General features: G+C 35.3%; 2 protein-coding genes across 2 annotated transcripts; both read left to right on the top strand.

Moving 5' to 3' along the window:
- The first annotated feature begins 50,061 nt into the window (after nt 1-50,061).
- LOC131658836 (uncharacterized) lies at nt 50,062-54,062 on the top strand. Its single transcript, XM_058928089.1, has 4 exons — nt 50,062-50,418; nt 51,200-51,460; nt 51,655-53,688; nt 53,769-54,062. Exons 1-4 carry the CDS (start codon nt 50,062-50,064, stop codon nt 54,060-54,062), a joined length of 2,946 nt encoding a protein of 981 aa, XP_058784072.1.
- A 2,327-nt stretch (nt 54,063-56,389) lies between these two features.
- LOC131658835 (F-box protein SKIP23-like) lies at nt 56,390-57,544 on the top strand. The gene has a single exon (XM_058928088.1). The coding sequence runs from the start codon at nt 56,390-56,392 to the stop codon at nt 57,542-57,544; it is 1,155 nt and encodes a 384-aa protein (XP_058784071.1).
- Nucleotides 57,545-72,089: the final 14,545 nt, after the last annotated feature.

Genomic DNA, 72,089 nt, shown 5'->3' with positions numbered 1-72,089 from the left:
ACCCATGTTCTGATTCTGCCTTGACCATCTTCTGATGTCTTGCCAGACCATGTTCTGATGTTGCATGCTGAACCTTCTGAGACAAAGCTTCTGAGCGCTGATTTGTGCATACTCTTTATATATTTCCTGAAAGGGAAATTGCAATGTATTAGAGTACCACATTATCTCACACAAAATTCATATCCTTGTTATCATCAAAACTAAGAATATTGATCAGAAAAAATCTTGTTCTAACAGAATATGGGTACCTCGAGGGGTAACAATGATTGCCCCAATTCCTTGTCCATAAGCATTGACAGCTCCGTCAAAGATTAAGCCCCATTGGGATCCTATTTCAATTCCTTAGTTTGGTAGTGGCTCATCGTACTCTTTCATCTTGAGGTACATGACGTCCTCATCCGGAAAGTCGAAACTGGTTTATTCATGACCATTGAGTGGATGGTGAGCCAGGTGCTCAGCTAGAATGCTTCCTTTCACGGCTTTCTGTGCGTGATACTCAATGTCATATTCTGATAACAACATCTGCCAACGGGCAATTCTCCCAGTTAAGGCAGGTATCTCAAAGATGTACTTGATTGGATCCATATGGGAGATCAAACAAGTAGTGTGTCGAATCATGTACTGGCGGAGACGCTTGGCAGCCCAGACCAAAGCACAACAGGTTTTCTCGAGCATGGAGTAGTGGGATTCACAGTCAGTGAATTTCTTGCTCAGGTAGTAGATGGCATGCTCTTTTCTCTTTGTCTCATCTTGCTGTCCAAGGACACAACCCATGGAATCTTCTAAGACGGTTAAGTACATTATCAAAGGTCTTCCTTCCACTGGAGGAGACAAGATGGGTGGTTCGAGCAAATATTCCTTAATACTATCGAACGCTTTCTAACAATCGTCTGTCTAGACGCAACTTTTATTTTTCCGTAGAAGTTTGAAAATTGGAGCACAAGTTGCTGTCATGAGATATATGCATCTCGAGATGTAATTCAAACTTCCAAGAAATCCTCTAACTTGTTTCTCGGTTCTGGGTGAAGGCATTTCTTGAATTGCCTTGACTTTGTCTGGATCTACTTCAATTCCTCGTTTGCTAACGATGAAACCAAGGAGTTTTCCCGAGTAGACATCAAAGGTACACTTGTTGGGATTCAAGCAAAGCTGAAACTTCCGTAAGCATTGAAGTAACTTTGTCAGATTCTGTATATGATCTTCCTCATTTTCTGATCTGGCAATCATGTCATCCACATAGACTTCCACTTCTTTATGCATCATGTCATGGAAAAGTGTAGTCATGGCTCTTTGATAAGTTTCCCCTGCGTTTTTTAGTCCAAAAGGCATAACGCGGTAGCAGAACATGCCCCAGGGGGTGATGAAAGTTGTTTTCTCCATGTCTTTAGGTGCCATTTTGATTTGGTTGTATCCCGAAAATTCGTCCATGAATGAGAAAACTTTGGATTTTGCTGTACTATCAACCAACATGTCAATATGTGGTAAAGGAAATTCATCCTTAGGGATAGCTTTGTTCAAATCTCTGAAGTCAACGCACATGCGGACTTTTTCGTCTTTCATAGGAACGGGAACAATGTTAGCTAACCACTGAGGGTATTCTGAAGTGACGAGGAAACTAGCATTGATTTTCTTTTGAACTTCCTCTTTGATTTTCATGGCCATCTCCGGATGAGTTCTTCTCAATTTTTGCTTGACCGGAGGGCATCCTGGTTTTAATGGCAAGTGATGCTCCACTATACGGGTATCCAACCCTGGCATATCTTGATAAGACCAAGCGAAGACATCTGAGAATTCTTTGAGCAGTTGTATCAAACTTTCTCTAATCTCTGAACTGAGCGAAGCTCCAATCTTAACCTCTTTTCTGTTTCCATAGGAACCAAGGTTAATGATCTCTAGAGGCTCATTGTACTGATGAATGGCCTCTTCCCTTTGTTGAAGTAACTGTGAAATTTCCTTTGACATTTCTTCGTCTTCTTCTTCCTCTGCCTCGAATACAGGAAACCCAAAGCTTGGAGAAGTTATACGATCGTACGTTTCAACGGGGTATTTTATGATTAATCTGCATATGTGTGATGAGTTTTATTTAGACAACGAGGGAAGACTCGGTGTATGTAGTTAATAGAATGTTTTGATGTTTTTTAAGGGTGTTTTTTAGGATTACCAATTTCCGAAAAAAGAAAAGGGAGAAACTAACAAAGGAACAAAATGACATTTTTATTTATCGACAATCACTTTTTGAAACAAAGACCCTATAAAACAAAACTCTACTGCTTTGGGCGAAGCAAATAGGGACATTTTCCTAAAAAATAATAAAATGCAAAGCCCTATGAAACATCTCTTCACCATGGGCTAAGGTGAGAGGACAAAATAACAGTGAAAGTTGGGCTAAGGTGAGAGGACAAAATAACAGTGAAAGTTCTTAGGAGTGCAAATAACAGTCGAAACTTCAACAGCCGTCCAATAGTGGCGAACCCCATCGTGCACTAGGTAATCTGGCACTTTAGGCTTAAGTTGTCCTGTGGTAGGTCTTGATTTACCAACCACTATATTTGCAACACTCAGAAGATCTTCTTCTGCTTCAGCAAATTGAGCTGTGTGAGCATACTCATTTCCACGTAGAGTATGTCGGACTTTCTTTTGAGGAAACTTCCAATCTTCTGAATGGAGAGACTCGTTGTCAAAGACACTTTCGAGATCATCTTATTCTGTATTGTGGTCTTGCTCTTCTCCCAAGATGGCATTGACAAGGTATGTATACTCTAGATCTGTAGCCTCGGAAGGTGACTTGGGCATATAATCCTCAATGATGACTTCACCAGATGATGATGATGAATAGCAAGGTTTGTATATCTCTTTTGGTTGAGTAAGGTACTCATAATCAATGTTCCATCCAGTTGGAACAATGTCTTCAAGAGAGATTTTTGAACTTTCAGGAGCGGAGTATTTCACCATGTAGTCGAACTTTCCGCTTGGTTCTCCCAATGTATCCCAGGTTTCTTCTAGGATAGGAGGAACTACTTCTGATGAACCATGACTTTTGGTGGTGAAGCTATTAGTAACTTCGTCACTGCTTGGTTGAGTCTTACTTCAAGATACTTTAGTCGGATAAAACAAGGTGAATCAGACTCTGCTAGGGAGATGTATCTTGCTTCGAGAAGGTAGGATAACCATTCCTCTTCATCAGTGTTTTTCGTACCGATGGTATTGACTCTTTGTTGAAAAGGTTGAAGAAAACCTCCGTTGCGGAAAGTTTCTTGAATTGGGAGGACTACCTCAATTCCTTGAGTAGCCTTTGATGATGTTGGAAAGAATCCAACTCCTGTTCTATTCTTGTTGTTGGTAGGAATCTCAATGTGCCCCAACCACTAGTAGTGCCATCCTTTACAACTTGGATTGCATATTTGTAGGAGGAAATAAACGCTGCTTTCTCCTTTCCTTTTTCCTTGTCCAAGGAAAGCGCTTGGAATTTAGTTCCAACGACTTCTTTTGGTTCTATGTCGGAGGATGATGACAGGTTGCTGACGATCAGAGCTCGTTCTCCACATATGGTTACCAATTTGTCATTTCGTATGAACTTCAGTTTTTGATGAAGTGTTGAAGTAATTTCCCCAACTTCATGAATCCATGGGCGACCTAGCAAACAACTGTATGCTGCCGGGATATCCATAACTTGGAAAGTGATCTTGAAAGTATGAGGTCCAATAGTTATGGGAAGATCTACTTCTCCAAAAGCTGACTTCCTCGATCCGTCGAACGCCTTGACGATGACGTGATTGTCCCTTAGCGGGAAATCTTTGAAGGATAATCTTGACAATGTTGATTTGGGCACGATGTTGAGAGAGGATCCACTGTCTATTAGGAATCCTGTGAGAACATCACCCATGCAGCTAACTGAGATGTTGAGTGGAAAGTTATGGTCCACTCCTTCTCCAGGAAGATCTTCGTCACATAAACTCAGGTTAGTTCTTGCGGAGATGTTGCCAACGATGTTGTTGAATTGCCCCATGGTAACACTAGGTTCTATAAAAGCTTGTTCCAAAACTTTTTGTAGAGCATCCCTATGAGCCTCAGAACTCAATAGCAGGGAAAGAACAGATATCCTAGACGGAGTATGTAGCAGCTAGTCTACAATGTTGTATTCACTCCTCTGGATTAATTTCAAGATCTCATCATTTTCTTTCGCTTGAACGACATTGGTCGGATGATTGTCTTGTTTATGCGGTGCTTCTTCCGAAGTTTTCTCCATATTTTCTGTTGTTCTGTTGAAGACTCGTCCACTTCTAGTGACTCGACTGATATCATCAATGTTGACAACAGACGGTAATGGTATTTCCTTACCATTTTCAATGAATGTAGCGTTGTACTTGTATGGTATAGCTTTGCTGGACTCATACGGTACATGACCTGTTAAGAAGATAATTAATGGAGCAATTGCTGTCTTCCTGCTGTATCCGTGGTTATCCATGGGCTCTTAATTGCTTAGCTCACTTTATTTGTTTGAAATGTTTGAAAAGTGACGTGTGTGTTTAAAAAAGATTTTGAATAAGGACTTTAACTTTGTAAATAAAGTGTAGCCTTTTGGAAATCGTTTTGAAAAGAGGTGTGAAAAGCATTTTGAATTTTGTTGTGAGCAAGCAGTTAAGAGCTACCTACCCTAAGTTCGTCTTTCTTATTCTTTAAGTCTTTCGTTTGAAGGGGCTATCCATACCATTTGTTAGGTAGGTAATACTTTCATTTGATGTGATCTGGTCATCGAGGGTCATCGTTTGCCATAAGGCTATCCATACCATAAGAAGGGTAGGAAGTCCTATGAATTGATGAGAATAGTCATAACAGGCAACCAGTAAGGACACCTTAGCAATCGAAAGCGACTATCATCATTTAACCAAGGCAACATCTAGGGACAAGATCATTTATCGTAGGCAACTCAAAGGGACTATGATCTTTAAATCGGAGGGACTATGATGATTTAAAACGGAGGCAACATATGCTGAGGTATCCCTACGCTCGAGGGACTTGACTATTATTCGAAAGGCAACAGAAGAGAGGATTACCCTAACGGTGAGTGTGTGAATAGAAGTGTGTTAATTCATTTAATCCTGAAAATTAGGGTTATTATAGTTCGATTTTATCTTTCCATACAATCCTATTAACATACATCTAAACAATTTATAGCAGTTTATAGGTGCAGAAAGTAAATTGCGGAATGCTATTACAAGGCTTCGGGGAGGGGGATTACATAACGAAAAACGGGGGAAGTGCGGAAAAGTAAATCCTAATATTATTACACGGCTTTGGGGCAGTTACATAATAATTAATAAAATATATGGAAAATAAAAGCCTAATTACTATTACAACCATTAGCAGTTACATAATATAAAAAGCTATGAAGAAACAAAATACAAAAATAAAAATTTTAATTACTATTACAAACTATGAGCAGTTACATAAATTATAAAAAATTACGCGAGAAAGTAAATAGCGGACAAATTGAGGAATCGAGAAAATATTTGAACAAGAGGAGGAAAAATATTTGATGTTTAGAAAAATATTTTAAGTTAATGTTAATTGAATCCTAAATTAAATTATGAATATCCTAAACCTAATCAATTATTGAAAAAAATTATCTAATTATTAAATCAAATCAAATTAAACCTAATTTAATTGAATTTTAAATTAAAATTTAGTCTTAATTAAAAAATCTAATCTAATCCTAATTATAGTCAATTAAAATAAATGTTAAGACAATTAAATCAAATTAATTATTAAAACTAAATGTTTTTATGATTTTATGAAAATTAAATAAATTAAACAACCTAATTACTAAAATTAAATTAATTAAACAAAAAGGTGGAAAAAAAATTAATAACTAAATTATGAGCTTGTGTTTATTCCGCAGACACACTTTATTCAACAATAATTTTTTAAAAGGAACTAGTAAAAGACCCGTGCGCCCGCACGAGTCACGTAAAGTCGGTATAAATATTAAATAAATATAATATGGTTATGGTTAAAGAATTATATTAAAATATATATTAATTAAGCGAAATAATTTCTTCAATGATGATTATCATATCAATATTAATTTAATTTATCAATTTGTAGTTGTTTTCAATGATGATATTTATGTTGGATAAAAATTAAAATAATATTAGAGATAATTAATTATTATTGTTGATTACAATTTTAACTCTGAAAAAATATAGTTCTTGATAAAAAGTAAAAAAATAAATAAAAATTGAGATAATGTAGTTATCATGTACTATCATTATCAACAATTTTTATGGGCTCCCACCCCTAGTATGTCTACCCGCCTTTTTTTCCGCAGACGCACATTATCAACAATTTTTATGGGCTCTCATCCCTAGTATGTCTACCCGCCTTTTTATGAGCATGATTCAAATTGCAAATTCAAATTATCAAAATAAAAAATTGCAAAAAAAATTATAACATCTATATAAGTCAAGAAACAAAAAATAATGAAATGACGTATTATAATTCAATGCAACACATTTAAATCTCATTATTTAACTTTAAATATATATTTAATTTGATTTACCAAAGAAAAATTTGTACAAAAGATGTATATTATTAATATTAATGTTACTTATCACATATATGTCGTTAAATTCTCATATTTGTGTTAGCTACTCATACCGAATCAAAAATACTAATGTAATGAAATAAAAACAGCAAAAATATTTAATTCAAATTGCATATCCAATAACAAAAATAGAACATTTATTAAATAAAAAATAACGTATAATTTTATTTATAATCTTGACAGAAAAAAATTTATATACCAACTCTTTCTTTATATTTGATATATTTAATGAAATGAATATAAATTAGAATTAATGTCAAATATTTTTTTTATAGATATTAAAGAAATGAATATAAATTAGAAGTAATGTCAACTATTTTCAATGGGAAAGATACAATAATGCGTATTGAAAGGTGTTATATGCATTTAATTTTTAATTTTTAATTTTATACAAAATCTTTTTTGTATGTTTATTTACAATTATTTTATATTGATTCCTCTATTTTGAATCTGAATTATGTCAAGGTACTATATATTTGTTGATATTGTATGGAAGGTAGAGAGTTATATAAATTTCACTTTTTTATGATTAATTAACCGTAATGATTACTTTTAGATATTGGAATTGATTGGAAAACTTGTAGCATGCAAAAGAAATAATGATTGTTTTTAGATTGAAATAAATAAATTGAAAAATCATATTTAATTTATGAATTAAATCAAATCCTAATCTTTTTTAACTCTCCATTGAACTTCAATGAATCATATATTTAATTTATTGGAATTTAAGATGGTCCTCCGAACCATGAAGAGACTTTATTTTTGGTGAAATTTTTATATGAGAGAATCGTAGTCAAACTCTCCCGTGAAATCTTATCCTTCCTTTTGAAATTAAAACCTTTCACTTTATTTATTAAAAAAACTAAATCTTAATAATTAAAACTAACGACTCTTAATTAACAATAATAATTAATAAAAATAATCTTAATTATTTTTATATTGAATTTTTCAAATCAAGTAAGAAATGACATTTCACCATTCAATTAAAAATTAAAGAAAAATAAATAAAAGAAGTAACCATAAGGAAGAAAAGAGAATGCAGTGATGTAAATTTTGTGTGCAGCAACGTAAAAATAACTTTTTATCTCCAAAAACACTTATAAAAAGTGCTTATTTCAATCCAAAATCATTTTTTCTTTCTCTGATTTATGTCTTCTCTATTGTAATAAAATCAAGTAAACACCATACTCTCTTTCTTATCTCATTAAATCAACTCCACGTTTCTTTGTGGTTGTTAATTGAAAAATCATATTTAATTTATGAATTAAATCAAATCCTAATCCTTTTTTAACTCTCCATTGAACTTCAGTGAATCATATATTTAATTTATTGGAATTTTTATATGAGAGAATCGTAATCAAACTCTCCCGTGAAATCTTATCCTTCCTTTTGAAATTTTACGTGAGAAAATTGCAATCCCAATTTTAAACTCTCCCGTGAAATTCATATACCCATTTTTTTTTCAATTAAATATATTAAAAGTTTTTTTTAAAGAATTAAATATGAGGATGTACACTACTTATATATAATATTTTAATAAATAGTAAATAAATATATAATAGTTGATATCTTGGCCTTTTGTTTTAAATATAAAAAAGAAATAAATTTGTGTCTTTCATAAAAAAATTTGTTTATTCATCAATCATAATTTTCTCATGTTTTTTAATAAAAACAAATATATGTATCAACTTTTATGATAAATGTTAACATCTTATCATAAATAAATGCTAACATTTTTTCATGTCAATTTTATTTTTATTTGTATCATGTAATAATAATATATATCATTTTTTATCAGGTATATGATATTTTTGCTTAAAAAATTTATAAAAGAAATCATACTTAATTGATTGAAACAATTTTTATAGAAGCAAATTATTGTTGCCTATAAAATTGACACTCTAAATCAAAAACAAATTTGAAAATCAAAATAAAATTGAATTAATTAATTTAACGTTTTATTAATAAGTATTTATATGAATTACATATATAAGAAAATTAAAAAAAAATATGGATTATACCATATTATATTTTGGTAATGTAAGAATATTCCAATTATTTTAAGATAATTTACATCAAATATTAAATAAATATTTTTTATCTATTAGTTTGAAATCAAAATTAATCATCAGAAATTCTTATTAGAAAGAGTTAAGTATTTTTTTCTTGTATTAAGTCATAATATTAAATATAATTATTTTCTTTTAATTTATGATATTTTTTTAAGATAAATTTATAAAAAATCATACTTAATTTATTAAATCCATTTTTATAGGACCAAAATGATCTTGTGATTTTTGTGTATTCACCTATTGTTATTGTCCATGTAAAATATTCATTTATAAAAAATTATTGCCTTCCAATTTCTTATTATCATTGAATAAATATTTTTCTTATTATCATTCAATTAATATTTTCATATTCTCATTCAATTATTGTCTTTTTTTTCATATTCTCATTCATTTTTCATATTCTCATTCAATACCAAAAGACAATTGCAATTTTTGGAAAAAAACAAATAATTAAGAATGTTAATTATATAGCCCGTAAAAAGATTCTGTGGATTAATGTCATTATTGATATAGACCCTAAGAATTGCTTAGAGAATAATGAGATAATTAGGGTATGAAAAATGAGCTTAAATCGGCTATTGATTTTCTTATATAGATAGTAGATAATTTGATGGTCTTATATATTAAAAATTAATATATATAATAACACCCTAAATTTTTAAAGCAATATTTAGAAGATAATACTCATTCTATACTCATATAATATAACAAAATATTTAATAAAAATAAAAAATAAACAAAATATATCTCTCTCTCAATGGAATGCTCTGTAATTAAACTTTTCCACTTTCTATTTCTCATATATATTTTTTTATTTTTCAAAAAAAATAAAGTAAGAGTAATGTAGAAAAATGAAAAGTTAAGAGTTTAGAAAAATAAAGTGGGAAAATTAAAACCTTTCACTTTATTTATTAAAAAAACTAAATCTTAATAATTAAAACTAACGAATCTTAATTAACAATAATAATTAATAAAAATAATCTTAATTATTTTTATATTGAATTTTTCAAATCAAGTAAGAAAGGACATTTCACCATTTAATTAAAAATTAAAGAAAAATAAATAAAAGAAGTAACCATAAGGAAGGAAAGAGAATGCAGTGATTAAATTTTGTGTGCAGCAACGTAAAAATAACTTTTTATCTCCAAAAACACTTATAAAAAGTGCTTATTTCAATCCAAAATCATTTTTTCTTTCTCTGATTTATGTCTTCTCTATTGTAATAAAATCAAGTAAACACCATACTCTCTTTCTTATCTCATTAAATCAACTTCACGTTTCTTTGTGGTCGTTAATATCCTTGATGCAGTCAAATTGTCCACTCTTTGTCACTGCAAAAAAATACATTAATGAATTAAAGGTAAGGAAACTGAATGCAGATGATGGTGCAAATCACAAATCTATTATAAGGCAAAACTTTTGTCTTCACGTATCTGAATTTAAAATCCTGAAACAAACAAAAATTATATTAGAGAATCAGAAATTAAAATTGAAAATCATATTCGTAGATATGCAGAATAGTAAGATCTGAAGTTAAGCAGAACAACTGAATGATGGCAGAGCAGTGAATGAGGAGCAAAGGAAGAAAATAAAAAATTGAGAATGCAAAGAATGAAGAAGGTGGAAATAAATAACAGAATGAAAGAAGAAAAGATGATGCAAAGAGATAGATAGAGGGACTCATACAATGGTTCAACAATTCCCAATACACTAAACCGTAAAATCAATAAAAGCATTATGTAGTTATTATAGGATTCAATACGCAAACGAAATTGAATGAGAGGAATGGAAAATGTATGCATTTGAAATTATGCAGACTTCACTTGGCTCTATGTCTGCATGACCCAATGAAAATGCACCGATGCAATAAAAAAGCGTGTTCCAATAAAGAAGTTTTGCATTAAATTGGATGTTGGAATGTAATCATGATTAAAAAAATTATTTATTAATTAAAATAGTAAGGGAGATGCAATTACATCTATGTCCCCATTTATCACCCTCAAAATAGTGATTAAAGGGATAATTATAGATGCAATTACATCTATGTCCCCATTTATCACCCTCAAAATAGTGATTAAAGGGATAATTATAGAATTTCATATGTATTCTACTTTATTATATTAAAAGTAGATTACACACAGTTGAGACATTAGCTCGCCTTATCCAATTAATACAAGTAACTAACTAAATTATGAGTTTGTGTTTATTCCGCAGCTCATCTTGCTATAACCTAGTTGATAAAATCATGCTTTCAATATCAGTCCCGCTACCTCATGCCTTGATACAATGATGCTCATGATGTGGTTTGACACATTTTGTCTTTTAGTGGGAGACTATATGATCAGCCTTGTCTACCAAATTAGCTCATTGGGTCATGAAAAATAACGAGTTAAGATATGAATTTAGTCGTTCCACATGGTTAGATATACGAAAGATATAGATTAGTGTAATTGCAAAATGAGAACTAGGCTTTTATGATTAGGCATGCACAAACATGCCATTTTGCTAAATCGTATATAAATGAACATGTTAATCCAATTACATTAATATAATGCCATAAAATCTGTCATTAAGGAATTAGTTTGGCATGGTCATAGAAAGTTTTAAATATCCACATCTAACGGTGATGAAATGATCAACACTGGATTGATTATCCCAGACGTACAATCCCCAACAGATCTACTACAATGATTGCTTGCTCAAGAGATCGTCCATCACACGCATAAGAACGTAAAATTTGTAATCTTCTTTTTAAAATTAATTTTGAAAAAGATTATGATCTGGTTGACTCAAACTTTTTAAAACTTACATTACAAAATTTTGGCCTTTCTCAGGTTAATATATATTAATCTTGTTATGGATTGTGTTACTGCGGCTACTCTTATCTTAAGGTGGAATGGTGAAAAATTGGATCCCCAAAGATCTTAGATTAATGGATTCAATGTCACCTTTTTTTTTTTTTCCATTGAAAAATTTGTTTTCATGATTCAAGACAAAGAGCTTAAGAGAAAATACCTCCCCCTTAAACTATCTAAAAATGAGCCAATTATTTTCCACTTGTTATTTGTTGATGATTGTCTCCTCTTCACTAAAGATAAGACCTCTGAGGCAAGAGTGGTGAAACAAGTGTTTCAAAATGTTTGTAAGGCCTCAAGTTTAAAAGTTAATATATTTGGTCCAAGTTTGTGCTTATAAGAAAATCTATAAAGACGGAGGACAACAACTTATCTTTTATAATGGATTTTAAATATATCTATAGTCACAGTTGGTACAGGGGTGATTGACGATGAATTTAATAGAAAGAATCACGGTTCGATAAAATCACTTGATGTCAGAACTGACTCTCGATTAGGAGGTGACGGAAACCACTTGATATCAGAATTGACCCCAGATTAGGAGATCCAATGGATTGAATACTGATGAAATAAATACAACTAATTTTGATTAGACTTCTAAGTTGTAAAAGAAACATTCCTAGAGCATCCACATCCATTATACTCACTTGAGTTCATTAAGTGGGTCACATTCAATTTTTTATGTTATATGTCATTTCTAACTCATTTAAACAACTCAGCTACATTTTTTAAATATCCATGTAACTCATCAAAACTTTAAAATTGATCCCACAAAATCATGTAATATACCCCATTTTAATATTATATAATTAAATATAGCACATAATGAATGGAAAGAAGGAAAAGAAACGCTCCTGCAGTAAAGAACGAGCCCAAACTAAAGAATCCATTTTTCACTTAATTATCCATTTGTTTCTGACACAGTGTTTTAGTAAATAGTGTGGAGACTTTAAAAAGCTACCGATATTTATGCTCTTAATAGGCCTACTAGGGTGACTCTAGCCAAATCATTAATTACTGTCATCCCTCTCTATTTTATGCAAAACCTTTGTTTGACATATACAAGTTTATGATATAATTAATTTTAAACCAAATAAATTTGCTAATATTGGGATTCATTCGACGAAAATTTCCAATATTTTCCTTTTAGAATTGTTGCATTATACGAATAAATTATGGGTTCAACTTCTTTATTCCAAATATCTTATAGGTCCCATATTTATCTGTTCAAGCTAAAGTGATTCTTATATTTAGACCTCGATTTTAAAATCCTTGAAGGCTTTATATTCATGGTTTATTTTATAATAAGGATAGGTAATGGAGAGACATTTATGTGGTGTGAGAATTGGATGAAAAGTAAGCATCTCTTCCATTTAATTTCCTTTCTGCATATTTCAAACACTACTTTAGAGGTTTAAGATATACTACTTAAGGATGGTTTCTTGCACCTAAATAGGCTTTCTACTCAACTTCCTCTTGATATTCACAACTCTATCATAACTTATTGAGGATGATTTTACATTCGAGTGTTCCCACCAACCAATTTTGATCCTACACACATATGACAATTGATCCTAATTGTAATATATGAGACGATTCTTCTAAAACCATTCTTTGTATCCTCTATGAATGTCAAGCAACAAAGGTCTTTTGAAACCTGTTAACTTTGGTGCACACTTTCTTCTTCTACATCATGGACTGTTTAGATTCATTTGTCTCTTGTTTGTTGAACATGTGACTCTACATACAAGAAGTAGGGTGAATTGTGGAGTTTGAAAATATTTTAAATCAAATGAATAACTAAGTAGCGGAAAATCAACGAAAACAAAATTACTGAAAAGTAAAAGAGATAGGGGAAAGAGAAGAACACTAGAAAAGTTATACATGTTCGACTTAAAATGACCAACATTTTTACCCAAGAAATATTCTTCAGATTATCTTATAAACTTGACATATTTTAGAAGGATGTGCCCACAAACCTTCTTATATAAGAAAATGAAGTTTTAAGGCTAACTTCCAACCAAACAGCGAAAAGTTCTAAAGTGGTTATCCTTCAAATTGCCTTACCCTAATTTTGACCCCCCTGAGATGTCACACCTCCAGACATTTCATCAACTCAAGACAAGTACTCAGAGCAGTCACTTGTTTATCTGGTACTTAATCAAGGGTGTTCAAGGACAAAAAGGAGCTCAGATAAAAGATCAATCAATAAGAGAATGACATCTAATACAATCACAGGACTCAAATGGTTCACTTATTCACCTATGTTTGAATTCAAGATCCACTGTCATCAATTTCATCTGGTCTACAATTAGGGTTTTTGACCTAATTCCTCAAGCTCTCAATTTTTGAATTTATGAACTTGCTCATTTCTCAACCAAACAGGATGATGTAAACATCAAACTTGCTCTAGATTCACTCACGATTTCAAATATGTAACTAACATAAATTTATATTAACCACATCTACTGAATTATCTAAAATACGTGAAGAACCCTAAAAATTAAAAATGAAATTAAATGGCTATACTGAAGAATAAATGAATGATGATAGCGGGTTTTTAATCCTCTGATGATGATGATGAATGAAATAGTATCGAGCTTTATCAAAATAGGTGCACAAATTAAACAGGTGGAGTCTAAAAACTTACCTCTGAAACTGAAGGTCGTGGTGATGGTGGAGAGCTCATGGCTTTGAATGAATGATCACAAAAGCTTCCTGGAACCTTGTTGATACTATTTGGGCACTTGGATTGCTTTGAAAACCTCTTAATTGATCTACTCGACCCCTCTTGCTTGAGCTACAAGTAGAAATTGGAGATGGTAATTTTGCACTTACAGATGAGCTACGACCATCTGGATAGCTTCACTACACCCTAAGGAATGTGTATGAATGCCTGATTTGTTTGACACCCTCTGAATCGTTTTATAGACCTCCAACTGACTTTGCTCCAAAATGAAAGTGGCTATGGTATTTCTCCACTTCCATAAGTGTTGCAGAAGCTTGGATCACTTCTAATGAACCTCCATGAGATGTTAGAAGGCTTACTTTCAAAAGAAGAGCTCTGGTTTGAAGAATTCGATTCTTCTTGCCAAAGAACTTTTGAAAACTATAAGCATGAGGGAGAGAAAGAGAAAGCAAGAATTGGATTTGCTTTGGTGTGCTTATTATTGAGGTATTCACTTCTATTTATAGGCAAATGATGCAGAGTAATTTGGGAGAGTGAGCTTGCTTAGTGAATTAGTTTTGGTTTCTTGGCCACGAAGAAATTCAAAGAATCTTACAAATGCAATGATGTCAAACTCGGGCTAGCTCCTTATCCATTGATCTCTTGTGATCTTAGGGAACATTTCTGATGCAGAGGAGAGTTTCAATTGGTTGGGAGAAGATTCCTTTGGTGATTCATCCATTTGCCATAAATTCCCAAATGTAATCATTACATAATCACAAGTCTTTGTTTTTGGGAATATTCTTCAATCCTTATGCAACGATGAAAATGAATGCTTGGAATCTCTACTGATGTGGTATGGGTCATGTAGTATCAATTGGTAGAGGCATTTGCACAAATTGGCCAAAAGTAAAGTTGGTCATGTCTTGAAATTTCACTCCATGGGCCTGACTTTGAACAATCATAACTCTTAGCTCAAAATGAATTTGGAGAAGGTTGAGCATAATTTGGAAAGCCCTTAACATGAACTTCAATTCATTAGTTTGTAGTTTCTTCAAAATCATTTGGGAAATCTGTGTAAAATGGGCTTAAAGTTTGAAGAAAACTAGGTTAAAACACTTAGAAATTTTTCTAAGTGTTTATGACCTATAACTTCCAAAACACATATCTCTTAAATGATTGATCTTTTGAAAAAAGTTCCAATGTGAAAAGTTGTTTTATTTTGCAAGATATACAACTTTCATGTTGGAAGTTTTTTGAGTTGTGTAGGTGAAATTTTGAGATCCATGAACTAGGTCAAAATGCACTAGTTTGACTTTTTGTTGACTTTTTGATCCTTGATGGATTTCCTTGATTTTCTTTGGCCAAATGACTTTGTAACTCGGTGAACTGACTTTTATTTTTTAAAGCAACCAATGTTGCGGTGAGCATGAGTCGCCACCGACTTTTATTTTGTCCAATGTTAGGAAAGGTAAAAAGTACAGAAAAAGACCTTATTTGAAAGAAAACGGGCTCGGGGGGTAAGTTATGAAAAGGGAAGGTGCAAGCACCCTTTTCATCCGTAGTTATCTACGGGCTCTTAACTTGCTTAGCTCATGTTTGTTTGTTTTGAGTTGAAAAGAGACATAAGGACTTTAGCGTAAATGCGTAGCCTTAGTTTTTTGAAAGAAGTATTGAAAAGATGTTTTTAATTGAGCTAGGCATATTAAGAGCACTACCCTAATTAATTGGTCCTTTTCTATGCTTTTTACGATTCCCATGATCATCCATACTATATAGAAGTAGGAAATCCTTGTTATATTGGACGTGCGGGTCATCGAAGGGTCATCGAAGAATTAATGAGATTCAAAGAAGAAGTCTGCGCGTGGGCCCTCTATTTGCTGGCAGGCAATCAGAAGTGGAGTGAGGAAGGGGCTGACTTTGACCGGCCAATGGTGGCGCACAGAACAGCCACGAGTGCGGTCAAATTTTCCCAAATACTGTTCATCTCCTTCTTTGGAGATACCTGCGGATTTTGTGAGGGATTTTCCTGCGGATTCACTCGCGGAAAATCCTTCGAATTTCCTGCAATTTGAAATACGTAAAAAAACAGTAATATGAGAATATCAAATCGACCCAGACCCACGTAAAAACTCTCCCTGATCACGAATATGATATTCGTTTTGGCTGAAATGTCCTGAAACCATGAAACCGAAAAGAAACTTAAGCTTGCCCTAATAATGGCGATTCTTCATACGGGTGTTAAAGCTTCAATATAACGGTTCAAATCTTCTCTAAACTGTATCAGGAACTCGAATACATGGTTAGTTTGGATTAAAACATCATATATTTAAAAATACGAACTCACTAAAAATACATGTAAACGGAGTTCATGCATGGAATGATTTAGAGAGTGTTGGCCATTGAAACCGATCCAAACTTACTCTATGTCAATTGAGGAATGCAATGGTCACCTTGGAAGGGTTGAAGGCAGGCTGCACCAAAAGAATCAAATTCTCTTATTTCTTTGATTTTTTTTGCAATTGTGTGAGTGTTTGTTGGAGGCTAGGGTTCGTGTCCCCTTTTTTTGGCTTGGCTGCTCTAATTATATAGAGGGAATAAAAGTGGAAGGATGGAAAGAAACAAGTGATACATGGCCATCAAAGGGAAGATTATTTCCATAATTTTTTCAAAAACTTTCCAAAATCAAGAGGATATCTTTCCCAATGTGTTTTGCACGGTTTTGGTATGTTTCCATGAAATCTTGAACCTTTAAAACAATTCAAACCATGTTCCCATCCATTTATTTATTATTTAATTTATTTGGCCTTTTATTGAATAAAAAAAACCATAATAAATATAAATAATAATTATAAAAATGAAATAATGAAATTATTGGTCTTTGATGAGTTTGATTTGGTTTCTAAAAGGTCCCAAAAAATAGGCGCCACACTCCCTTGTTTGAAATTTATTTTTATTTTTTCAATAATAGTAATAATAATAATAATATTAATACTAAATAAAAAAAGGTACTAAAAAAAAAAATTTACTCCTAGTAAAAAAATAATAATAATAATAATAATAATAATAAAAAAGATTTGGATTTTTTTTTTTAAAAATATTTTATGATTTTTTTGGATTTTTTTGAATAAAACATGAATAATAAAATAAAATTTAATAAATAATAAATAATAATTCCGAAAATAATATTTAAATATTAAAAAAAAGGTTTTTTTATTTTATTTATTTTGAATATAAGTAAAAAAAATGAATATTCTAAAAAAAAGCTTAATTAAAAACGAGAATTAAAATTAAATGATTAAAAAGAAAAACTTATTTTTTGTGATTTTTTTATTTTAATATAAATGAAAATTAAATTAAATCTATAGTTAGAAACAAATAAAAAGAAGAGGTGTTAGAAGTGGGATTCGAACCCGGGACCTTGTAGTTACAATCCTTACTTCCTTACCAATTGTGCCAATTGAAAGTGTATGAAGCATCGGTCAGCATTTTGCTATTTATTAAAATATAAATAATTTAAGAGTAAACTATTATATTTTAAAATAGACTTTAAATCGAGTATTTATAAAATTCAGGATATCAATGTAAATGAAACCTAGATTTTATAAAAACCCAATTTTTTAAATAGTTTTGAATTTTTTAAAAGTGTGGGCAAATTTTGGGGTACAACAGCTGCCCCTGTTCAATCTTCTTAAACCTGAAGAGGTAGATTGGCATGTTCGCCATTCGTGATCTGAAGGTGGAAGAGGATTGAACACTTAAGTGCCCAAAAATTTGCACTTGCCAGTGCAGCAAAGAGTATTGTTGGTTGCTTGAATGGGCTTAGAGATGCCATCCAGTGAGTTGACAGAGTGTCGTCGAAGATGGGCTTAAAAGATGCCATCCAAATGTTGACAGAATGCTATCGGAATGAATCTCCGTCTGGATCGTATCTAATAGGTATTCTGAAGGGTGTCAGGATGAGCCATACTCTAGGCCATATGTTGAAGAGTATTAGAACAAGCCATCCATTAGGCTATATTAGAGAGTACCATCCATTAGGCTGTATTAGAATGAGCCATGCATTAGGCTGTATCAAAATGAGCCATCCATTAGGCTGTATTAGAAAGAGTCGTTCATTAGGCTATATCAGAGTGAGCCATCCATTAGGCTAAATCGAAGTGAGCCATCCATTAGGCTATATCAAAGTAAGTCATCCATTAGGCTATAGAAAGAACCAACCATCCATTAGGCTGTTTTAGAAAGAGCCGTCCATTAGGCTATATCAGAGTGAGCCATCCATTAGGCTAAATCGAAGTGAGCCATCCATTAGGCTATAGCAAGAGCCAACCATCCATTAGGCTGTATTGTGATGAGCCATACATTAGGCTATATTGAGCCATCCATCAGGCCATATTGAAATGAGCCATACATTAGGCTATATTGATATGAACCGTACATTAGGCTATATCCGAGTGAGCCATCCATCAGGCTACATTGGAACAAGCCATACATTAGGCTATATCAAAAGAGGCCATACATTAGGCGAGCCATTCATTAGGCTATCTCATAAGGGGCCATGCATTAGGCGAGCCATTCATTAGGCTATCTCATAAGGGGCCATGCATTAGGCGAGCCATACATTAGTCTATGATGAGAATACCGGGATGAGTCGTACACTAGATTGTATCCGTGTATATCAGAAGGAGTCATTCACTAAACTATATCTGAAGGATGGAGTCATACATTAGACTATATGAATATCAGAACGTGTCGTACATTAGACTAAGTCTGTAGATGGGAGTCGTACATTAGACTACCTTTGAATGAGTGATATTTTGTATGAGTAACTGAAAGATGGGTCAGAAGGAGTCGTACACTAGACTATATCTGAAATGTGCCCACAGAATAAGTCATACACTAGACTGTATTGGAGATTAAGCTTTTCTGAATGAATATCGGTAAGATAATGTTTTGCAGGATGGGAAACTTGAAAGAGAATGTTCGTCAGAATGAACCTTCATTTTGATTATATCTGAGAGAAATGTTTATCCGGATGGAAACTGGAAAGACAATGCTTATCAGCATGAACCTTTATATTGATTGTATCTGATGACGAATAAGTTGTTAATAACATTCGTCTGCTCGAGAATTAACCTGAAAAACCAAGTTAGTTTCATACAATGTTATGATGCATGGAACATAATATTCTCAAAATAAAATGAGAATGCTATATGTATGTATTTGTCATGATATGTTATGAATGATGTATGAATGTAACCATGCAATTGAAGAATGTTGATGACTCCATATAGCAAATTCTGATTGGGAAAATAAATCCCTGCGGGAGATGATGACAATATTTCTTCACCCGGATCTTAGAATGACCTTGTTGGGGATTCCTTCCTCATGTGCCAGGATACTCAGTTGAAGACTTTTGCTGTCGCTTGGGGATGAAAATAACCTTGAAGGATCTGATCTTGATGTACCCTGACAAGGGATAAAAGGGATGGATAATCCCTAATGTACTATCTGACCAAGTTTCAGCTGTGAGTGCCAACTTTACTAGGAATAGTGAGTTTGAATAAACCATGATGGAGAAGAGACTTGTATCAGAGAACTTGTATGTTTGAGACGTATACTTTGTTGGGGGAATCAAGTCTCTGTTGGGAAAGAGATTATTTGAAGATAACTTCCTGAGGATTTATATGTGGGGATATTGCGGTGAAAACCACTTTGTGGGGAAGATTCCCTGAGATTTCAATTTTCATTGCTCATATGTCTTCAAGTATTTCGTCACTTTATCGTTGGAAAACATTTTCTTGACCATATGTGGACCCTCTTATGTGGGAACCTATCTGCCCCTGGGATCGATAGTCTGGTATATCTGATGCTTGAAGTTATTGCAAATTTTTGATGAGATACTGACATCATCTTATGCTAGTCACTAAGTGGCTTTTGCAACATGCCCCAAGTGATAGACTTGCCCCTCTGGCCGTTCAGCGTCATTGAGAGATTCTTTGAATTTTGGCTTGATTGCCCCAAATGAACGGGATCATGTTGTGTCAATGCTCCTTGTATATATTTGCCTTTAGCCAAATGAACCAGGCGTGGGAAATATTTCTACTTTTCGAAGTACTTCCGAAGTTATTTTGTCTATCGGGAAGATTTTTAGTCCTTAGTCATACCCATGCAAGTTCTTCCTGATGTCAAATAGTTGAACTTATGTAGACAAAGGTGTTTATTTTTTTCATAAAATGCGATGCATATGTCTGGCTTGAAATTTTTACTTTTTTTTTAAAAAAACATTTTTTTTGTAAAACAAAAGTTTGTAAAAACGGTGACATCAACTCAGGATTTTATGGTAAACCTTAAGGAGTCAGGATACCTTTTAGTAACAATATGCTTTCAAACTAACCATGCTTCAGTTAGGACTTTCAAGGGTTGTAACGAGGCCAGGCTCATGGTTTAAAGAAACAAAGGATAATGGCTCGAAATTTATTTGTGCCCAACCCAATATTCGTGATGTTCTTCAGTCCTATACTCAGCTGACTATATGTTGAAGCTCCAACAGAGTTTGGAATTGTAACACTGGCAGTTGTGATGGTTCAAGAACCAGAAGTTTATTTGCAAAGGACGTCATTATCATTCTTTCTCTTTTTTTTTTGTAATATTCCTCTTTTGTTGAGAGTTTATAGTGACCTCTTTTTGACTTTTTTATCCCTAACTTTTGCCTGAACTGTTTATTTTGAAGTTACAATCAGCGGGATGTTTCTCTTTTCACTAAGTCTCATTCGGAGATTTTGACTTAACGATCTTTTCCTTTTCAGATATTGACTGAGTGACTTAATGATTACGGGGAACCATCATTGATCGTGTTAAATAATAACAATTGAGTCAACTGCGAATCTACCCTGCCCCAGGTTATGATTAAGGGTTTTAATCTGCACTAGAAAGAAAACTTCTACTTCTTAGGCTCAAAGGGGTTTACGAGGGATTAACATCCTTATATCTCCATTGTTTAGGAATTGAAACAATGCCTGTACATCGTCAGCATAGTCTGTTCAAAAGCATACTGTATGAGATTAGGGTATCATTTTCGTCATCCTCCCTCAAAAGGCTTACAGCTTATCAGGATTTGAGTATCACAAAAAGTAAACAAAGGTAAAGACACAGTTTTAAATATTGTGAAAACACAAGAAATAATTCTAGCCAAACATATGCAATACATTAATAATTATTATCAAAACAACCAGAGTCTGTCATAAGACGAACATTTAAACAAACAGAAAATAAATTGCAAATCAAAATGAAACTAAATATCTAAAAATCCATCCTTCTATACGTCCCCAGCATTAGCGATCTTGTTATAATTAGGCATGGGAGCAGTGATCACATTAGGAGTCTCAGGAGGGTCAAACTCGATTTCCCAAGCATCAATCATATCTTGGATCTTGTTCTTCAATGGCCAACAATCATTCGTATCATGTCCAGGGCTATTGGAGTGGTATGCACACCTTGCATTAGGATTATAGCGAGGAGAGGAAGTGTTGGGCTTCACAGGAGGGTCCCTCACAGTAATCAAGTTTGCCTTCAGCAGATATTGCAATACCTGAGCCTGAGTCATATTGATCTTTGTGAACTGACGCCTAGGCACATCTTGCTTGTTTTGACGACTCTGTTGTGTCGTCGGTGTGGAAATCATAACTGCCCCAACAGATTGGCTACGATTACTCTTTTTCTGACCATACACGGCATTGGACTCTGACTTCCCATTGAATGGCTTCCTTGTAGCGACTAATGATGTAGCCACTGGAATCTTACCACTTCGAATGCCACTTTCAACACGCTCTCCAGTCAGTATCAAATCAGTAAAACCAGTTGATGAGCTTCCCAGCAAATAACTGTAGAATGGACCAGTCAATGTACCCATGAACATATCTACTAGCTCTCTGTCAACCAGAGGAGGTTGAACTCTGCCAGCCAAATCCCTCCACTTCTGCGCATACTCCTTAAAACTTTCTCTCGGACCCATGGACATACTCTGCAGTTGTGTACGAGTTGGTGCAAGATCAGCATTATATTGGTATTGCTTATAGAAAGCAACAACCAAGTCTTCCCATGTACGAATATTAATACCCTCCAACTGATAGTACCATTCGAGTTGAGTTCCAGACAAACTCTCTTGGAACAAGTGAATCCATAGCTTTTTGTCAGCGGTGTGAGGTTGGATCTTCCTCACATACGATTTCAGGTGCAATTTGGGACAAGAGACTCCATCATACTCTGCAAAGGTCGGAGTCTTGAACTTTAGAGGGATCACGACTCCTGAGATGAGCCCTAGTTCCTCAAAGTCTAGCCCTGGTACCTTTTGGGTTTCCACAGCCTTCATTCGTTCCTCCAACTGCTCGTACTTATCCTCCGGATACTCTTCCTCATAGTAGTATTCTTCCTCTTCTTCGTCTTGCTTGGCAGAACCATCATTGCTCTTTTGATCGGTCTTGCCACTATCACCGTCATTTTGTTCAGTCTCTTCTGGGATCTCGACCTCTTTGGCCTTTTTGAGAGGGCCTCGGAATCTTCTTCCCATGTTGAAAACACCCACGGGTTTCTTGGTCTTCTTCTCCTTCTTAGTAAGGAGTGTCTTCAGCTCTTCTTGCCCTTTAGACAAATTCAAGATAAGGGCTTGGAATTCAGTGTTCTGTGCTTGCAGATCCTTGACTGATTGCTCGAGAGGATTCATTTTCTTAGCTGAAATAAACGGCGAGAAGATGAGTATCCTATTCATAGAAACCTGCTATGCAAAGTTATGAATGCAGATGCAATGTTTTCAAGGATCTTTTAAGGAATTTAGTTAGCAACATTAGAAATTTAATCAGTCCCAGCTTCGTCTGAAGAACCTTGGCTTTCGTTTTTTAAGCGTCCTTCTTCAAGAATCAAGCTCACCATATCGAGTGGGTCATCGCCTCTGATTCGGGATACCTTTGAACTTGAAAGTATATGGCTAGAGGAAAATAAATCCTCTTGCCCCTTGATATATACTGAGCCTCTGAATTGGAAGGTATGTGGCCAGAGGTAAATAAATCCTCTTGCCCCTTGCAGGGAACCTAGTCTTTGATAATGACACCTGAAATTGTGCGCCCTAAATTCCTAAGATCTTTGAAAGGGTTAGTTAATCATGCTATGATGTCATGATGTCGTGATGTTATGCGAATGCAATGCATCAGGTAAAGCGTGAGATAACAAGGACGAATGAGTCCTACAAACAATTCCTGCAAGGAAATTAGAAAGGTTAGTAGCACACACAAACAAATCACAAAAGTGTCCTTAAGTTTAAAGGCTTGCATGGAGTCCATAGGTAAGTACCCTCCCCACTGAAGTTTAGTTGGCTCAACCTGTTCTACATAAAGATCGGGTTCTAGGGAGCTCATATCATTGACCTTTCTCGAAGGCGCTTATCTCAGTTCGGCGATCGAATCACCAACCGAAAAGGTCCCGAAAGTCCAGTCCATATGAGTGTAGCTTTGAGTATCAACCAACTTCAGTCGGAACCAAAGCCAGCCATCTCGCTACTTTCTAAAAGGCCAAAGTTTAGTTCAACTAAGGTTCTAGGGGCGAATTAGTGCTTAATGACACCCCGCGGTAGCCAAGCATTTCCTCGAGTCGGATCCCAAGGAACACCAGGACAAACCAATGTGTCACACTAACGATGGCCATCAGATCAACCACATCAGTATACACTGTGCAGTCTCCTTGATCTCATGCCATTTTCCTAAGGTACTCAGATCCGGGTTAGGATCTTTCACACAGAACAATCCCAAACAACCTTTAAGAATAAAGCATACAAACAAACAATTAAAAACATTTATAATGAACTAAGCCCTAAGGTAAACCCCTCTTAAAGAATCCCCAGCAGAGTCGCCAGTTCTGTAACTCGGTGAACTGACTTTTATTTTTTAAAGCAACCAATGTTGCGGTGAGCATGAGTCGCCACCGAATTTTATTTTGTCCAATGTTAGGAAAGGTAAAAAGTACAGAAAAAGACCTTATTTGAAAGAAAACGGGCTCGGGGGGTAAGTTATGAAAAGGGAAGGTGCAAGCACCCTTTTCATCCGTAGTTATCTACGGGCTCTTAACTTGCTTAGCTCATGTTTGTTTATTTTGAGTTGAAAAGAGACATAAGGACTTTAGCGTAAATGCGTAGCCTTAGTTTTTTGAAAGAAGTATTGAAAAGATGTTTTTAATTGAGCTAGGCATATTAAGAGCACTACCCTAATTAATTGGTCCTTTTCTATGCTTTTTACGATTCCCAGGATCATCCATACTATATAGAAGTAGGAAATCCTTGTTATATTGGACGTGCGGGTCATCGAAGGGTCATCGAGGTCGTTTGAAGGCAACAGGTAGAGGTACCTTTAGCAATATTCGAAGGGACAATCATTGTTTCGTAGGCAACCATTCGAGGGACTAGATCATATTATCGAGGCAACATCGCGGGTCATCGAGGGACTTATGATCTTTACAATGATTTTTAATCGAGGGACTTTGCTAATCGATACCTCTACATTCGAGGGACACGACCTTATTTCGAAAGGCAACCAAGAGGGGCGTACCCTAAGGGTGAGTGAGTGCAAGTGTGTTGGATTCGATTATAATTTATCTTATATATTTATGTGATCTATCGTTTGTTTCGAGCTTGCCATACATGTCCTAGTTTAAACATACATCTAACAATATACATATTAATAAAAATGGAAATAAAAAGTGCGGAAAAGTAAAGAAATTCCCTTAAATATTTACATTTGTCCTATATACATTCTAATGTCTAAATAAAAGCAAAAATAAACAAACATGCGCCATACACGGGATTTCGAGATGAGAGAAGAAATCGAGAGAAAGTAAAAAAATTGTTGAGTAAAAGTTAATTTTAAATAAGATTGATTCTAAATTAACCTTAATTAATTATAAATGTCTAATTAGCTAAATTTTAAAATGTTTTAAAAATATACTAAATACCCAAAATTTATTAATTAATGAATGACTAAATTAATTTAAATCCTAAATTAAACTAATATTGAAATTAAAAAATAAAACCTAAAAATTTAAAAGATATAAATGAATAAATCAAATTCTAAAAAAAACCTAAGACAAAAATAAAATATTACTCCTTTTTTATGATTTTCTTATTATTATTATTATTATTGGTGGGTTAGTTGTTAATTTTATTGTTTTTTAGTTAATTAAAATAAATAAGTTTTGAAGAAGAGTTAGAAAAAAAACGGAAAATAAAAAGGTTGAGGGATCCCTAGATCGAACCCAGGTCCTCAACCATATTGGAACTACCTTTTGGCCGTCTGTGCTGCAGATGTTATTTGTTAATAAAGGATCAAGAAACATATAAAAAGATTGAATAATTAATGAGATTCAAAGAAGAAGTCTGCGCGTGGGCCCTCTATTTGCTGGCAGGCAATCAGAAGTGGAGTGAGGAAGGGGCTGACTTTGACCGGCCAATGGTGGCGCACAGAACAGCCATGAGTGCGGTCAAATTTTCCCAAATACTGTTCATCTCCTTCTTTGGAGATACCTGCGGATTTTGTAAGGGATTTTCCTGCGGATTCACTCGCGGAAAATCCTTCGAATTTCCTGCAATTTGAAATACGTGAAAAACAGTAATATGAGAATATCAAATCGACCCAGACCCACGTAAAAACTCTCCCTGATCACGAATATGATATTCGTTTTGGCTGAAATGTCCTGAAACCATGAAACCGAAAAGAAACTTAAGCTTGCCCTAATAATGGCGATTCTTCATACGGGTGTTAAAGCTTCAATATAACGGTTCAAATCTTCTCTAAACTGTATCAGGAACTCGAATACATGGTTAGTTTGGATTAAAACATCATATATTTAAAAATACGAACTCACTAAAAATACATGTAAACGGAGTTCATGCATGGAATGATTTAGAGAGTGTTGGCCATTGAAACTGATCCAAACTTACTCTATGTCAATTGAGGAATGCAATGGTCACCTTGGAAGGGTTGAAGGCAGGCTGCACCAAAAGAATCAAATTCTCTTATTTCTTTGATTTTTTTTGCAATTGTGTGAGTGTTTGTTGGAGGCTAGGGTTCGTGTCCCCTTTTTTTGGCTTGGCTGCTCTAATTATATAGAGGGAATAAAAGTGGAAGGATGGAAAGAAACAAGTGATACATGGCCATCAAAGGAAAGATTATTTCCATAATTTTTTCAAAAACTTTCCAAAATCAAGAGGATATCATTCCCAATGTGTTTTGCACGGTTTTGGTATGTTTCCATGAAATCTTGAACCTTTAAAACAATTCAAACCATGTTCCCATCCATTTATTTATTATTTAATTTATTTGGCCTTTTATTGAATAAAAAAACCATAATAAATATAAATAATAATTATAAAAATGAAATAATGAAATTATTGGTCTTTGATGAGTTTGATTTGGTTTCTAAAAGGTCCCAAAAAATAGGCGCCACACTCCCTTGTTTGAAATTTATTTTTATATTTTTTCAATAATAGTAATAATAATAATAATATTAATACTAAATAAAAAAAGGTACTAAAAAAAAATTTACTCGTAAAAAAATAATAATAATAATAATAATAATAAAAAAGATTTGGATTTTTTTTTAAAAATATTTTATGATTTTTTTGGATTTTTGTGAATAAAACATGAATAATAAAATAAAATTTAATAAATAATAAATAATAATTCCGAAAATATTATTTAAATATTAAAAAAAAAAGGTTTTTTTATTTTATTTATTTTGAATATAAGTAAAAAAAATGAATATTCTAAAAAAAAGCTTAATTAAAAACGAGAATTAAAATTAAATGATTAAAAAGAAAAACTTATTTTTTGTGATTTTTTTTATTTTAATATAAATGAAAATTAAATTAAATCTATAGTTAGAAACAAATAAAAAGAAGAGGTGTTAGAAGTGGGATTCGAACCCGGGACCTTGTAGTTACAATCCTTACTTCCTTACCAATTGTGCCAATTGAAAGTGTATGAAGCATCGGTCAGCATTTTGCTATTTATTAAAATATAAATAATTTAAGAGTAAACTATTATATTTTAAAATAGACTTTAAATCGAGTATTTATAAAAATCAGGATATCAATGTAAATGAAACCTAGATTTTATAAAAACCCAATTTTTTAAAAAGTTTTGAATTTTTTAAAAGTGTGGGCAAATTTTGGGGTACAACAGCTGCCCCTGTTCAATCTTCTTAAACCTGAAGAGGTAGATTGGCATGTTCGCCATTCGTGATCTGAAGGTGGAAGAGGATTGAACACTTAAGTGCCCAAAAATTTGCACTTGCCAGTGCAGCAAAGAGCATTGTTGGTTGCTTGAATGGGCTTAGAGATGCCATCCAGTGAGTTGACAGAGTGTCGTCGAAGATGGGCTTAAAAGATGCCATCCAAATGTTGACAGAATGCTATCGGAATGAATCTCCGTCTGGATCGTATCTAATAGGTATTCTGAAGGGTGTCAGGATGAGCCATACTCTAGGCCATATGTTGAAGAGTATTAGAACAAGCCATCCATTAGGCTATATTAGAGAGTACCATCCATTAGGCTATATTAGAATGAGCCATGCATTAGGCTGTATCAAAATGAGCCATCCATTAGGCTGTATTAGAAAGAGTCGTTCATTAGGCTATATCAGAGTGAGCCATCCATTAGGCTAAATCGAAGTGAGCCATCCATTAGGCTATATCAAAGTAAGTCATCCATTAGGCTATAGAAAGAACCAACCATCCATTAGGCTGTTTTAGAAAGAGCCGTCCATTAGGCTATATCAGAGTGAGCCATCCATTAGGCTAAATCGAAGTGAGCCATCCATTAGGCTATAGCAAGAGCCAACCATCCATTAGGCTGTATTGTGATGAGCCATACATTAGGCTATATTGAGCCATCCATCAGGCCATATTGAAATGAGCCATACATTAGGCTATATTGATATGAACCGTACATTAGGCTATATCCGAGTGAGCCATCCATCAGGCTACATTGGAACAAGCCATACATTAGGCTATATCAAAAGAGGCCATACATTAGGCGAGCCATTCATTAGGCTATCTCATAAGGGGCCATGCATTAGGCGAGCCATTCATTAGGCTATCTCATAAGGGGCCATGCATTAGGCGAGCCATACACTAGTCTATGATGAGAATACCGGGATGAGTCGTACACTAGATTGTATCCGTGTATATCAGAAGGAGTCATTCACTAGACTATATCTGAAGGATGGAGTCATACATTAGACTATATGAATATCAGAACGTGTCGTACATTAGACTAAGTCTGTAGATGGGAGTCGTACATTAGACTACCTTTGAATGAGTGATATTTTGTATGAGTAACTGAAAGATGGGTCAGAAGGAGTCGTACACTAGACTATATCTGAAATGTGCCCAGAGAATAAGTCATACACTAGACTGTATTGGAGATTAAGCTTTTCTGAATGAATATCGGTAAGATAATGTTTTGCAGGATGGGAAACTTGAAAGAGAATGTTCGTCAGAATGAACCTTCATTTTGATTATATCTGAGAGAAATGTTTATCCGGATGGAAACTGGAAAGACAATGCTTATCAGCATGAACCTTCATATTGATTGTTTCTGATGACGAATAAGTTGTTAATAACATTCGTCTGCTCGAGAATTAACCTGAAAAACCAAGTTAGTTTCATACAATGTTATGATGCATGGAACATAATATTCTCAAAATAAAATGAGAATGCTATATGTATGTATTTGTCATGATATGTTATGAATGATGTATGAATGTAACCATGCAATTGAAGAATGTTGATGACTCCATATAGCAAATTCTGATTGGGAAAATAAATCCCTGCGGGAGATGATGACAATATTTCTTCACCCGGATCTTAGAATGACCTTGTTGGGGATTCCTTCCTCATGTGCCAGGATACTCAGTTGAAGACTTTTGCTGTCGCTTGGGGATGAAAATAACCTTGAAGGATCTGATCTTGATGTACCCTGACAGGGGATAAAAGGGATGGATAATCCCTAATGTACTATCTGACCAAGTTTCAGCTGTGAGTGCCAACTTTACTAGGAATAGTGAGTTTGAATAAACCATGATGGAGAAGAGACTTGTATCAGAGAACTTGTATGTTTGAGACGTATACTTTGTTGGGGGAATCAAGTCTCTGTTGGGAAAGAGATTATTTGAAGATAACTTCCTGAGGATTTATATGTGGGGATATTGCGGTGAAAACCACTTTGTGGGGAAGATTCCCTGAGATTTCAATTTTCATTGCTCATATGTCTTCAAGTATTTCGTCACTTTATCGTTGGAAAACATTTTCTTGACCATATGTGGACCCTCTCATGTGGGAACCTATCTGCCCCTGGGATCGATAGTCTGGTATATCCGATGCTTGAAGTTATTGCAAATTTTTGATGAGATACTGACATCATCTTATGCTAGTCACTAAGTGGCTTTTGCAACATGCCCCAAGTGATAGACTTGCCCCTCTGGCCGTTCAGCGTCATTGAGAGATTCTTTGAATTTTGGCTTGATTGCCCCAAATGAACGGGATCATGTTGTGTCAATGCTCCTTGTATATATTTGCCTTTAGCCAAATGAACCAGGCGTGGGAAATATTTCTACTTTTCGAAGTACTTCCGAAGTTATTTTGTCTATCGGGAAGATTTTTAGTCCTTAGTCATACCCATGCAAGTTCTTCCTGATGTCAAATAGTTGAACTTATGTAGACAAAGGTGTTTATTTTTTTCATAAAATGCGATGCATATGTCTGGCTTGAAATTTTTTCTTTTTTTTTTAAAAAAAAATTTTTTTTGTAAAACAAAAATTTGTAAAAACGGTGACATCAACTCAGGATTTTATGGTAAACCTTAAGGAGTCAGAATACCTTTTAGTAACAATATGCTTTCAAACTAACCATGCTTCAGTTAGGACTTTCAAGGGTTGTAACGAGGCCAGGCTCATGGTTTAAAGAAACAAAGGATAATGGCTCGAAATTTATTTGTGCCCAACCCAATATTCGTGATGTTCTTCAGTCCTATACTCAGCTGACTATATGTTGAAGCTCCAACAGAGTTTGGAATTGTAACACTGGCAGTTGTGATGGTTCAAGAACCAGAAGTTTATTTTCAAAGGACGTCATTATCATTCTTTCTCTTTTTTTTTGTAATATTCCTCTTTTGTTGAGAGTTTATAGTGACCTCTTTTTGACTTTTTTATCCCTAACTTTTGCCTGAACTGTTTATTTTGAAGTTACAATCAGCGGGATGTTTCTCTTTTCACTAAGTCTCATTCGGAGATTTTGACTTAACGATCTTTTCCTTTTCAGATATTGACTGAGTGACTTAATGATTACGGGGAACCATCATTGATCGTGTTAAATAATAACAATTGAGTCAACTGAGAATCTACCCTGCCCCAGGTTATGATTAAGGGTTTTAATCTGCACTAGAAAGAAAACTTCTACTTCTTAGGCTCAAAGGGGTTTACGAGGGATTAACATCCTTATATCTCCATTGTTTAGGAATTGAAACAATGCCTGTACATCGTCAGCATAGTCTGTTCAAAAGCATACTGTATGAGATTAGGGTATCATTTTCGTCATCCTCCCTCAAAAGGCTTACAGCTTATCAGGATTTGAGTATCACAAAAAGTAAACAAAGGTAAAGACACAGTTTTAAATATTGTGAAAACACAAGAAATAATTCTAGCCAAACATATGCAATACATTAATAATTATTATCAAAACAACCAGAGTCTGTCATAAGACGAACATTTAAACAAACAGAAAATAAATTGCAAATGAAAATGAAACTAAATATCTAAAAATCCATCCTTCTAGACGTCCCCAGCATTAGCGATCTTGTTATAATTAGGCATGGGAGCAGTGATCACATTAGGAGTCTCAGGAGGGTCAAACTCGATTTCCCGAGCATCAATCATATCTTGGATCTTGTTCTTCAATGGCCAACAATCATTCGTATCATGTCCAGGGCTATTGGAGTGGTATGCACACCTTGCATTAGGATTATAGCGAGGAGAGGAAGTGTTGGGCTTCACAGGAGGGTCCCTCACAGTAATCAAGTTTGCCTTCAGCAGATATTGCAATACCTGAGCCTGAGTCATATTGATCTTTGTGAACTGACGCCTAGGCACATCTTGCTTGTTTTGACGACTCTGTTGTGTCGTCGGTGTGGAAATCATAACTACCCCAACAGATTGGCTACGATTACTCTTTTTCTGACCATACACGGCATTGGACTCTGACTTCCCATTGTATGGCTTCCTTGTAGCGACTAATGATGTAGCCACTGGAATCTTACCACTTCGAATGCCACTTTCAACACGCTCTCCAGTCAGTATCAAATCAGTAAAACCAGTTGATGAGCTTCCCAGCAAATAACTGTAGAATGGACCAGTCAATGTACCCATGAACATATCTACTAGCTCTCTGTCAGCCAGAGGAGGTTGAACTCTGCCAGCCAAATCCCTCCACTTCTGCGCATACTCCTTAAAACTTTCTCTCGGACCCATGGACATACTCTGCAGTTGTGTACGAGTTGGTGCAAGATCAGCATTATATTGGTATTGCTTATAGAAAGCAACAGCCAAGTCTTCCCATGTACGAATATTAATACCCTCCAACTGATAGTACCATTCGAGTTGAGTTCCAGACAAACTCTCTTGGAACAAGTGAATCCATAGCTTTTTGTCAGCGGTGTGAGGTTGGATCTTCCTCACATACGATTTCAGGTGCAATTTGGGACAAGAGACTCCATCATACTCTGCAAAGGTCGGAGTCTTGAACTTTGGAGGGATCACGACTCCTGAGATGAGCCCTAGTTCCTCAAAGTCTAGCCCTGGTACCTTTTGGGTTTCCACAGCCTTCATTCGTTCCTCCAACTGCCCGTACTTATCCTCCGGATACTCTTCCTCGTAGTAGTATTCTTCCTCTTCTTCGTCTTGCTTGGCAGAACCATCATTGCTCTTTTGATCGGTCTTGCCACTATCACCGTCATTTTGTTCAGTCTCTTCTGGGATTACGACCTCTTTGGCCTTTTTGAGAGGGCCTCGGAATCTTCTTCCCATGTTGAAAACACCCACGGGTTTCTTGGTCTTCTTCTCCTTCTTAGTAAGGAGTGTCTTCAGCTCTTCTTGCCCTTTAGACAAATTCAAGATAAGGGCTTGGAATTTAGTGTTCTGTGCTTGCAGATCCTTGACTGATTGCTCGAGAGGATTCATTTTCTTAGCTGAAATAAATGGCGAGAAGATGAGTATCCTGTTCATAGAAACCTGCTATGCAAAGTTATGAATGCAGATGCAATGTTTTCAAGGATCTTTTAAGGAATTTAGTTAGCAACATTAGAAATTTAATCAGTCCCAGCTTCGTCTGAAGAACCTTGGCTTTCGTTTTTTAAGCGTCCTTCTTCAAGAATCAAGCTCACCATATCGAGTGGGTCATCGCCTCTGATTCGGGATACCTTTGAACTAGAAAGTATATGGCTAGAGGAAAATAAATCCTCTTGCCCCTTGATATATACTGAGCCTCTGAATTGGAAGGTATGTGGCCAGAGGTAAATAAATCCTCTTGCCCCTTGCAAGGAACCTAGTCTTTGATAATGACACCTGAAATTGTGCGCCCTAAATTCCTAAGATCTTTGAAAGGGTTAGTTAATCATGCTATGATGTCATGATGTCGTGATGTTATGCGAATGCAATGCATCAGGTAAAGCGTGAGATAACAAGGACGAATGAGTCCTACAAACAATTCCTGCAAGGAAATTAGAAAGGTTAGTAGCACACACAAACAAATCACAAAAGTGTCCTTAAGTTTAAAGGCTTGCATGGAGTCCATAGGTAAGTACCCTCCCCACTGAAGTTTAGTTGGCTCAACCTGTTCTACATAAAGATCGGGTTCTAGGGAGCTCATATCATTGACCTTTCTCGAATGCGCTTATCTCAGTTCGGCGATCGAATCACCAACCGAAAAGGTCCCGAAAGTCCAGTCCATATGAGTGTAGCTTTGAGTATCAACCAACTTCAGTCGGAACCAAAGCCAGCCATCTCGCTACTTTCTAAAAGGCCAAAGTTTAGTTCAACTAAGGTTATAGGGGCGAATTAGTGCTTAATGACACCCCGCGGTAGCCAAGCATTTCCTCGAGTCGGATCCCAAGGAACACCAGGACAAACCAATGTGTCACACTAACGATGGCCATCAGATCAACCACATCAGTATACACTGTGCAGTCTCCTTGATCTCATGCCATTTTCCTAAGGTACTCAGATCCGGGTTAGGATCTTTCACATAGAACAATCCCAAACAACCTTTAAGAATAAAGCATACAAACAAACAATTAAAAACATTTATAATGAACTAAGCCCTAAGGTAAACCCCTCTTAAAGAATCCCCAGCAGAGTCGCCAGTTCTGTAACTCGGTGAACTGACTTTTATTTTTTAAAGCAACCAATGTTGCGGTGAGCATGAGTCGCCGCCGACTTTTATTTTGTCCAATGTTAGGAAAGGTAAAAAGTACAGAAAAAGACCTTATTTGAAAGAAAACGGGCTCGGGGGGTAAGTTATGAAAAGGGAAGGTGCAAGCACCCTTTTCATCCGTAGTTATCTACGGGCTCTTAACTTGCTTAGCTCATGTTTGTTTGTTTTGAGTTGAAAAGAGACATAAGGACTTTAGCGTAAATGCGTAGCCTTAGGTTTTTGAAAGAAGTATTGAAAAGATGTTTTTAATTGAGCTAGGCATATTAAGAGCACTACCCTAATTAATTGGTCCTTTTCTATGCTTTTTACGATTCCCATGATCATCCATACTATATAGAAGTAGGAAATCCTTGTTATATTGGACGTGCGGGTCATCGAAGGGTCATCGAGGTCGTTTGAAGGCAACAGGTAGAGGTACCTTTAGCAATATTCGAAGGGACAATCATTGTTTCGTAGGCAACCATTCGAGGGACTAGATCATATTATCGAGGCAACATCGCGGGTCATCGAGGGACTTATGATCTTTACAATGATTTTTAATCGAGGGACTTTGCTAATCGATACCTCTACATTCGAGGGACACGACCTTATTTCGAAAGGCAACCAAGAGGGGCGTACTCTAAGGGTGAGTGAGTGCAAGTGTGTTGGATTCGATTATAATTTATCTTATATATTTATGTGATCTATCGTTTGTTTCGAGCTTGCCATACATGTCCTAGTTTAAACATACATCTAACAATATACATATTAATAAAAATGGAAATAAAAAGTGCGGAAAAGTAAAGAAATTCCCTTAAATATTTACATTTGTCCTATATACATTCTAATGTCTAAATAAAAGCAAAAATAAACAAACATGCGCCATACACGGGATTTCGAGATGAGAGAAGAAATCGAGAGAAAGTAAAAAAATTGTTGAGTAAAAGTTAATTTTAAATAAGATTGATTCTAAATTAACCTTAATTAATTATAAATGTCTAATTAGCTAAATTTTAAAATGTTTTAAAAATATACTAAATAACCAAAATTTATTAATTAATGAATGACTAAATTAATTTAAATCCTAAATTAAACTAATATTGAAATTAAAAAATAAAACCTAAAAATTTAAAAGACATAAATGAATAAATCAAATTCTAAAAAAAACCTAAGACAAAAATAAAATATTACTCCTTTTTTATGATTTTCTTATTATTATTATTATTATTGGTGGGTTAGTTGTTAATTGTATTGTTTTTTAGTTAATTAAAATAAATAAGTTTTGAAGAAGAGTTAGAAAAAAAACGGAAAATAAAAAGGTTGAGGGATCCCTGGATCGAACCCAGGTCCTCAACCATATTGGAACTACCTTTTGGCCGTCTGTGCTGCAGATGTTATTTGTTAATAAAGGATCAAGAAACATATAAAAAGATTGAATAATTAATGAGATTCAAAGAAGAAGTCTGCGCGTGGGCCCTCTATTTGCTGGCAGGCAATCAAAAGTGGAGTGAGGAAGGGGCTGACTTTGACCGGCCAATGGTGGCGCACAGAACAGCCACGAGTGCGGTCAAATTTTCCCAAATACTGTTCATCTCCTTCTTTGGAGATACTTGCGGATTTTGTGAGGGATTTTCCTGCGGATTCACTCGCAGAAAATCCTTCGAATTTCCTGCAATTTGAAATACGTGAAAAACAGTAATATGAGAATATCAAATCGACCCAGACCCACGTAAAAACTCTCCCTGATCACGAATATGATATTCGTTTTGGCTGAAATGTCCTGAAACCATGAAACTGAAAAGAAACTTAAGCTTGCCCTAATAATGGTGATTCTTCATACGGGTGTTAAAGCTTCAATATAACGGTTCAAATCTTCTCTAAACTGTATCAGGAACTCGAATACATGGTTAGTTTGGATTAAAACATCATATATTTAAAAATACGAACTCAGTAAAAATACATGTAAACGGTGTTCATGCATGGAATGATTTAGAGAGTGTTGGCCATTGAAACCGATCCAAACTTACTCTATGTCAACTGAGGAATGCAATGGTCACCTTGGAAGGGTTGAAGGCAGGCTGCACCAAAAGAATCAAATTCTCTTATTTCTTTGATTTTTTTTGCAATTGTGTGAGTGTTTGTTGGAGGCTAGGGTTCGTGTCCCCTTTTTTTGGCTTGGCTGCTCTAATTATATAGAGGGAATAAAAGTGGAAGGATGGAAAGAAACAAGTGATACATGGCCATCAAAGGGAAGATTATTTCCATAATTTTTTCAAAAACTTTCCAAAATCAAGAGGATATCTTTCCCAATGTGTTTTGCACGGTTTTTGTATGTTTCCATGAAATCTTGAACCTTTAAAACAATTCAATCCATGTTCCCATCCATTTATTTATTATTTAATTTATTTGGCCTTTTATTGAATAAAAAAAACCATAATAAATATAAATAATAATTATAAAAATGAAATAATGAAATTATTGGTCTTTGATGAGTTTGATTTGGTTTCTAAAAGGTCCCAAAAAATAGGCGCCACACTCCCTTGTTTGAAATTTATTTTTATTTTTTCAATAATAGTAATAATAATAATAATATTAATACTAAATAAAAAAAGGTACTAAAAAAACAAAAATTTACTCCTTGTAAAAAAAAAAAATAATAATAATAATAACAATAATAATAATAATAAAGATTTGGATTTTTTTTTAAAATATTTTATGATTTTTTTGGATTTTTGTGAATAAAACATGAATAATAAAAAAAAATTAATAAATAATAAATAATAATTCCGAAAATAATATTTAAATATTAAAAAAAAAGGTTTTTTTATTCTATTTATTTTGAATATAAGTAAAAAAAATGAATATTCTAAAAAAAAGCTTAATTAAAAACGAGAATTAAAATTAAATGATTAAAAAGAAAAACTTATTTTTGTGATTTTTTTATTTTAATATAAATGAAAATTAAATTAAATCTATAGTTAGAAACAAATAAAAAGAAGAGGTGTTAGAAGTGGGATTCGAACCCGGGACCTTGTAGTTACAATCCTTACTTCCTTACCAATTGTGCCAATTTAAAGTGTATGAAGCATCGGTCAGCATTTTGCTATTTATTAAAATATAAATAATTTAAGAGTAAACTATTATATTTTAAAATAGACTTTAAATCGAGTATTTATAAAATTCAGGATATCAATGTAAATGAAACCTAGATTTTATAAAAACCCAATTTTTTAAATAGTTTTGAATTTTTTAAAAGTGTGGGCAAATTTTGGGGTACAACAGACTTCAATAATCATATATTGATGATATTGATCCTTAAAAGTCATGTTTTGATCCAAAACCCTAAAAGTCAAAGGTGATCTTATACAGTTGACTTTTTCCAGATGAAGTGAAGTCTTGGATTTTTGTGATGAATCAAGTTCTCCTCCTTAAATGAATGATATGAATGGAACATATTTAGGTAATAGGAGTTATTTAACCATGTTTTGAGTTGTGGAGCCATGTCCTGATTAAAAGTCAATTGTCTAGGTGAATTAGGTCAAAAACCCTAATTGTAGACTAGATGAAATTGATGACTGTGGATCTTGAATTGAAGTACAATGCCAAGTGGATATTGTCATAGTGATTATTTGAGGATGATTGAACACTTTGAGTAATGCCCTGAAGCTTCTTAGGGTTTCCCAGATGTGGTCCCTGATTTCAGCCCTTGATGGGCTCAAAACCCTAGTCTGGGGACCTGAGCAAAACCTGAGTCCTGATGACTGGTGCCTAATCAACATAGGTGAATAAGTGAATCATTTGAGTACTGTGATTGTATCAGAGGTCATTATCTTATTGATTGATCTTTTGTCTGAGCTCCTTTTTGTCCTTGAACACCCTTGATTGAGTACCAGATAAACAAGTGTCCGCTCTGAGTACTTGTCTTGAGTTGATGAAATGTATGGAGGTGTGACATCTCAGGGGGTAAACATTAGGGTATGAAAGATGCCCTTATTTAAGTTTCTTTCATCTGGAGGGAGAAAGATTGATATCTTGATCTCCTCTAAGAGAAAGAGACTTAAATACCAAAGTATGTCCGAATTTTGGGCGTTCCTGAGATGTTGCAGTGATAATGAAACGTTTGTTCATTACTAGATCCCGTTGTCGCACTCGGCGGGGGATAGGGAGACGAACTCCTGTAGAAATGTGTTGTGCGGATTCTGGTGAATGGACGGCAATGTAAAATGTGTGATCCATCTTTTTTAACTAAGTGTTAATACTTAGAAAAAGGTAAACAACCTCTCCTCGTTTCGGATGTCTAAATCGCGAAACTGGTCTCAATTGTGATTTTGGACAATATCTCAGATAAAGAGAAAAACTCCAAGAGTCTGTTTCCTCATCAAACTTCTCCCCAGTATTTGTTGGAGAGATACCATTTGACGGTATATAAGATACATCATCATACTTTCCTTCAATTCGACGTCTTCGAAGGAATTCCATATGATCATGCGTCATGATTTTGGACGATATCTCAGATAAAGAGAAATTCTCCAAGGGTTTGTTCAACGGATCCAACACACTTCAGCTTGCATCAAAGACATCAAAGCGAAATCGGTAATCACTTCACTTAACTCCATCTTTTTCGGTTGATTTCATGATTTTTGATTAGTGGTTGTTTTCTCAATTTCGGGTCCATTGCTTCGTGTTTGTCGTCGCCACACTTGAACATATATTCTTGCTCTGCGTTTGATTTGAGAGTTAATTTGAGTTTGATATCTATTATTCGTATGTATTATGGTTGTCTCTGTTTTGCAATTATCTTTGAACTATGTTGTTCTTGTTGTTGTTCATTCTGGAAAATAGAAGAGTCCGAAAAAGAAGAATAAAGAGCGGCAGTTCACTTGAGTTTTTTTTCTGTTCTTTAGTTCTAGCATTGTATTAGTTTCAATTGTCTGTCTAAGTGAATCTATGTGGCCCAACTCAACTTTTCTCCATAGTACGTCACTTCCATATTCAGTCCACACAACCCCATTTGATTTTATTTTCGAGATCATTCTCTTGTTTTTTCCTTTAATTGCTTTATTGTTTTCAATATTTGTTTTGATCTTTAAGTTTCTTATGTAAAAAATACAAAAAAAATTATATTTAGTTAATTAGTGGTTTATATCAAAAATACAAAAAAAAAAAAATCTATATGTTGTTCAATTATAATTTCTTTTTTAGAATTTTAATATGCTTATCTTTAATTAATCTGGATTGATATTATTAAATATTTCTTTATTATTTTTCATGCATCATTTCCTATATTCGTACTAACTTCTTTTTGTTAATTGCAAGGTACCACACTTGAGACTCTGGATATTTACCTACTGTCTTCTCGCATATTTTTAAATATTATGCATCCGCTCATGGTTTGTAATAGTTTTAACTAGGGAATTATTTTTCCCACCTCCAATTATGTAACTGCCCCAAAGCCATGTAATAGCGTGGGAACTTTACATTCTGCATTTTATTTTTTGTACATATTTAACTGTTAGTAATTAGGATTGTATGGAAAGATAATAATTGAACATAGATAACCTTAACTTCAAGATTAACATATCCGAATCAAACTCACACACACACTTTGACTTTCAAACAAAATTAACATGAGCTACCCAAACTAAGAGCCCACAAAGAATTGTGGATGAAAATGGTGCTTACACCTTCCCTTTTCATAACTTACCCCCCGAGCATGTTTCTTCTAAAAAATGTCTTTTTCTGTTCTTTTTACCTTTCTTGAAATTGGACAAAATAAAAGTCGGTGGCGACTCTTACTTATCCGCGACATTTTTAAAAGTCAGTTCTCCCACCGAGTTACACCAACTATTACACTTACATATCAGAACATATTTCTACACATTTACACAATCAAATGCATCAATTCCATCACAATTACATCAGCCATCCATCATATAGGTTCACACATACACAAATGCAATTTCATGAATAAAATTCCACAACAACCATGACAATTAAATTTCCACATTCGTAACGTTATATTTCCGTCCTCTTTGATTTTCATGGCCATCTCCGGATGAGTTCTTCTCAATTTTTGCTTGACCGGAGGGCACTCTGCTTTTAATGGTAAGTGATGCTCCACTATACTGGTATCCAACCATGGCATATCCTGATAAGACCAAGCGAAGACATCTGAGAATTCTTTGAGCAGTTGTATCAAACTCTCTCTGATATCTAAACTAAGCGAAGCTCCAATCTTAACCTCTTTTCTGTTTCCATCAGAACCAAGGTTTATGATCTCTAGAGGCTCATTGTTTGGCTGAATGGCCTCTTCCTTTTGTTAAAGTAATCGTGAAAGTTCTTTTGATATTTCTTCGTCTTCCTCTTCCTCTGCCTCGAATACAGGAAACCCAAAGCTTGGAGAAGTCATACGATCGCACGTTTCAACGTGGTATTTTATAATTAATCTGCATATGTGTGAAAACATTTATTTAGACAACGAGGGAAGACTCGGTGTATGCAGTTAATAGTTTTTGATTTTTTTAAGGGTATTTTTTAGGATTACCAATTTCCGAAAAAGAAAAGGGGAAAACTAACGAAGGAACAAAATGACATTTTTATTTATTGGCAGTCATTTCTTGAAACAAAGACCCTATAAAACAAAAGTCTATTGCTTTGGGCGAAGCAAAGAGGGACATTTTCTTAAGAAATAGTAAAATGCAAACCCCTATGAAACATCTCTTCACCCTGGGCTATGGTGAGAGGACAAAATAACGGTGAAAGTTCCTACTTAGGAGTGCGAACAACAGTTGAAACTTCAACAGCTGTCCAATAGTGGCGAACCCCATTATGCACTAAGTAATCTGACACCTTAGGCTTGAGTTGGCCTGTGGTAGGTCTTGATTTACCAACCACTGTCTTTGCAACACTCTGACGATCTTCTTCTACTTCAGCGGACTGAGCGGTGTGAGCATACCCATTTCCAAGTGGAGTATGTCGGACTTTCTTTTGAGGAAACTTCCAATCTTCTGAATGGAGAGACTCGTTGTCGGAGACACTTTCGAGATCATCCTCTTCTGTATTTTGATCTTGCTCTTCTCCCAAGATATCATTGACTAGGTATGTGAACTCTAAATCCATAGCCTCGGAAGGTGACTTGGGGATATAATCCTCAATGATGACTTCACCGGTCGATGATGATGAATAGTAAGGGTTATATATCTCTTTTGGCCGAGTAAGATACTCATAATCAATGTTCCATCCAGTTGGAACAATGTCTTCAAGAGAGATTTTTGAACTTTCAGGAGCAGAGTATTTCACCATGTAATCGAATTTTCCTCTTGGTTCTCCTAATGTATCCCAAGTCTCTTCAGGGATAGGAGGAACTTCTTTTGCTGAACCATGACTCCTGGTGGTGAAGCTGTTTGTAACTTCTTCATTGATTGATTGAGTCTTACTTTCAGATCCTTTAGTCGGATAACAGCAAGGTGAATCAGACTCGGATAGGGATATGTATCCTGCCTCGAGAAGGTAAGACATATATTCCACTTCAAAATTTTCATCGGTGTTTTCTGTACCGATGGTATTGACTATTTGTTGAACAGGTTGAAGAAAACCTCCACTACGGAAAGTTTCTTGAATTGGGAGAACTACCTCAATTCCTGGGATAGCTTTTGATGAAGTTGGAAGGAATCCAACTCCTGTTCTGTTCTTGTTGTTAGTAGGAATATTAACGTGTCCCCAACCATTGGTAGCGCCATCCTTTACAACTAGGATTGCATCTTTGTAGGAATAAATAGACGCTGCTTTCTTCTTTCCTTTTTCATTGTCCAAGGAAAGTGCTTGGAATTTAGTTCCAGTGACTTCTTTTGGTTCTATGTCGGAGAATGATGACAGGTTGCTGACGATCAAAGCTCGTTCTCCACATACGGTTACCAATTTGTCATTTCTTATAAACTTCAGTTTCTGATGAAGTGTCTAAGTAATTTCCCCAGCCTCATGAATCCATGGGCGACCTAGCAAACAACTGTATTGTGTCGGGATATCCATAACTTGGAAAGTGATTTTAAACGTCTGAGGTCCAATAGTTATGGGAAGATCTACTTCTCCAAAAACTGACTTCCTTTATCCATCAAATGCTTTGACGATGACGTGAGTGTCCCTTAGTTGGTAATCTTTGAAGGATAATCTTGATAATGTTGATTTCGGCATGACGTTGAGAGAGGATCCATTGTCTATTAGGACTCCTGTGAGTACATCACTCATGCTGCCAACTGAGATGTGAAGTGGAAGATTATGGTCCACTCCTTCTTCAGAAAGATCTTCGTCACAAAAACTTAAGTTAGTTCCTGCGGAGATGTTGGCAATGATACTTGATCGGTCACCAATTTCACTTATACTCCGCAAATTATTTGGTAAAAATCAGTCAATTCGGTAACACTGTGAATGGTTTGTTCTTTGTTTTAAGTAATTCTTTCATGTTTTGTTAATCTAATTGTTAGCGGTAATTTTTAGTAGAATAGTTACTTTTAATCACTTTGTTGGTAGTTATTGGTTATTTCAGGTTTAAGGAAGAATAGCCGAAAAATGGGACGAGAACAGAAGAAAACAAAGCCAAAATTGCAAGGAAAGAAGCTGACGCGGGCACCAGCGTCGTGGGACACGGCCACGTCAGCTGAAAAAGGAGAAAAATTGCTGCTGGTAGCTGACACAGGCGCCAGCGTCATGGGACACGGCCGTGTCAGCTGATACATGGAAAAGAGCTTTTTTAAGAGAAAACAGAGGCTGACGCGGGCGCCAGTGTCGTGGGACACGGCCGCGTCAGCTGTTGCGGCCAGAAATTGTTTTTTTTAGCTGTTTCATTATTTCAAGTCTCATTAAGGGTGTTTTCGACTTTTTACATGAATGGAATGTAACCTAACACTACTTAGTCCTAGTTTGAGAGTTTTTTGGATTATCTTGGATCATATTGAAGAATTCTACGGTGAAGAAGATAAGCTAACAAGGGTTTCGGAGAACGGAGATTTTCAACGGCAATCGCAATTGAAGATCAAAGCTTTCCCTCATTTTTGTAATGTTTATCATCTCTATTTTTAATTCTTCGAATATTACTATGAGTAGCTAAACCCCCTGATCCGTGCATTTTGATGCACATTCCTTTATGTTTGTACTTAGGCATTTCTATGGTTTGATTTGTTTATTTTTCTATTTTATTATGTTTTTATATTTTAATTCATTTTTATTGTTATTTGATTTTCGTATTTAATTTTCAGCTTTAGCAGTCTGCACGGAAACGATCATAACTGGAGTTCCAGGAGTCCGATTGAGGCGTTCTAATAATCGACGGAAAGCTAAGAGAAAGATCTACAACTTTTGTGTTGGAGTCAAAGTCAGATTCGGAGCGCATATTTTCCAGAATTTCGTTTGAAGTTGCAGCATTAGTTTTATTTAGTTTTGGATCATTAGTTTTGGGTCTGGGTTATGTTTGTTTGACCCAGTTGGGTTATGACCCGAATTTCCTTTTGTCTTCTCTTTAGTCTAGGTCTGGCCGTACAGCGTAATATCACGTTTTACTATTCACAATTTTGTTTCCACTCTTTTGCTCTGTACGCTTGAATGGAGAACTAAACATCCAGAGTCGATCTACTGTAATCGAATTCCAAAAGCTTTGAGGTTTTTATTTTATCAATTCAATTTCGCTTCTCTTTCAATTATATTCTATGAACTTGCATTTGCTTAATCTGTTATTTCGTGGAATATTTTGATTAATTTCGTATGATTGTATTCCTAACTGTTAATCGTTGTTTACGTCGCTTCGTCGTTAAATTGCGTTTCTATATCGTGTTTGCTTAATTCGCGATTGTATTAATCCGTTTGCTTAATTCGGAATAAGAATCCAATCTGCTTAATATCTTTTGCGCTTGTCAATTGATATTGAAATCGAATAGAGATCGAAGCCGCTTAGGGAAATGGTAAGGTAGAAACCCATGATAAGCCGGAACCGAAAACAGTAGATTGGCTTAATTTTATAATCACTTTTTCAAAACAACTTATTTCATTAATCGCTTTTGATAATCATTTTTTCTATAATTCGAACCTAAACCAACCCCCCTAAATCGATTTACCTTTGGTTAATAATCAACGAGAATCCTTGTGATACGATACGCGAGTCACTTGTCGCTTTCTACGGTTTTATTCAAAACTACTCGTTTTTGATCCGCGCGCGACAGCGGATCAAATTGGCGCCGTTGCCGGGGATTCTTGTTGTTATTAACTAATATTAGGCATAGTGTTGTTGCTAGGATTTTTTTTTTGTGTTGTGTTTGTTGATTTTCAGGGTTGCAATTCCGGTTGGTGTACAGTGATAAGTTTTCCAGCCTATCAGGTAAGTTTGAAAGCTACTGTTTCGAATCGTTCCGAATTTTTTCCACAAAGTCAGAAATAAATCGACGAACAGTACTCCTTTAGAATTCTAAAAGAATTTGACCCTCAAAATCGCAAATTCATCGTTTTTCTATTTTTAATGAATTTTTTACTGTTTTTATAGAGTCGAAAAAATCCAAAAAAATTCCTAAAATTCGTATTTTATCTAATTAGATTAAATTTCGTGTTTTTATATTTTTCTGAACTTATTTTAATCGTGTTCCTTCATTCTATTTGTTTATGGCTGTTATAAGACATTGTTGTCAGTTTCGCATTTGTTGCTGCATTGCTTAATTGATTTTGATTCTTAACTTGATTTTGATTCTGAACTTGATTTTGATAACATGGTTGATCAAAGAACACTAAGGAAGCTAGCTACGCTTGATGTTAATTCTAATGGTTTATATATTGAACATGCTGATGTTGTTGTTCCCTTTGAATTGAAATCTGGTTTAATACACTTGTTGCCAAGGTTTAGTGGTCTTGTAGGTGAGGATCCACATAAGCATCTAAAGGAATTCCATATTGTTTGTTCTACATTATTGAGACCTAAAGGAATAACAGAAGACCATATCAAGCTGAGAGTCTTCCCGTTCTCACTTCAAGGTGCTGCAAAAGATTGGTTATACTGCCTTGAGCCAAACTCTGTTACAAGCTGGAATGATCTCAAAAAAGTGTTCTTAGAAAGATTCTTCCCTCCCCAAGTTACCACTTTTGCATCTTCCGGACCTTCACTAGAGGACCTTGTCAAGCAAATGGCTATGAATAATCTCCAGTATCAACAACAAATAGATTCTAGTCTTCAGACTTTGCAAACACAGATTGGACAGCTTTCCACTTTGATGAATGTCATGCAGCAAGCTCAAGGATCAAACCAACAACCCTTGGAAGAGCACTCTATTTTTCAAATTGAGTCTCTTTCTGAAAATGTTGATGATACTCGTAATGATTTGCTTGCATATGATTTTCCATCACTGTCTGATTTTGATGATGTTTACTCATGTTCTGATTGTACTGACACTAACATTTGTGTTGTATGTGCTGAGATTGATGCTGCCTTACAGGGTAACATATTTACTACAGGTGAAGTTCTTATCGATGAAGTTGTTCATGCAGCTGATACTCTTGACATCCTGACAACCTCAAGCACTCATTCCATTGAGCAGCCACCTTTCCTCGAGCTGAAGCAACTTCCTGAAAATCTTAGATATGATTATTTAGAGATGAATGAAAAACCTCCGGTTAAAATTTCTTCTAAACTTTATTTTGATCAAGAAAGTAAGTTTTTGCAGGTTTTGAAGAAGCCTAAGAAAGGAATTAGATGGATCTTGGATGACATTTATGATATTAGTTCGTCCATGTGTGTGCATAGGATCTCACTTGAAGATGAAGAAAAAGTAGTGAGGCATCCCCACCTTTGGTTCCTTGATGTTGTGAAAGATGAGAGCACCTTCACGTGCCCATTTGACACTTTTACTTTTAGAAGAACATTCTTTGATCCTGGAATAAAAGGAGAAGGAGCTAAACCACTTTTTAAGGACGATGAGCATTACCGAAAGCTACTCCATGAGAGTCCCACTTTGGAAGAAGAGAATGTAGAAGATCCTTCACTAGAAAAGGCTGCTTATGTGATCACCTATCCTCCTTGACCACGCGGGTGTGTTCTTTCCTTTCTCTCCCTCTTACTTTAATATTTATGTCTTTTCATTGAGGACAATGTATGTCTTAAGTGTGGGGGAGGGAATCATTTATTTGTTTTGTTTTCTTTCAATTTTTTATTTGTTTTTGTTAGTATTTTGTTTAATTTCAATCAATAAAAAAATGCATCTTCTTGAAAGTTTTGGGCTACAGACTGATTTGAGTCGAGTTTGCGGAAACTTGGGAAAAATTCACAAGATCGGTATCGTTCTAACACCGTAAGTCTCCTGCATATGGAAATTGATTTGAATTTGTTATTATGTTTTAGCCTTAATTTCTCATTCTTTGACAGCTCTTGAGTAGTTTATTTCAGCAGTCGGCACCATCTCTCACACACTTTACGCAAGAAGCCGATGAATATAAGTGAATGTTCCGAAAAGAAAAGAAAACAAAAGAGAAAAGAAAAAGGTAATACACCTTCTAAGTTTGGTGATCCTCACCCGGTCACTTAACCCAACGGTTGTATAATCTTCAAAAAAAATTTCAAAACTCTTTGTTAGTTGGTTCAGCGGTTTCTGGTGCTGAACTTGGTAGGGAGGATTACGGTCCGATCCCCCGCAACTACATCTGAGTAAGCAAAGGGTTATGCCATGCAAGTACCGGAATCCCGTGAAAAAGGATCAGAGTCACTAACCGGTCGTCCTGCTATAAGTGTGTGGAGATAACGGGCTTAATGTGATTGCGCCTGAATGAAAAAGAGCAAAAAGGATGAGTAAGTTAGGCTATGGTATAATAATATGATTTGAATTGGTTTGTGTATTTAGGAGGCTTATGTCTGCATATCTGTGGTTAGTATTCTTACGATGTCCTTAGTGTGCAAGATTAGTACCTGTCGATGCAAACTTACCCAAAGAAGATTTGTAGCCTAGGATGAGTAACTGTTGATGTATTTCTGCTTTCTTTTCATTTTGCTCGGAGTGCAAAAGTTCAAGTGTGGGGGAATTTGATCAGTGCATTTTGATGCACATTCCTTTATGTTTGTACTTAGGCATTTCTATGGTTTGATTTGTTTATTTTTCTATTTTATTATGTTTTTATATTTTAATTCATTTTTATTGTTATTTGATTTTCGTATTTAATTTTCAGCTTTAGCAGTCTGCACGGAAACGATCATAACTGGAGTTCCAGGAGTCCGATTGAGGCGTTCTAATAATCGACGGAAAGCTAAGAGAAAGATCTACAACTTTTGTGTTGGAGTCAAAGTCAGATTCGGAGCGCATATTTTCCAGAATTTCGTTTGAAGTTGCAGCATTAGTTTTATTTAGTTTTGGATCATTAGTTTTGGGTCTGGGTTATGTTTGTTTGACCCAGTTGGGTTATGACCCGAATTTCCTTTTGTCTTCTCTTTAGTCTAGGTCTGGTCGTACAGCGGAATATCACGTTTTACTATTCACAATTTTGTTTCCACTCTTTTGCTCTGTACGCTTGAATGGAGAACTAAACATCCAGAGTCGATCTACTGTAATCGAATTCAAAAGCTTTGAGGTTTTTATTTTATCAATTCAATTTCGCTTCTCTTTCAATTATATTCTATGAACTTGCATTTGCTTAATCTGTTATTTCGTGGAATATTTTGATTAATTTCGTATGATTGTATTCCTAACTGTTAATCGTTGTTTACGTCGCTTCGTCGTTAAATTGCGTTTCTATATCGTGTTTGCTTAATTCGCGATTGTATTAATCCGTTTGCTTAATTCGGAATAAGAATCCAATCTGTTTAATATCTTTTGCGCTTGTCAATTGATATTGAAATCGAATAGAGATCGAAGCCGCTTAGGGAAATGGTAAGGTAGAAACCCATGATAAGCCGGAACCGAAAACAGTAGATTGGCTTAATTTTATAATCACTTTTTCAAAACAACTTATTTCATTAATCGCTTTTGATAATCATTTTTTCTATAATTCGAACCTAAACCAACCCCCCTAAATCGATTTACCTTTGGTTAATAATCAACGAGAATCCTTGTGATACGATACGCGAGTCACTTGTCGCTTTCTACGGTTTTATTCAAAACTACTCGTTTTTGATCCGCGCGCGACAGCGGATCACCCCCCAATGCTAGGGGGTGTCCCTGAATTGCCATTGTTATGAACTAATTTTCTATCAATTTATGTTATTCAAGTTTTAATGAGTTTATCTTCATTGTGCAAAGTTTTTAATGTCTTTTCTATCGGACAAATAGTTTTCGGATTTACGGTTGAGGTTTAGGTCGGACAAACCACTCAACGCATTTTGCACAATAATACTTCGGTAAAAATTGCTTAATTAAGCACTAATTAATTATGGAAGCTTAATTAAGCCAGCCTCCTTTTTAGATGCCGTTTGAAGCATATGGAAGCTTAATTAATTATCTATATGATAGAATAGAATGGATTGGCACTTGTTTGATTAATTATGATAAATATTCATGGAGGAATTGTGTGATATGATAACCATGAATTATGTGATTGATTGCTAAATGCTAATTGATGTTTGATATTGGTGAAATGTCATGTTGTGTAATGATGTGCAAAGTTAGAAAGATGTGATTGTGTAGTTTAAGAGATAGAGAGAGAGAGAGAGAGAGAGAGAGAGAGATCGTCTTAAATACACGAGTCTTGTTTTGTTGCACACGTACACAAGCATGAGTCTTTGAAAGTGGCAATGTTGGGTAATCTCGCGAAGGTTATTTACTTGTCCCAAACCTAACGAGTATGGGGTTTGAAAGCTTAACGAGTATGGGACTTTGAGGTGGTTATCTAGTCTAGAGAGAATGACAATCGGCATGACCGGAAATGATAACAGAGGGATCCACATGCATATCACATTGAGTCACACTTGAGTCGCACGTGTCGGTGTGAAATGTTGTTATGTGTGAATATGTGGTATGAATGTGTAAATGTGAATTTGATTTATGTGCATATGTGTGGAATGATGAATCATTTTATATGAATTAGAGAATGTGATGAGAAGGAGATATATGTGATTAATACATATTTGATGTGAAATGTATGCTTATTGGTGTTGCATTTCCCATTATTATATTTTCTATTTAGAATTTGAATTCTCACCCTTCTGTTTGAATGTTACCCTTGGTTGGTAACGTGCAGGTTCAGAAGAGTAGTTGCTTGATTCGTGGCTTAGCCGAAGAGCTCCGAGGTTTCGTTTTGATTAGGTAGAGAGTCATATGCTCTGATCATGTAACACTTGGGGGGTTTTCTTAGACTCATGTTCACGTTTTAATATTGTTATTTCTTATGTTTTATTGATTGTTGAATGTTGAATGTATGTGATGACATTTGGATATGTTGATTTAAAGGCCGTTGTAGCCTAGAATTGTAATGTTCAAGTAACAACGATATTATTGTTATTTGAATTTGGTAGATGAATATAGTATGGGATATATTCATTGAAATCTTTAATAGCAATTTGAATTATTTTCCGCAAGCGTTATGCATAATGTATGAGAACATGAGATTTCATTTGTGTTACAATATGATTTTTGCGTATTATGGATGTTGTATGTATGTTATTTTGGGATTTTCATTTGATGGAAATCAACATGTGGCACCCTTTTCCTTTATGCATGCTTACTCTGTTTAATTGTATATATATTTGGGGTTAGAAAAGGGGTGTTACATTAGTGGTATCAGAGCATGGTCGACCAGTTGGTCAATAGTAGTTAATGTCTTTATTCCCGTTGTATTAGATTCGTGTATCTGACACGATCGGTACTGTTTTGTTTGCTTTGGTTGTTGGTTGTCGTAGGACAATGGTTGCTGGGAGGAATAATGATGCCATTGCTGAGGCATTGACGATGTTGGGTGGATCTCTTGGTCAAATTCCTCAAGCGAATGCTGGAAATCGGAATGGTGATGATGATGATGAGTATCGTGCCTTGGGGAAATTCCAGAGGAAAAATCCTCCTACCTTTGAGGGATAGCATGAACCAGACAAAGCTCAAGCTTGGTTGAAGGCGATTGAGAAGATTTTTCGGGTCATGAATTGCACCAATGCTTAGAGAGTGCAGTTTGGTACTCACATGTTGGAAAAGGAAGCTGAGGATTGGTGGAGAAATATGGATCAGAGGTTTGATGAGGAAGGTATTCAGGTTACTTGAGATCGTTTTTGCGATGCATTTTTGGAAAACTATTTTCCAGAAGATTGCCTTGGAAAGAAAGAAGTGGAATTTCTTGAGTTGAAGCAAGGGAATGGTACCGTAGCGGAGTATGCTGCTAGATTTCAAGAGCTTATCAAGTATTGTCCTCACTACAATACTATGAATGTGGAGAGATCTAAGTGTATGAAGTTTTTGAATGGTTTGAGACATGATATCAAGAAGGCAATTGGATATCAACAGATTTCTCGATTTGCGGAGTTGGTTAATAAGAGTCGGATTTATGATGAGGATAGTAGGGAGAGTGTTTCTCACTACAAGGCTATGAATGAGAAGAAAGGTCAATATCATGGAAAACCGTATGATAATAAGAAGAAAGCTGGTTTTGGTGGAAAGCCAAGTGGGGGAGGATCTAGTGTTGCGATCAAGTGTTTCAAATGTGGTGTTGAAGGACATCGTGCTGTTGATTGTCCCAAAGTTGAAATGATATGTTTCAAGTGTGGCAAGAGTGGTCACAAGGTGAACGAGTGTAGAGGTGGTTCAAAAGTGACTTGTTACAATTGTGGGGAGCAAGGTCACATTAGCACCAGATGTGATAAGCCAAAGAAGGAACAAGTGAAAGGGAAAGTGTTTGCATTGTCTGGAGCGGAGGCTTCTACCGATGATAGGCTAATCCAAGGTACATGCTTTATTAATGGTACACCTTTGATTGCTATTATTGATACCAGTGCGACACATTCTTTCATTTCTTTGGATTGTGCTAAGAGATTGAATCTTGTGTTATCTGATACGCGTAGAAGTATGGTTATTGATACACCTGCTATGGGTTCTGTTTCTACTTCTTTTGTGTGTTTGAATTGTTTTCTGAGTATTTTTGGTAGAGATTTTGGGATTGATTTGGTTTGTCTTCCGTTAGAGCAACTTGATGTGATTTTGGGTGTGAATTGGTTGGAATTTAATCGTGTGTATATCAACTGTTTTGATAAGACTGTTATTTTTCCTGAGATTGGTGTTAAGGAAGATTTTTTTTTGTCTGCTAAGCAAGTTGGTGAATCTGTTCAAGATGGGGCTGAATTGTTTATGTTATCGACAACCTTAGATGTGCATGAGAAGAGAACCATTGAGGAATTGCCAATAGTTTGTGATTTTGCGGAGGTATTTCCTGAAGATGTAAGTGATTTACTGCCGGAACGTGAAGTTGAGTTTTCGATGGATAGAGAAGCATGAGAATCTTCAAAGTCATGCGATGAATTTTTACAAAAGGTTGTTTGCTTGCTTTGCTACCAGCTGCAATTGGCAGGCGACGGCTGTGAGCTTTCCTAAGTTGGAGAATGAGGAATTACAGCAATTGAGTAAACCTATCCATAGTGATGAAGTGCATAATGCCCTCTTCTCTATGAAGCCGTGGAAAGCTCCGGGCCCGGATGGATTCCCCGAAGGTTTCTATCAAAAATCCTGGGATATTGTTGGAATGAATGTAACTCGATTTGTCCAGTCGACATGGTCCAATCCTAGCTATATTGGTGATTATAATAAAACGGATATTTGCCTTATTCCAAAGGTGAATAATCCGCAAAAGATAATGCAATTCCGCCCCATCTCACTTTGTAACACAGTGTATAAAATTGTAAGCAAGGTGTTGGTGGGAAGGCTGAATCAGTACATGCCCAAGATGGTATCACCATATCAAACAGGATTCGTCCCAGGGAGGTCTATCCATGAGAATATTACCATAGCTAAAGAGATTATGCACAGTATGAACAAAAAGAAAGGAAAAAAAAGGTTTTTTTTGCCATTAAGATTGATTTGGCAAAAGCTTATGATAAGCTTAACAGGGAATTCATTTGGAGGATTCTAGTTGAGATCGGTCTTCCCAAGAATATGATAATGCACAGAGTCTCGAATGTAGAGACTAATGTCAACTCTAATGGAAGAAGAAGTGCATTCTTTCGACCTCAGCGTGGTATCCGGCAAGGTGACCCTATCTCTCCGTATTTATTTGTGCTCTGCATGGAAAAATTATCTCATCTCATCGAGCAGGCTGTTAACAATAACGAGTGGAAGCCGTTTCGTATTGGGACACATGGGAAACACATATCCCACTTGATGTTTGCGGACGACCTTCTTCTTTTTGGAAAGGCTTCTGAGAAGCATATGGTGAGTGTGATGAATACACTTCAGCAATTATGTAATATGTCTGGTCAAGAGATAAGCCAGGATAAATCTAGCATCTTGTTTTCTAATAATGTGCCAAGGAGTTTGCGAAACAGGCTTGTTGGAATAACTAATTTTCGTGAAGTCGAGAGCTTCGGCAAATACTTGGGTGTTCCCCTTACAGGAAAAGCCTTGAGAAGACAAGACTTCAATTATGTCATAGACCAAATTGCAAGGAAGTTATCTAGTTGGAAGGCTCATCATTTATCGTTTGTTGGCAGAGTTACACTTGCTAAGAGTGTTATGGAGGCAATACCGATTTACCCGATGATGACTAATCTCTTACCGAAAGCGTGTATTAATGATATTCATAAGCTTCAAAGAGGTTTTATTTGGGGTGATACTGAAAATTCTAAAAATTATCATGCGATTAATTGGGACATAATAACACGGGACAAAACGGACGGTGGCCTAGGCTTGAGAGACCTGGGATTGATGAACCAGGCTTGTATCTTGAAGATGGGCAGCAAAGTCATCAATCAGGATCCTGACCTTTGCTGTAGTGTACTGCGTGGAAAATACAAGACAACAAATATGTTGGATAACATGCAGTATAAGCAAACGGATTCTCATGTGTGGAAAGCTATTACGCGTAATTTGCCAAAGCTTAAGGAATATGGCCAATGGATGATTGGAGATGGAACAAGTATTAGCGCTTGGAACGATAATTGGGTCGAACCAGGAAAGAGTATTCGGGACTACAACCTGAACATCCCGATGGAGCTGTGTGGTATGAGAGTAAGAGATTTGACTAACAATGCGGGTGATTGGAACTGGGAAATAATGACCGGCTGGATGACAGCCTCAATACAACAAAAAATTGCAGCAATTCTTCCTCCATCTATGGAACCAGCGGATGATAGATATATCATAGCAAGCGAGGAAGATGGCTATTGCTCTGTCAGTAGCATATACCGCAGCATGCACTTAAAGGAGATTGTTGCAGCCCTAAACATATGGAAAGCCATATGGGCGTTGCACGTGCCAGAACGGGTCCGATTTTTTATATGGTTGCTTAAGCATGGAAGATTGATGACTAATTTTCGGAAGAGTATGTGTGGTCTTAGTGATGCTGGATGCCCTCTTTGTGGTAACTCCTGTGAAACTGAAATTCATGCTATGAGGGACTGCAAACTGGCGCGTAATGTCTGGTTTAACCGTGTTCCTAGTAGCATCGTGACTGAATTTTATAGTGCTAACTGGAATGACTGGATCAATTTGAATATGAGGAGTAGACCACATGAGGACGACAATTGGAGGAATATTTGGGCTATCGGGTGCCCTTCGCTCTGGACATGGAGGAACAAGGAGACTCACAATGCAACCTATCAAAGGCCGATTGATCCTTTCCTACATGTTAAAAATATTATGCAGGAGTATTTGAAATCTATGCAATTAAATGCAAAGATTATCAAGGATTCTCAACCTAAACCGCAGAAGTGTTGGAGGCCTCCGAGGGCGCATTTTGTCAAGCTGAATGTGGACGGCTCGCGAACTCATGATGGTACCTCGGGGTGTGGTGGAATCATTCGAGATGCGAATGGTAAATGGATCGAGGTTACTCCAAATTCATTGGTAACTGCAGCGTGCTTAAGGCGGAGCTTTGGGGAGTATACGAAGGTCTCAAAATACTTGCGGAAGTTGGATCTGCGAAGGTTGAAATTAACACTGATTCTACAGCAACGGTTAAAGTGATAAATAGGGCAAGGCGGTATGCCACTTGTTTTTCAAAATTGGAGTATGACATTCTTCACTTGTTGGATAAGATTGAAACTGTCGAGGTTTCGTATGCCCCGAGAGAAACGAATGGTTGTGCGCATGAACTTGCAACAGATGGTAGGACTAGACAGGGTGGTCTTCAGATTTTCCAAGAGATTCCAGAATTTTTACAAAAGCAATTGAAACTTGATCTTGACGGTTTGTCCGTGTCGGGTGTTGGTGTTGGATAGTTGTTCTTCTTTTGGGCCTAGGCCCTCCTTTGTACCAAAAAAAAAAAAACTCAAGTAAATAAGTAGTAATTCTGTGAGTAGTTATTGATAAAGTCAAAATCAAAATTTTAAAGAATATTTAAATGAAACTAATAATAATTAGAAAAACATAAAGCTGAATGATTAAAAAATTTGTGGAAATAAAATTTAACTGAATTTTGTGAGTAGTCGTTATTGATTATGTCAAAAAGAAGATTTATTAAATAATATTATATAATAAGAAAGAATGATAAATACAAATTAAAAATAAAAAAAATAAAAAATGGTTGAATAAAAAGAGTCGTGGCAATAGTTATAGTTTTTTTTTTTTACACAAGTTATAATTTTTTTATATAGTTTGACTTTAGCTAGTTAGTTACTATTAATAAGGGTATTTGAGTGATTTTTATACAAAATGAACACACCAAATTTTAATCTTAAGATCCATATTTATACTAATTCGACTAACGGTCTTTCTCTAACGAAATGCCACGTTTCACTTATGTATGTGCTTCGATTCTTTGAGACTTCCACGCGTTCTTTTGGCTAAAATGAATCACTTTGAAATTTAAAACCTTCCTGTTCGAAGTTCTGAAGTGCGAACAACGTGATTTGTTGAAATGTTTCTTCAAAATATCTCAAAATATTCTAAGTCTTTCATTTCTTAGACTATGAAGACGTTATAACTTGGCCCCTATTCCGACATAGAAAAAATCTTCCTTATGAAGAAGTTTAAAATAGCCTTACAAAGCCACTCTCCCCACCTTCTCCTTCGAAGCATAACACTTAAAATATTTTATTCCTATCTGTCGAAATCTTCAGCTAACACTACTTAAGTTTTACTGGGACATTTTTAACTCTAATGAAATGTGGACTTCTTTTCTCAAATAGAATTTTAGAAAGAACAAAGTTTGCAAACACCATATCTTATCTTCTCTTTGGACTAGTGCTAAAAATGGGTATCATAACATGATAGATAATCCTGCCTAGATTATGGGAAACAGTAACTCTATCCGTTTATGGTTCAATAATCGGTTCGGAGATCCTTTGTTTATTGAAAAAAACTAAAAATAATCGTGATTGCTCCACACCATATGATTTGTCCTTTACTAGAATATATTTACCAATTGTAGAGATTTTCTCTAACAAAATCCATCCTTTCCCGTTATATTAAGATAATACAAATTAAAAATCTTGATATTAACATATCAAACTGCAGCAACAATTAGAGTCCTTTTTTTGTGAAGGTATATTTAAAAAAATAATTAAATAAAATAAAAAATTGATTAGTTAAATAACTCAAATAAATAAGTAATAATTGAACCCAATAGGGGTGGTCTAGCGGTGGAGCTTGGGTCTCAAAGGCGTGCTTCCCTTGAGGTCCTGAGTTCGAAGGAGTCCGAAGTCAATTTTCGGAGGCTACGTGGGGAGCCTAAAAAACTCCTCTCAGGTGGATTAGTCGGCACGGAAGGAAGGATACCACTATATATATATATATATATATATATATATATATATATATATATATATATATATATATATATATATATATATATGAGTAGTTATTGATAAAGTGAAAATAAATTTTTTAAAGAATATTTAAATGAAACTAATGATAATTAAAAAATAAATAAAGTTGAAGATTAAAAAAATTGTGGAAATAAAATTTAACTTAATTTTGTAAATAGTCGTTATTGATTATGTCAAAAATAGATTTATTAAATAATACTATATAATAAGAAAGAATGATAAATACAAATTAAAAATAAAAAAAATAAAAAATGATTGAATAAAAAGAATCGTGGCAATAGTTATAATTTTTTTTTACACAAGTTATAAAATAGCTAGTTAGTTACTATTAATAAGGGTTTGGTTTCCATAAATATTGGGAGTAAGGCTTTCCTTTTATTTAGAAAAGTTTAGTTTTTTTTTTAAGAGAGCAAGAAATTGACACGCACCGTAAATGATATTACTAAAAGATAGGAATTACTGGTTTAAAAAGTATTTATTTTGTATCTTTAACTTTATAAGAAAATTTAAAACATAATTATATGTTGAATATTTTGTTTGATGTAATTGACTCAAACATATAAGCCCTCTTATCACTTGCAACGATTTTATTTTTAACGGAATCCCTAATTTTATGTCATATTTTGTTTGAAGTATTTTAATATAAATATATCATACAGCAACAACAACAATATACACATTGATTTTTCTAATAGTTTTAAACCACTCTTTTATTCTTACTTCCCCAAAAGGAGAAACAAATAACCTCTCTTTTATGATATTTGGTTTCAATATTGCCCATGGGGATGGATTGGGAGAACTTAGAAGCACATCCTTTAAGTTTAATTTTTGATAATTTAGTAGAACGTATAGATCACATCTATTTCAGTGCCGTATGCAAGAATTGGTATTCCATTGCAAAGTTTAATTATCAAAATCGACAAATACAAAATAATGTATTACCCATGCTAATGATTCCCGCGGAAAACATATGGGAGAGAAGTTTATATGGAATTTCATCAAACAAACATTACAACTTCAAACTATCAGTACCTACTCACAAGAGACTTTGTGGTTCAAGTCATGGTTGGCTAGCTAAGGTGGATTATTGTTCTAGTGTTACCGGTATAACACTCCTTAATCCTTTTAAAGATGCGGTATCCATCACTTTACCACCCATCTACATGATGCATAAGTATAGAAGAAGAAAGGATTATGAGTATGTTGTGCATAAGATTGTGTTATCTGCTAATCCTACATTTAAGCCACATGATTATGTTGTTATAGCCATTTACAGTGTGTGTCAATTTCTTGCAATCCTAAAAGCCGGACAAAAGACTTGGACTTATATTGATGATGTTCATAATCTCTTTCATGATGTTATATTTTACAAAGGTCTAGTCTATGCCGTGGGACTAAAGAATAATATCGTCTCTCTTGATTTATCCTATTTAAAGGATGAAAAGGTAATTTCTAAAGTTGTTTCTCTGAAGGGAGGTGATTATGTTGAGCGAACTTATCTTGTAAAATCACTGGAAGGAGACTTATGGCTGGTAAGAAAATTTATTGACTTTGGTGACGAAGATGATGAAGATAATGTGGAGCCTAGTCATGGTACAAAAAGATTTGAAGTATATAATTTAAAATTGGATCTTCAAACCGGTGAACTTTTACAAATGTTAAAAATTGATAGTCTGGGAGACAATGTCTTATTCCTAGGTGATAGTGATTCTGTTGCCATGTCAGCTTCATATTTTTCTAGTTATCTTCAAAAGGATTCCATTTATTATACAGACGATTTTTATGGAGATTACCCACCTTATCCTAATGGACCATTTGATATGCAAATCTTCAATGTAAAAGAGAAAAGATTTAGTCAACATTGCCCTTTTCAACCTTCATTTAAACAAATGCCACCTGCACTCTGGGTTATTCCACCCTTTCAATGGGATTGACAACATCAAATTAAAATTGTTTTTTTTATTTTCATGATTTGTTTGTTAAGTTAAGTAAAAAAAGAGTAATTTATTTAATTCCGTTACATAGCTCTTAATAGCGATTTATGTGTATTGCATATGAAAACAAATTAAGATTTTGTATGGATAGTAAAAACATTATATTTTAAATATTTCAATCAATATTTATTTTTATTCCTACTTTATCTACTTAATATAAATATAAAAAAGTCATGATGGCAACCCTAGCCACATGTCATCTTGGTAGTAATCTGAGCCAAATGTCATTTTGTAATAATTCTAAATACAAACTCTAATTATAAAAACTCTATATATTAAAATAAATAATAATTATAATAATATAATAATAATAAAACTAAACCATCACTATTAATAATAATAATAATAATCTACTTAATATCTAACTAATAATAATATTAAAATAATAATAATAATAATAATAATAACAAAAATAGTAATATAATCAGGAACTACCACAATTATAAATAATAATATATTCATCTAACACTATTATATCTTATTATCCTAATTCTCATTTTTTTTACAAAAAAATTTAATTTATAATACAAATTTTGCTAATTAACACTATTATATTCAACTAACATTATTATATCTTATAATCCTAATTCTATTTTAATTATTATTTTTTAACTATTCTCTTTTAGTTATTCTGTTTAATATTAAAATTATAATTTTTTATATATAAACTACGAATTGCTTAATTTTTCTAAATAATAAATAAAAATCTATGTTAATCTACTTACTATCTACTTAATATAAATGTAAGGTTGTGATGATGACAACCCTAGACAAAAACCCTTGCCTTTGCTTATGTGTCATCCTCACATATCTCCGTGCTTATGTGTCATCGTCACATAATTTTACCTATTTATAAAATCTCATTTTTAATTTAATACATGAAGAAAATATGTCATCCTCACAAATTAATTATATACCAATATATATTATTAACTCTTAAACTAATTTTTCTATTTTATCAATTGGAAGCCACTTTAAATAAAATATTAAATTATTTATATTAACAAGGCAAAATACTCTTTTTCAACGCATGGCAGGTTGCGTGGCATATGTTATCATCAAAGTTCATAAAATTCTAAAACTTATTCAAAAATTTTGCACTCACCAAGGTTTGAACTCAAGACACCTTACTTAATTTAATAATAGGTGTACCACTAAGCTATGCTAATTTTTTTTGATTTCTTTTCCTTCTGAAATTACTTATTAACTACAACCATTTTATTATTATTATTATTATTATTATTATTATTATTATTATTATTATTATTATTATTATTATTATTATTATTATTATTATTATTATTATTATTATTATTATTATTATTAGTATTATTAATATTACTATTAGTATTATTATTATTACTACTAGTATTATTAGTATTTTTAGTATTATTATTATTATTATTATTATTATTATTATTATTATTATTATTATTATTATTATTATTATTATTATTATTATTATTATTATTATTATTATTATTATTATTATTATTATTATTAGTATGGTTAAATCTAGAATGAACCATCAATTAAGTGTACATTTGTGGACCACTTTTTTAAACCATCCGATTTTTTTAAAAGTTGAGATGAATTAAAAATAAATTGAGAACACGTGTATTTTTTTACACAATCCTTTACCTTATCTTCTCTCATAACTAAGTAATTTTATTAAAAAAAAACTGACATAGCTGTTGAGCCATTTACTAATGGTTTTATTAGTGGTTTTATACTAGAGTTATCAATTGCTTTTTATCACTAATTCTAAATCTAATTTAGTTAGTTCACAGTTAATCATACATTGCCGGAATGGAAATTATTTTATCAGCCACTATTAGTATTATTAATATTACTATTACTATTATTATTATTATTATTATTATTATTATTATTATTATTATTGTTATTATCTCTATTATTATTATTACTATTACTATTACTATTACTATTATTATTATTATTATTATTAATATTATGATTAGTACTATTATTGTTAGTACTATTATTTTATTATTATTATTATTATTATTATTATTATTATTATTATTATTAATATTACTATTATTAATATTACTATTATTATTATTATTATTATTATTATTATTATTATTATTATTAATATTACTATTAGTATTATTAATATTATTATTATTACTATTATTATTATTAGTATTATTATTACTATCTCTATTATTATTATTATTATTATTATTAATATTAGTACTATTAGTATCATTACTATTATTGTTAGTAATATTATTTTATTATTATTATTATTATTACTACTATTATTATTATTACTATTACTATTACTATTATTATTATTATTATTACTATTATTACTATTATTATTATTACTATTATTATTATTATTATTATTATTATTATTATTATTATTATTATTATTATTATTAATGTAGAAGCAAAAGAAATCAAGCAATAGTTAATAAGTAGCTTCTGAAAGAAGAGAAAGTAACCAAAATGAATGTAGCCTAGTGGTACACCCATTTGTACCATAATTAAGGTGTCTTGAGTTCAAACCTTGGTGAGGACAAAGTTCCCAAACTCCAAAATTTCACAAGCAATCATTCTAGATGGAGTAATAAGATATGGTAAAAGTACATACACGAATTACTACTAGAATAGAGTCTAAAACATGCATGAATAAGGATTATAGTCTCTATCTATGAGACTCACCTGATTTTGCTCCTCAACGACTTGCTAGCATACTCCAAGATACGACAAGGTTTCGGTTGGAAAGAAAGATCTGGCTCTACTTCAATCGTATCTGGTAGGATAGGATGAAACGAATCCGGCACGAACTTCCATAGCTGAGACACATGGAATACGTCATGCAGCCCGGATAGTGAAGGAGGCAACGCTAACTGGTATGCGACTTCACCTATCCGTCTCATGATCTGGTAAGGTCCCACGTATCTCGGGCTAAGTTTGCGTGTCTTAAACGGTCCTTTCAACCTCAACCTCGGAGTCACCTTCAAGAACACATGATCTCCTACATCAAATTCCAACGGTCTCCTTCGTTTGTCCGCATAACTCTTCTGACGATCTTGAGCTTGTTTCATCTTATCTCGGATCATCTTAACTTTCTCCGTGGTTTCTTGAATTATCTCCGGTCCAAGGATTCCCTTCTCACCAACTTCAGACCAACATAACGGCGATCGACACTTCCTTCCATACAAGGCTTCGTATGGGGCCATACCGATACTCCCATGATAACTGTTGTTATATGCAAATTCTATCAAAGGTAAGTTATCTTTCCAACTTCCACCAATTTCCAAGATACATGCCCTTAGCATATCCTCGATGGTCTGAAAGTCCTTTCCGTTTATCCATCTGTCTGGGGGTGGTTAGAAGTGCTCAAATTCAGATTTGTACCCATCTCTTGATGAAAAGCTCTCCAAAATCGGGAAGTGAACTTCGGATCTCTATCCGACACAATGCTAGAAGGTACACCGTGCAATCTCACAATCTCTACTACAAAAAGCCTCGCAAGGTGAGAAAGCTTGTGAGTCGTCTTAACCGGTAAGAAATGCGCGGACTTAGTCAAATGATCCACTATCACCCATATAGAGTCATGCCCACCCAAGACTCGTGGTAGTCCCACAATGAAGTCCATGGATATACTGTCCCACTTCCAGACAGGAACATCCAACGGTTGTAGCATACCACCGGGCCTTTGGTGTTCTATCTTCACTTGTTGACATATCACACACTGCTCTACATAGTTAGCCACATCTCTCTTCATACCAGGCCACCAAAAATTCCCCTTCAAGTCTTGATACATCTTGGTCGATCCGGGATGGATGGTGAATTTGCTCTTGTGAGCCTCGTCCAGAATTAACCTCCTTAACTCCGCATCATTTGGCACACACATCCTTCGTCCAAAAAGAATGAGTCCATCAGATGTACGAACGAAATCTGGAAGGTTTGCTTTAGCCTGCAATTCTACATCATTCCCCTGTGCTTGACGGATCCTTTCCCGCAACTCATTCTCAATACGCAAGTTACTCATCAACACACCCGTTGGTGTCCACTCAAATTGTAAATCCAAATTTCTGAACTTCTCCATAAGACCAAACTCCAACATCATAAGCTCTGCAACTTTAATCTCCTTTCTACTCAAGGCATCTGCTACCTTATTAGCATTTCCGGGATGGTACTTCAAATCAAAGTCAAAGTCCTCCAAGTACTCCATCCATCTCCTCTGACGCATGTTGAGTTCCTTTTGATCAAAGAGATACTTTAAACTCTTATGATCGCTAAACATCTCAAAATGAACTCCATACAAATAATGTCGCCACACCTTGAGCGCGAACACAATCGCAGCGAGTTTGAGGTCATGAGTAGGATAATTCTCTTCATGAGATCTCAACTGTCTAGATGCATAAGCTACAACCTGTCCATCTTGCATCAATACTCCACCCAAACCTTTCTTAGAAGCATCACAAAACACTTCATAGGATCGGTTTGGATTTGGGATCACCAACACTGGAGCGGTAGTCAGTTTCTCCTTGAGTTTCTGAAAGCTCTTCTCACATTCTGAATTCCATTCGAATGAAACTTCCTTCCTTGTAAGTCTGGTCAAAGGTAATGCCAATTTGGAAAAGCCCATAATGAACCTCCGATAGTAACCTGCCAAGCCTAGGAAACTACGGACCTCAGTTGCATTCTTGGGTCGTTCCTAATTTATCACTGCTTCTACCTTTGAAGGGTCTACAGCTACGCCGCCACCAGATATGACATGCCCAAGAAACTTGACTTCAGACATCCAGAACTCACACTTGCTAAACTTCGCAAACAACTGCTTTTCTCTAAGAACCGACAACACAGTCCTCAAATGCTCCATGTGCTCTTCAATAGTCCGAGAGTAGATCAAGATGTCATCTATGAAGATTACCACGAACTGGTCCAAATATGGTTGAAACACCCAGTTCATGTAATCCATAAAGACAACAGGAGCATTGGTTACTCCGAACGGCATAACCAAAAACTCGTAATGACCGTATCTCGTTCTAAAAGCAGTCTTCGATACATCTGAACTCTTAACCCGAATCTGATGATATCCCGACCTGAGGTCAATCTTCGAGAACACGCAGGCTCCTTTCAATTGATCCAGAAGGTCATCAATTCGCGGTAGAGGGTACTTGTTCTTTATGGTTACCTTGTTCAGCTGACGATAGTCGATGCACAAACGCATACTACCATCCTTCTTCTTCACTAACAAAACTGGAGCTCCCCATGGAGAAACACTAGGACGAATGAAGTGTTTCGCCAACAACTCTTCTAGCTGACTCTTCAACTCCCTTAGCTCTGCAGGAGACATCCTATAAGGGGCGATCGAAACTGGAGCGGTACCCGGAACAAGATCAATAGAGAATTCAACTTCCCTTTCCGGCGGAAGAGAAGTAACATCTTCAGGAAATACATCGGAAAATTCACACACAACCGGAATCTCCAATACACTCTTCTTGTCCTTGGAGTCTGACGTAAGAACCAAAAGGAAAGACTTCTCTTGAGCAAAAAGGTAATTGACCATGTTAACCGTACCTTCAAGAAGATGTTCAATGGCATTGGTTGGTGTAGTCTCCTCAGCAGGAATGAAGATAGCCTTCTCCTTACAACCGATGTACACCGAGTTAGCTGATAACCAGTCCATACCAAGTACTACATCGATCTTTTTAAGAGGTAGACAAATGAGATCAATCAAGAATCTACGACCATTGAAGGTAATAGAACACTCCTTGCAAATTTCCCGAGCTTCTACCACATCGTCCGTAGCCGACGAGATAATTATAGGATTAGGAAGAAGACTCGTTTCAAAACCAAGCCTCCGCACACAAGGATAAGAAATAAAAGAATGTGTTGCTCCACAATCAACTAGCACAAACAAGGGCTGATCATTAACATAACACGTACCAGCAACAAGATTAGTATTTCCTTGGGCCTTCCTAGCGTCCAAGGTGTAAACACGGCCTCTAGTCTTCTCGGGAGCATTCGGGGCAGTACAATCCCTCGCGTAATGCCCTGGCTGGTCACAACGGTAACATCTCCCAGAGTCTGGCTTGCAATTCCCAAAGTGATTTCCTTTGCATCTAACACACCGGGGAGGTTGAGTAGAGCGATCTCCATAAACCTGTTTCTTCATGGCTGGAGAATTGCGGGGTTTCAAATGCTGTCCCGACCTTACTTGTTCCCTACGAACCGACTTATTCTGTTCTCTTTCATCTTGGACTCTCTTCAATGTGTTCTCGGCAACATAGCATTGCCTCAAACACTCAGCATTGTCAGAACAAGATTTGCTCTGGATTGCAATTTCCTTTTCAGGAAGTATATAAAGAGTATGCACAAATCAGCGCTCAGAAGCTTTGTCTCAGAAGGTTCAGCATGCAACATCAGAACATGGTCTGGCAAGACATCAGAAGATGGTCAAGGCAGAATCAGAACATGGGTCTATGGAAGCATCAGAAGAACTTGAGATCAGAAGCAGAAGCACTGAAGTTCTCATGGTATCACGCTCAGAAGCACTTCAAGGTCAGAAGACAAGAAGATGCTATGCACCAAGCTGTTTGACTCTAATGATATTCAAACGTTGTATACATAAACATCAGATCAGAAGAAAGTACAGGTGGCAGGCTACGCTGACTGACAAAAGGAACGTTGGAAGCTATTAAAGGCAACGTCAGTAGACACAGCGTGAACAAGGCTCGAGGTAGTTGACAAAAGCGTGAAACATTAAATGCAATGCTGTACGGAACACGCAAAGCATTAAATGCTCCCAACGGTCATCTTCTCAAGTGCCTATAAATATGAAGTTCTGATAAGAAGCAATGTTAACAACTCTGCTGATACAAACTTGCTGAAACGCTGTTCAAATCAAAAGCTCGGAAACTTCATCTTCATCAAAGCTCACTACATTGCTGTTGTAATATATTAGTGAGATTAAGCTTAAACGTTAAGAGAAATATCACTGTTGTGATTATAGCTTTTCAGAAGCATTTGTAATACTCTTAGAATTGATTACATTAATTTGTAAGTAACTAGAGTGATCAAGTGTTGATCAGGATACTCTAGGAAGTCTTAGCTTGTGTCTAAGCAATTGTAATTAGAGTGATCACGTGGTGGTCAGGATACTCTAAGAAAGTCTTAGCTTGTGTCTAAGCATTTGTTCCTAGAGTGATCAGGTTGTGATCAGGATACTCTAGAAGACTTAGTCATGGGCTAAGTGGAAAACCATTGTAATCTGTTGCGATTAGTGGATTAAATCCTCAGGTGAGGTAAATCACTCCGTGGGGGTGGACTGGAGTAGTTTAGTTAACAACGAACCAGGATAAAAATAACTGTGCAATTTGTTTTTATCGTTCAAGTTTTTAGACTACATTTATTCAAACCCCCCTTTCTAAGTGTTTTTCTATCCTTCAATTGGCATCAGAGCGCCGGTTCTAAGGTGCAAGCACTTAACCGTGTTTAGAAAAGATTCAGGAAGAGAAAAACGCTTCAGTATAAGATGGTTGATGAAACTCAAACAAATCCATCTGCATCTACATCTGGCTCTGCTGAGCAATACAACGGTAACAATGGTTATACTAGACCACCGGTATTTGATGGTGAAAACTTTGAATACTGGAAAGATAAACTGGAAAGTTACTTTCTTGGTCTAGATGGTGAACTATGGGATCTTCTGATGGATGGTTACAAACATCCAGTGAAAGCTAGTGGCGTAAGGCTTACCAGGCAAGAAATGGATGATGATCAGAAGAAGCTTTTCAAGAATCATCATAAATGTAGGACTGTTTTGCTGAATGCTATCTCTCATGCTGAGTATGAGAAGATATCTAACAGGGAAACTGCCTATGATATATATGAGTCATTGAAAATGACCCATGAGGGAAATGCTCAAGTCAAGAAGACTAAAGCTCCTGCTCTAATCCAGAAATATGAAGCCTTCAAGATGGAGGATGATGAAAACATTGAGAAGATGTTCTCAAGATTTCAAACGCTAACTGCTGGATTAAGAGTTCTGGATAAAGGCTACACCAAGGCTGATCATGTAAAGAAGATTATCAGAAGCTTACCCAGAAGATGGGGTCCAATGGTGACTGCATTCAAGATTGCCAAGAATCTGAATGAAGTTTCTTTGGAAGAGCTTATCAGTGCCTTGAGAAGCCATGAAATAGAGCTGGATGCAAACGAGCCTCAGAAGAAAGGTAAGTCTATTGCATTAAAATCTAATGTTAAAAAATGCACTAACGCTTTTCAGGCTAGAGAAGAAGATCCTGAAGAATCAGAATCTGAAGAAGAAGAAGATGAACTGTCCATGATCTCCAGAAGGGTAAACCAACTCTGGAAGAGCAAGCAAAGGAAGTTCAGAGGCTTCAGAAGTTCAAAGAGATTTGAACGTGGAGAATCTTCTGGTGACAGAAGATCTGACAAGAAGAAGGCTGTATGCTATGAGTGCAATGAGCCTGGACATTACAAGAACGAGTGTCCAAAACTTCAGAAGGAGAATCCCAAAAAGAAGTTTCATAAGAAGAAAGGTCTTATGGCAACATGGGATGATTCTGAATCAGAATCAGAATCAGACTCTGAAGGAGAACAAGCCAACTTCGCGCTGATGGCTACAGAAGATGATGGATCAGAATCTACATCAGAATCAGATTCTGAAGAGGTATTTTCTGAACTATTTAGAGAAGAGTTAGTTTCCAGTTTAACAGAACTTCTGGAACTCAAGGCTCATCTTAGTATCAAATACAAAAAGCTGAAGAAGCAGTTTGAATTTGAAAATAAGAAGCTGGAAGTGGAAAACTCTGAACTGAAGGAAATCTATCCAAAGATAGTGGATCTCCTTCTGAAACAGAAAAATCCATTCCTAGCATGAATCATATTCTGAAAGAATATGACTCGAGCTTCAGAAAGTTCTTATCTAGAAGTATTGGCAGAAGTCATCTTGCTTCTATGATATATGGTGTTTCTGGAAACAGAAGGTTTGGTTTTGGCTATGAGGGTGATACCTCACATAAATTTGAACCTGTTGATAATCTGAAGATCACATACAAGCCATTGTATGATCAGTTCAAATATGGCCATGCTCATGATATGAGGCTCACTTCACATGCACAGAAGTTTAACACTGTTCACACCAAGAAGCATGTGACACATCCTAAGAAATATCATGCTGATAAACCTAAAGAATATCATGATGTTCCTCCTGTTAAATATTTTGCTAAACCCAAGTTCAATCAGAACTTGAGGAGAACTAACAAGAAAGGACCCAAGAAATTGTGGGTACCTAAGGAGAAGATAATTCCTGTTGCAGATATCCTTGGCGGCAAAGAGGACAAAAAGCAAAATGTCATGGTACCTGGACTCTGGGTGCTCGCGACACATGACGGGAAGAAGGTCTACATTCCAAGACCTGGTGCTTAAACCAGGTGGAGAAGTCAAGTTTGGAGGAGATCAGAAGGGCAAAATTATTGGCTCAGGAACTATAAAGTCTGGTAACTCTCCTTCCATAACTAATGTACTTCTTGTAGAAGGATTAACTCATAACTTATTATCCATAAGTCAATTAAGTGACAATGGTTATGATATAATCTTCAATCAAAAGTCTTGCAAGGCTGTAAGTCAGAAGGATGGCTCAATCCTATTTACAGGCAAGAGAAAGAACAACATTTATAAGACAGATCTTCAGGATCTTAAAAATCAGAAGGTGACTTGTCTTATGTCTGTTTCTGAAGAGCAATGGGTCTGGCACAGAAGATTAGGACATGCTAGTTTGAGAAAGATTTCTCAGATTAACAAACTAAATCTGGTCAGAGGACTCCCAAATCTGAAAAACAAATCAGATGCTCTTTGTGAAGCATGTCAGAAGGGCAAGTTCTCCAGACCTGCATTCAAGTCTAAGAATGTTGTCTCTTCCTCAAGGCCGTTAGAACTCTTGCACATTGATCTGTTGGTCCAGTCAAAACAGCATCTGTCAGAGGGAAGAAATATGGATTAGTCATCGTTGATGATTATAGCCGCTGGACATGGGTAAAGTTCTTAAAACACAAGGATGAGTCTCATTCAGTGTTCTTTGAATTATGTACTCAGATCCAATCTGAGAAAGAGTGTAAAATCATAAAGGTTAGAAGTGATCATGGTGGTGAATTTGAGAACAGATTCTTTGAGGAGTTCTTCAAAGAAAATGGTATTGCCCATGATTTCTCTTGTCCTAGAACTCCACAACAAAATGGAGTTGTAGAGCGAAAGAATAGGACTCTACAAGAAATAGCCAGAACCATGATCAACGAAACCAATATGGCTAAGCATTTCTGGGCAGAAGCAATAAACACTGCGTGTTATATTCAGAATAGAATCTCTATCAGACCTATTCTAAATAAGACTCCTTATGAATTGTGGAAGAACATAAAGCCCAACATTTCATATTTCCATCCTTTTGGATGTGTATGCTTTATTCTGAATACTAAAGATCATCGTGGTAAGTTTGATTCTAAAGCACAAAAGTGTTTCCTTCTTGGATATTCTGAACGCTCTAAAGGCTACAGAGTATACAATACTGAAACATTGATTGTAGAAGAATCAATCAATATCAGGTTTGATGATAAGCTTGGTCTTGAAAAACCAAAGCAGTTTGAGAATTTTGCAGATTTTGATATTGATATATCAGAAGCAGTAGAACCAAGAAGCAAAGCTGCAGAAGCTGATAGTCTCAGAAGCAATGGATCAGAAGATCAAGTTGCTGCATCTTTAGAGAATCTCACGATTTCTGAAGAGCCAACAGTCAGAAGATCACCTAGACTTGCTTCAGCTCATTCAGAAGATGTGATCCTTGGAAAGAAAGATGATCCAATCAGAACAAGATCATCTCTTAAGAATGACAATCAGAAGCAGTGATCAGAATCTGAAGGCGTAAAGTCTTTCAGAAAGATACAGTTGTCATCTACTTTCTGATGATGAACACGTGTCTGTACGGTTGGTACAAAGCGTGCAGTTGAAAAGACGCCGACCTAGGTAACTGTGTTAAATCATTTCATTTACCTCGTTCTCTCTCTCTCTCCTAACGTCATTTCTCATTTAATTCATAATGATTTATTTTTTAAACAGTTTCTTTTATCTTTTTTCTTTTCAAATTGTTTAAACAACCCGCTTCATATTCATTTCTTTTCTCTCTCTCTTTTGCGCATCCCTTTCGTTGCATCTGTTTTCAAACCCTAGTTTCTGATTTGATCTCAAAGCATAATCATCATGAACTCTTCTTCAAGCTCATCAAACCCTGCAGAAAGACTCACCTCTTCACAGATTCTGCTACGCAAATATAAGTATGCTCCATTGAAAACGTGCTTAATTCCCACGGAAGAACTGGAAGTTCTATGTGAATCTGCTGTTGACATCAACAATCTAAAATCAAATGGCTTTAAGTGTGATGTAAGAATCTTTGAGCAAGGTTGGTCTAAATACCTGAATAGATTGGTTGGACCAATTTATCCTGAACTTGTGAAGGATTTCTGGGTACATGCAACGGTTACTCCAACTGCCATTATTTCTTTCGTGCTAGGGCATGAAGTGGTTATCACTGAAAAGCTTATCAGGAAGCTGTACAATCTGAATGATGAAGAAGGTTGGTCTGGTCTTCAACATGGAGGAGTTGACTGGACTCAAGTTGAAAAACAAATTTCTCTGGTTTTTGGAATTGACTCTCATAACACGGGCACCTTAAGGCCATTTTATAAAGCATGGGCTGAGATTATTCTGGGTTCCCTTCACCATAGAAAGAGGATGCTCTCCTCCTCCTACATCAGTCCGGCTCACAAGTATACTCTTTTCTGCATTGGCAAAAAGACAGAGATCAACATCTCTCATATTCTGTTTGAGAATCTGAAGACTTCTATCTTAGAGTCAAGATAAGATGAAAGGGCGAAGTACCCTCATATTCCAAGAACGACCATTCCGTTCGGAAGAATGATTTCAGACATTCAGATTGAAAGCAAAGTGCTGGACTCCATCAGAAAACTCAATGCGTCTCATTTTCTTGGAGTAGTTCAAGGTCCCATCTTCAATGGTGTTGATTTGTTCAGACTGGAACTCATTAAGAATGTACCTTTTGTGTGCACAAGTTTTCCTGACATTCTGTCAAGAAGAGTTGCTGTTGAAGGATTCGTCTCCTTGTTTCATAAAGAACTGCATCAGGTTGTCAAGCTTTACCTGGAAGATTGTGTTAGGAAGCAATCAGATGTTGATCCTGCTTGGATCCGTGGCAGAGTACTTCCGTCCAAAGCTGATCTTCTGAAAAAGGATCAGAAGGAACAAAAGGCTAGGCTAAAAAGAAAGGCCCAAGAAGATGAGGCTGAGAAAGCCAAGAAGTTGAGGGTCACCTATGATCCTGACAAAGTGGCATCTTCTGAACGCATGGAGAAAAGGATCAGAGACTCCTTTCACAGAACCAGATCTTCACATGCTTCTTCTGAATACGTCTCCAGGCAAGTTTTTACTCCACCTCCTTCTGTCCCAAAACCATCTCTCCAATCACCTCCATCTGAACCAAAAGTAAACTTCACTTTACCAAATCCTTCTCCATCATCTTTTTCCTCTCCCATTCTAAACCCCACACCTCTAAGTATTCTTCCCCCAACTCCTTCTGATAAATCTTTCTCACCAATTCCCTTTACAAATATTCCATCCTCATCAATCATTCTCTCAGATATCCCTTCTTCCTCATCCACCGCACCTCCACCTTCTATATCCCATCCCTTACTTACCAGATAATCCAAACCCTACTGTCTTCTCTACCCTGACTACAAATTCACCTTCAATCCGCCTGAACCTGAACCCTATACCTACTTGGAACTATTCAGACATGAGGTGATTAGCAGTCTAGACCTTCTGAAGGATGCCTTTCTAAATGGTCTGGATGATGTTTCTACAAGAAATCTTTGGAAAAGATTTCGCAAGGATTTTCAAGTAGAAGCAATGGGAGTACAGAAGAGATTAGTGGCTGCTGCCCCTGGTTACCCTGGATACCGTCTGGAGGATGATAATGGTATATACTATCATCCTCTCAGAAACTGTGTTGCTGCTGAGGAGAAGCCCTTTGTGGATGAATTGGAAGTAGCAAGATTGACTGCTGCATTGGAAGCTAACCCTTGCAGGGAGATTGTGGTCTGGATACCTCAATATCCTGTTCTACTTGGGGATTTCAAGACTCTCTTTGACTTTTTGAGGGAAAACCCTTCTAAGGAAGACCCAAGCTTGGTCATTCCAGAAGTTGTTGACCCACCGGAAGTTGAAGGTCCTTCTGCCCCTAGGAATCTAGCTGCCATTCTTCAGGCACTTGAGAATGGAGATTCTGAGATTCCGGCTGCAGATTATGGAGATGCTTCTATGTAAGAAGCAGATGTAGAAGATCATGTTGCTGAAACAGTTCCTGTTGAGGATAATCCTGCAAATGATTTATCAATGGAAGCTGCAGATCACAATGCCATCCCTGTGGATAGAAGCTGTGAAGCTTCTTCTGATGAACCTTCCCGTCTTGCAAGGACTCTGGAAGTTATTCAGAAGAAGCAGGATGAGCAAAGCTCAATCAATGCTGAGTTTAGAGCTTTCATGGAGAGGCAAGATGGATACAACAATGAGATTCAAGAGATGTTGGCCAAGATCTTGTCGAAGCTGGGGCCATCTTAGATTGAGTCTTAGTTGTTTTTGTTTCTCGTGTTTTGCTTTGCTGCATCTGTTTTGTGCATTTTTTTCTTGCTTATCTCCTTGTACTTTTGTACTTCTGTCTTTTTGAGCTTCAATGAAAATTACCTTTTTCTTCCATGTGTTTATTTTTGTTTTTCATCTGAATCTTTTATGTTTTTGATGTTATGACAAAAAGGGGGAGAAATATGTGATAAATGATTTGATTTAATCAGTTGCTTTACTAACAGAACTTGCAAAGTTCTATGCTTTAAGTTGTGTTGTTGCAGGAATTGAAGATTCTCTTTACAAGATCAACCTAAGAAGCAACAAGATGAATCAAGTTCTTGGATTCTTGAAGCAAGCTGAGTGGAAGAATGTTCAGATATTTTGATGATAGAATATGATCTGAAACATTATGTTTATGTGTTCTGACACATACCATATGGCTCTGATACACAATATGTGTTCTGAAACATATTCTATGTTCTGACTTATTCATGCTGACTTTTGTCATTTAGTTTTGTTCTATAACATTTCAGGATGTAGAGATGCTCTGATGATGCTCTGGTACATTCAACAATGTTCTGATACAATCTAGCATGAAGTGATGTAAGAAGAAATTCAAGCTCTGAAGCTGTCCCAATGGAAGCAAGAATCAGAAGCTGTGGATGTTCTGAAGATCTAAAGAAATTCAAGTTCTGAAGCTGTCCGATGGAAGCAGAAGTCAGAAGCTGTGAATGTTCTGAAGATCAAAGAAATTCAAGTTCTGAAGCTGTCCGATGGAAGCAGA

Source organism: Vicia villosa, linkage group LG3, assembly GCF_029867415.1.
Source record: "Vicia villosa cultivar HV-30 ecotype Madison, WI linkage group LG3, Vvil1.0, whole genome shotgun sequence".
In the NCBI taxonomy this organism is placed as follows: Eukaryota; Viridiplantae; Streptophyta; class Magnoliopsida; order Fabales; family Fabaceae; genus Vicia; species Vicia villosa.
The sequence above is the reverse complement of the archived record's forward strand: the minus strand, read 5'-3'. Positions and strand labels throughout refer to the sequence as shown.

Excerpts from the sequence above, each read along its gene's own strand:
- LOC131658836 (XM_058928089.1), top strand. The coding sequence starts at position 50,062 with ATGAATGTGGAGAGATCTAAGTGTATGAAGTTTTTGAATGGTTTGAGA. Across the intron at positions 51,461-51,654 it reads ATATTTGCCTTATTCCAAAG|TATGAACAAAAAGAAAGGAA; the intron begins GTGAATAATCCG and ends GATTATGCACAG. Across the intron at positions 53,689-53,768 it reads AGGTTACTCCAAATTCATTG|GTTGAAATTAACACTGATTC; the intron begins GTAACTGCAGCG and ends GGATCTGCGAAG.
- LOC131658835 (XM_058928088.1), top strand. The coding sequence starts at position 56,390 with ATGGGGATGGATTGGGAGAACTTAGAAGCACATCCTTTAAGTTTAATT.